Consider the following 72,089-nt stretch of genomic DNA (forward strand, 5'->3'; position numbering starts at 1 on the left):
ACCTTGGTTCTCAAACTGAGGGAAATACTTACTGCTCCTGTGCTGCATCACCCTTTCCTCTTCAAGGGAAAAACCAACGCAAGCCCAGTCTCCGTCAACGTGTCAATTTCTGGCGTTGTTGTATGTTGCCGTAGCAATATACTATGATCCTACTTGCATTTTCCGTTGTCATGCACACACATTGAACAACAAAGCTAATATAACTACATATTGTGGAGAAATTTACATACCAATGAATCAAATAACTTCTTAGCGGTTTTTGCAACGAATGTGTAGCATTGAAGCACAGAGGTCCCTATCTCTCATATAGATCTATCTAGTATTTTTGCAACGAATGTAATCCAAAAACCCTAGTACAAAAACCCCCATCCTCACCATACAGAAAACCCCGGCCCATCCGTCAAACCAACTACTCTAACAATTTGTACTACCGTATGAATCACAATCTAACAAATGCAACTAACTCTACAAGCTCATATCCTAAATATTGCAACTAACAAGCAAGTGCAAATACCTCCTGCTCCTCGCCAGGCTGCGCATCGGGGGTCACCTTCTGCTCCGGAAGCTCCTTCTCCACATACATAGCGGTTGCGAGTTTCCCCGCACCACCGTGGACACCACCAACGTCCTTCACGTCATCCGTGGGGAGGACCGCGCCCTGCAACTCCACTCCGGCCGCTGCACTGGCTTCGCCACGATCTTCCGCCATCATGGGGGAGAGGAAGATGATGCGGCAGGGAGGGTATGCGGTAGGGGAGAGCGAGACGGTGCGGTGGAGGCAGTGGAGGAGAGCAAGACGACGACAGTGGGGAGAGGAAGGAGATGGGGCAAGGAGGGGATTTGGGGAAAATGGTAGAGCGAGACGCGCCGGGAGGTGGTTCCCCCTCTTTATAAGATGGGACGTTTCGGGCATGTCCCATGGACACGTGCTACCCCACGATCGCGGTCATGTTGCATGCTCCCTACGCGGCCCCACTCACGGCCCCACTCGTTAGAGTTAACGGTCAAAGCACTGACCCGAGGGCATCCACCGTTTGTGACCATGTATGAGGGTTTCAGACACAAGGGAGTGGGGAAAAGTGAGCAAAAATTAAGAGAGTGGGGATGAATGAGTACAACTAAGGAACCAGGGGCACAGAAATAAAAATCCCTTGTTCTATTTCTATGAGTAATATCATTTATGGTCATGCACCCAATGTGAGGGGTTTATTCTTATTGAATCTTGATAGTGATGACACACATGTTCATAACATTCATGCCAAAAGATGTAGAGTTGATAATGATAGTACCACTTTCTTGTGGCACTACCGCTTAGGTCATATTGGTATAAAACTCATGAAGAAAATCCATGTTGATGGACTTTTGGAGTCACTTGATTTTGAATCACTTGACACATGTGAACCATGCCTCATGGGCAAGATGGCTAAGACTCCTTTCTCCGAAACAATGGAGCACGCAAGTGACTTATTGGAGATCATACATAATGATGTGTGCGGGCCAATGAGCATAGAGGCGCGCGGTGGTTATCATTATTTCCTACCTTCACATATGACTTAAGTAGATATGGATATATTTACTTAATGAAACACAAGTATAAAACGTTTGAAAAGTTCAAGCCATTTCAGAGTGAACTTGAGAATCATCGTAACAAGAAGATTAAATTCCTACGATCTGATCGAGGAGGAGAATATGTGAGCTATGAGTTTGGCACTAACTTAAGACAATGTGGAATTGTTTCACAGTTGACACCGCTTGGAACACCACAACGTAATGGTGTGTCCGAACGTCGCAATCATATTTTATTGGATATGGTGCGTTCTATGATGTCTCTCACCGATTTTCCAGTATCATTTTGGGGTTATGCATTAGAGACAGTTGCATTCACTTTTAATAGGGCACCATCAAAATCCTATGAGACGACACCTTATGAACTGTGGTTTGGCAAGAAACCAAAGTTGTCGTTTCTTAAAGTTTGGGGATGCGATGCTTATGTCAAAAAGCTTTAGCCTGAAAAGATGGAGCCCAAAGCGGAGAAATGCATCTTCATAGGATACCCAAAAGAGACAGTTGGGTATACCTTCTATCTCAGATCCGAAGGCAAAGTGTTTGTCGCTAAAAATAGAACTTTTCTTGAGAAAGAGTTTCTCTCGAAAGAATTGAGTGGGAGGAAGATAGAACTTGATGAGGTTATAGAACCTTTACTTCAACCAAAGAGTAGCGCACTGTAGAAAGATGTTTCTGTGGAACCTACATCAATTGAAGAGGAAGCTGATGATGATGATCATGTAGCTTCAGATCAAGTTTCTATCGAACCTCGTAGGTCGACAAGGGCACGTACTGCTCCTGAGTGGTACAACAACTCTGTCTTGTCAGTCATGTTGTTAGACAACGATGAACCTACGAGCTACGGAGAAGCGACGGTGGGCCCGGATTCCAACAAATGGTCAGAGGCCATGAAACCCGAGATAGGATCCATGTATGAAAACAAAGTGTGGACTTTGGAAGTATTACCTGAAGGGTGAAAGGCCATTCAGAATGAATGGATCTTTAAGAAGAAGATGGACGTGGACGGTAATATCACCGTCTATAAAGCTCGACTTGTGGCAAAGGGTTTTTCACAAGTTCAAGGAGTTGACTACGATGAGACTTTCTCACCCGTAGTGATGCTTAAGTCTGTGAGAATCATGTTAGCACTAATTGCATTTTTCGATTATGAAATTTGGCACATGGATGTGAAAACGGTGTTCCTTAACGATTTCCTTAAGGAAGAGTTGTATATGATGCAACCAGAAGGTTTTATCAATCCAGAGAATGCTCGCAAAGTATGCAAACTCCGGCGATCCATTTATGGACTGGTGCAAGCATCTCGGAGTTGGAATCAGCGCGATGAGGTGATAAAGGAGTTTGGGTTTATACAAGTTTATGGAGAAGCTTGTATTTACAAGAAAGTGAGTGAGAGCTCTATAGCATTTCTAACATTATATGTGGATAACATATTGCTGATTGGAAATGATATAGAACTTTTGGGAAGTGTAAAGGATTATTTGAATAAGAGTTTTTCAATGAAGGACCTAGGAGAAGCTGCTTACATATTAGGCATCAAGATCTATAGAGATAGATCAAGATGCTTAATAGGACTTTCCCAGAGCACATACCTTGATAAAGTTTTGAAGAAGTTCAAAATGGAACAGTCCAAGAAAGGGTTCTTGCCTGTGCTTTAAGGTGTGAAGTTGAGTAAGACTTAATGCCAAGTGACTGCAGAAGATAGAGAAAAGATGAGTGTTGTCCCCTATGCTTCAGCCATATGCTCTATCATGTATGCAATGCTGTGCACAAGACATGATGTCACCCTTGCCATAAGTATGGCGGGAAGGTTTCAAAGTGATCCAGGAATGGAACACTCGACAGCGGTCAAGAATATTCTGAAGTACCTAAAAGGACTAAAGAAATGTTTCTCGTATATGGAGGTGATAAAGAGCTTGTCGTAAAGGGTTACGTTGATGCAAGCTTTGACATTGATCCGGATGACTCTAAGTCACAGACCGGATACGTATTTATTCTCAATGGGGGTGCGGTAAGCTGGTGCAGTTCCAAGGAGAGGGTGGTAGCCGATTCTATATGCGAACCGGAGTACATAGTTGCCTCGGAGGCGGCCAAAGTTAGTGTCTGGATGAAGGAGTTCATGACAGATCTTGGACTTGTGCTTAGTGCACTAAATCCAATGACTTTGTTATGTGACAACACTGGTGCCATTGCAATAGCCAAGGAACCAAGGTTTCACAAGAGGACCAAACACATAAAGTGACGCTTCCATTCCATCCGCGATTACATAGAAGAGTAGGACATAAGTATTTGCAAAGTGCACACGGATCTGAATGTTTCAGACACGTTGACTAAGCCTCTTCCACGAGCAAAACATGATCAACACCAGAACTGTATGGGTGTTAGATTCATTACATTGTAAATCACATAGTGATGTGATCTAGATTATTGACTCTAGTGCAAGTGGGAGACTGTTGGAAATATGCCCTAGAGGCAATAATAAAATAGTTATTATTATATTTCCTTGTTCAAGATAATCGTTTATTATCCATGCTAGAATTGTATTGAATGGAAACTCAGATACATGTGTGGATACATAGACAACACACTGTCCCTAGTAATCCTCTATTGGACTAGCTCGTTGATCAAAGATGGTCAAGGTTTCCTGGCCATAGACAAGAGTTGTCACTTAATAACGGGATCACATCATTAGGAGAATGATGTGATGGACAAGACCCAAATTATGAAGGTAGCATGTGATTGTGTCATTTTATTGCTACTGTTTTTCTAAATCTCAAGTATATGTTCCTATGAACATGAGATCATGTAACTCACTGACACTGGAAGAATACCTTGTGTGTATCAAACGTCGCAACGTAACTGGGTGACTATAAAGGTACTCTACAGGTATCTCCGAAGGTGTGTGTTGAGTTGGCATGGATCAAGATTGGGATTTCTCACTCCATGTGACACAGAGGTATCTCGGGGCCCACTCGATAATACAACATCACAACAAGCCTTGCAAGCAATGTGACTAAAGAGTTAGTCACGGGATTTTGTATTAAGGAACAAGTAAAGAGATTTTCCGGTAACAAGATTGAACTAGGTATAGAGATACCGACGATCGAACCTTGGGCAAGTAACATACCGAAGGACAAAGGGAATAATATACGGGATTAACTGAATCCTTGACATAGAGGTGCAACCGAATAAAGATCTTCGTAGAATATGTAGGAGCCAATATGGACATCCAGGTCCCGCTATTGGTTATTGACCAGAGAGTGTCTCGGTCATGTCTACATAGTTCTCGAACCCGCAGGGTCTACACACTTAAGGTTCAGTGACGTTTCGGTATACTTGAATTATGTATGTTGGTGACCGAATGTTGTTCGGAGTCCCGGATGAGATCCCGGATGTCACGAGGAGTTCCAAAATGGTCCGGAGACGAAGATCGATATATAGGAAAGGTATATTCGGGTTCCGGAAAGATTTCAGGCATTACTGGTAAAGTACCGGGGGTGACGAATGGGTTCTGGGGTTTCACCGGGAGGGGCCACCCACCCGAAGGGGAACCTTATAAGCCTAGAGGTGGCGCACCAACCACTGGTGGGTTGGGCGGCCGGCCTCATGGGCCTATTCGGCCGAATAGAGAGGTGGGGAGGAAACCCACTCGGAGGAGGACTCCTCCCCCTTGTGCGCCGCCGGCCAAACCTAAGGAATTTTCCCTAGGGTGCCATCCCTCCCTCCCACCTATATAGTGGAGAGGAGAGAGGCTAGCCGCACCACAAGCCACGGCGTAGCCCCTCTCCCTCCACTGGTTTGTCACGCCCCGTAGATTGATTTGGTAGCACACAATGTAGCCCTGCTGGATCAGCTTCTCCAACACCGTCGCCACACCATCGTGCTATGGGAGAATTCATCTACTTCTTCGCCCCTCTTGCTGGATCAAGAAGGCGGAGATCGTCATCGAGCTACACATGTGCTGAACACGAAGGTGTCGTCCGTTCGACACTAGATCGTGATTGGATTGCAGGACGACTTGCGATTTGGATCGCGAAAACGTTCGACTACATCAACCGCGTTTCTTAACGCTTCCCGCTTAGCGATCTACAAGGGTATGTGGATCCGATCTCTCCTCTCGAAGATGGTCATCACCATGGATAGATCTTATGTGTGCGTAGGAATTTTTTGTTTCCCATGCAACGTTTCCCCAACATCTATTCCTATATGAATAGATCTTTTCTACATCATGTCATCATTCTTAAGGCATTACTCTGTTTCTCCACGAACTCAATACACTAGATGCATGCTCGATAGCGGTCGATGTGTGGAGTAATAGAAGTAGATGCAGGCAGAAGTCGATCTACTTATCTTGAACGTGATGCATATATACATGATCATTACCTTGAATGTCGTCATAATTATTTGCTTTTTTATCAATTGCCCAACAGTAATTTGTCTACCCACCGCTTGCTATTTTCTCGAGAGAAGCCACTAGTGAAACCTACGCCGCGGGTCTACTTCACATCATCTATTTGCAATCTCTACTTTGCTATTTGCTTTTCTACTTTATTTGCTCTTTTTGTTTTTAAATCTATATTATAAAAAAACAAAAATACCTTGATGCGTTATATTTGCTATCACTCTTATTTGCATCTATCAATATATCCTTACTTTACCCACAAGGGATTGACAACCCCTCTACGCGTTGGGTTGCGAGGATTTGTTATTTGTGTGCATGTGCTGCTTACATAGTCTTGTGGATCTTCCTACTAGATTGATACCTTGGTTTCTTAACTGAGGGAAATATTTGTCGTCGCTATGCTACATCACCCTTTAAGCTTGGAGGGAAACCAACGCAATCAGCGAGGAGTCAGTTGGCGAGGACCAAGGCAGAACAACACCTGCATCGCAGAATTGTAAAACAGAATATTAAAAGCGTGGCATTTGTTGAAATTGACTATAAAACAAGATTAAATATCCAAATCATAATACAAGAATCATACATGTTACAGTAAAGTAATAATTCAATACAAAAACTGTTCTGAATACAACAATGATCAAAATCACACATGAATTAAATGTAATGAATGAAAAAATGGCAGAAATTACTGCCCATGTCTCCGCCAAAGGTGCTCAATGAGATCCTCCTGAAGCTGATAGTGGGTTTTGCATCCTCAGTCTGCCGGTATGTCTGAAGAAATGCTTGTATGGGGTCAAGATCTCTAGCTGACTTCACACGGCTGCCGACATTGTAGTAGAAGAATTCCAAGTTCATGCCCCTCTCATATTCGAGGATCATGTTGTGAAGAATCACACAAAAATTCATGATATTTTTGAGGGTTCGTTTGTCCCCAAAACGAGCCGGACCACGAACAATGGTAAACCTAGATTGCAAAACGCCAAAGTCTCTTTCAGTATCTTTTCGGGCAACCTCTTGTACCTTTGCAAATTGAACATGCTTCCTAGTGATAGGATTTTTGATTCTCTTGACTAATATACAACAAGAAGGATAAATACCATCTCCAAGATAGTATCCCTTGGTGTACTCATGCCCATTGACCATGTAGTTGCAAACAGAAGCATCACCACTAGCAAGTCTAGAAAAAAAATTGAGACCGTTGCAACACATTGATATCACTGAGAGTACTCGCATACTAAAAAGCAATGCCAAATCCATAAATCGTCGAATGCTATGACTTCTAGCATAATTATTGCATCATGAGACTTGCCACAATACTTACCGTGTCATGCATTCGGGCAGTTTTTCCAAGTCCAATGCATGCAATCAAAGCTTCCTAGCATACCAGACCAACCTCTCCTCTCACTTGCTGCCATCAACCTTTTTGTGTCTTCCTCGTTGGGTGCACGAAGATAGACAGGGCCAAAGACATGGACGATCACTGTGGCAAACCTATGCACTGATTCAATTATAGCATCTTCACCAATGCGAAGATATTCGTCGGCATAGTCAGCCGGAATGTCATATGCAATCACTCGCATAACTGCCGAGTTTTTTTTATATGCGCTAAAACTATTCAAGCCAGCGACGTTTCTCCTTTCAGTAAAAATACAAGAATTTGCCTCGAAAGCTTGCACTAATTTTATGAAGAGGGATCAACGCATTCGATACCTTCTTCGGAAGAGGTGCGACAAATATGTTGGATTGTCCGCAGAGTAGTGTTGCATGAGCATCTCGTTCTCAAGTTGGCGGTTGCGAGGGATGCACAAGCGGACGGCGGTAGATCCTCGCCGTCTCTTCCGGTTCATATCCTTGTACTCCTTCACAACAAGCACAACCACCACCATTTGCTGCTGATGTCACTCGAGCAGCGACTCTATGTTCGAGTCGTCGGATGAGGACGAATCCTTGAGCAAAAACTTCTCGCAAGGGCTCAAATCCATCTAAAAAAATGACGCACCCGAGCTCGCATGAAAGGATTATTTTTTTGCAAACTCCACCGCTAATTCTAACTAGACAAGGGCACGGAAGGACTCGCTGGTGGCGGGCCGGGGTGGCCACAAACTTGCAAATCCAAGGCGGAGGCGGGCCGGAGCTGACGGCGGCTCGACGGGGATCGATTCGGTCCGGCGGGCACCCGGGGACGACCCGGCTCGACGGATTCGATGGGGCGGCGAGGCGGCAAGGTGGAGCGGGCTCGGGAGCGGTCCGACTGTGTGAATCGTTGGTGGCGGGTATGGTCAGAATCGCTGGCCGCGGGCGGGCAACGACGATGTGGGACGGGGGAAGGAACCAACGCGGACTGAAATGTCCCTTGTGCTAACCGCTTTCGCGTGGTACAAGGCACCGACGGGGCGGAGACGAAAACTGTGTATTCGCGGGTTGAAGGGGCACTTTTACTGTGCCCCATATTTTTTTTAAGGATCTGCTGTGTTTACAGTGTCCGTTCGTAATACTTTTTCGGTTCGCCAATTACGCAGATGTGCTAGAGTTGCTCTAACCGAAGTAAGAGAGACACAAGAACTGTCTACGACCAAACACAATAGAGTACCCGTAGTTTTTAGCATCCCATTTTTACTGCAGCCGTAGCACACCCCGGCGCTGCCCATGCTACTTCTCGTACTACTGTTTACCGCGGCTGGCTGGCTGGTTGGCACCCTCGTTTTTACGGACCTGCCCCGTAAAAAAGGGCCCGAATTCCAAGACACCACCCCGAAAAGCCTCCTGCCAGCAGTCTCCCTCGCCCTCTCCCGGGCAACAAGCAAAAGATTTCTGCCCAGTTGCTATACTGTGATCTCCCCTCCCATTGATGATTGATCCCTCCTGCTCTGCTTTTCTCCATTGACTGACCACCACAAGCGAGAAGCGACCCCTCCTTCCTCCAGACGGCCAACACCACAGACCAGGCCAACCCCCTCCCATTCCTCCTCCCTCTCCTCCCAAATGCCGCCTGCTTGCTCCGGTGCTCGCGCGTGACCGGCCAGGACGCGCGAGACCCAGGGGGGGAGACAATGGGGGAGGCGGATTTGGAGGACGTGGTGCTCTCCTGGTCGCTCCAGGAGATCAACGACGACGACCTCTACGCGCCCAAGGTATGCGCCATCCATACATCCATCCCTCCCTCCCTCCCTTGCTCCGCCTCCGGACGATGATGATTTGTGCGGGCCTGACCCTTTTATTAGTTTTTTTTCCGGTCCAATCTGTGCAGAGTACGTACGGACTCCGGACCGGCTGCTCGTGCTTAAATCTGGTGACTTTTTTTGTTAAGCGCTGCTGTTCGCTGCCTTTTATGTGTAATCGTAGCTGGGTCAGCTGTTGGTGGCCTACTGGCCTGTCTCTGTGTGATCCGTGCGCTAGGGTTTAGAGGGGGTTTCTGTCCACGTGTCATGGAACTGCAATTAATTAGCATTAGCATGTGCAGGGTGCCATTTTTCTGGACTGTCATCTGGTGGCAACGCACGTAATTGTTGGATCTCAGGAAATTACAGGCTGCCGTTGCCTGCTGCTGCTGCTTTTTCTGAATGGTTCGGGCTAACTACATCATTCTCAAAAATGTCATGCATGATTCTTATGTTACATTGTTACTGACGGAGGTGCCCATTGCTGTTAAAAACGATGACACACCAATTTCATTATGTGACCGTATCACCATTCCTGAAGTCTATCCAAAAAAACTTTATTATTATTAGATAATATAATACACAGTGTAGGTTTCAAACCGCCCATTGGAACATGATAGGTGCGTAAGTCATGTACTGTATGTGATGAGGGAGATGCGGGCAGCAATGTTGTACAATTTGGTGGCAGAAATTACAAACTGTTTTGCTATGAAAAACGATTTTTGTTCTTGAGTACGGTGACCTCCTTGTGATATATGTGGCCTGCATTGGTCCTTGCCTGTTCTTGCAGTAGATGAAATTGACCATATAGCTCTTCTGCTTACATGCCATTTGTTTTGTGCTCACGGAAATGTTGGAGAGTCATCTTTTGCTAGCTATAATCACATTTCATTTAAAAATGACCTCTTTTGTTTTTAGGTTGAGACTATTCCCTGCAAGTTCAAGTCACTTGATCACTATCTCGCGACGTACCGTGTGCCTCTGATTGAAGAAACAAGGTCAGATCTGTGCTCATGCCTTGAACTCGTCAGTCAAGCACCGTCGTCGAAAATACTTTCCATGGAGGTAGCAGGAAAATCGGGATCATACTTCATGGATGTGGACTTTTGGGACAATGATGCTGGTTTCTCTACTGGGGCTTATTCTGCCAGGAGTGGTGACATCTTCATTTTGTCTAGCATAAAACCTGAAGCTGCAGAGGACTTAAACAGCCATGGTGTCACATATTGCTTGGCAATGGTTACTGAGGTTTCTATGGATGATGAATATCAGAAGGGCTTCAGAGTCAAAGTTGAAAAGAACATTAATTTGGAAGAAGACTTGATCAAACTCAAACATGCAATATTTCTCAATAATATCACCACAAACATACGTGTATGGAAAGCACTTACCTTCGATGCACACATGAATGAGAATTTCACAGTAATCAAGTCGCTCTTAGCCCCCACAAATCTGGTAATATGACATGAATACTCGTGTTTCAGTTTTACTTGCTGTTTTCATTACCATTATAAATTAGCATGGGACCTAACCTTTTGAGCTCCTCTTTGTTTGCTCTGTTGCAGGGTGAGGATATTTGTGGTGTGTGTGTTAAGCAGGATGGGGGCTGTTTGGCTTCTTTCACAGAGCAATTATTGTCGGTTAAGCTTAATCAATCGCAAGTGGATGCTATTGAATCTGTCATCTCAGCTGTACAATGTGGGCATGTGAACCTCATGAAGCTTATATGGGGTCCACCAGGCACTGGAAAAACCAAGACGGTTAGCGCTTTACTGTGGGTCTTGGCGTGTTTGAAATGCAGAACTCTTACTTGTGCTCCCACAAATGTTGCTGTTGTTGGCGTTAGCACCCATTTCCGTCAAAACTTGAAGGATTTCAATCAGCACACTGACAACATTGTTCTACCTTTTTCTCTTGGAGATATCTTGTTGTTTGGAAGCAGGTCTAACATGGACATCACCAAGGATCTTCAGGAGATTTTCTTGGATTTTCGTGTCGACGAACTTGTGGAGTGCTTTTCATCGTTGTCTGGATGGAACAGCAGAATAGCTTCAATGATATCCTTTTTTGAAGACTCTGCTTCACGGTATGATATGCTTCTTCAGGATGATGGCAAAACTGATCCAGTGTGCTTTCTCGACTTCATAAAGAAGCAATTTGATGCTACAGCAATAGCTCTGAAAAGATGCATAATGAATTTGTGGGTTCACCTTCCTGGAAGGTGCTTTTCTCGTGATAGTGCCATAAATATATCTACATTGCTTCATATGCTGGAAAATTTTGGCGCCCTTCTGTGTGATGTAGACCTTACTGACGAGGGCTTAAAAAGGGGCCTTGGTTGTCTGTCAACTGAAAACTCTGTTTGCGCACAGCCTATATCTTCTATTGAGAAGGAACTGGATGGAGCAAGGTCTACATGCCTCAAATTGCTTAAAGATCTGCTACACTCACTTAATTTACCCACTGGAGTAGACAAAAGCTGGGTCCAGAACTACTGCATATGCAATGCAACACTTCTTTTCTGTACTACCTCTAGCTCTTATCGGTTGCATCACATGGAGATTGCACCCCTCGATGTATTGATTGTTGATGAGGCTGCTCAAGTGCGGGAGTGTGAATTGGTGATCCCGCTACGTCTGCATTGGTTAAAACATGTTGTTTTGGTAGGAGATGACTGTCAGCTGAGTGCAATGGTCAAAAGCAAAGTAAGGTTTTGCCTAACCCTCTTTATACCGTCTGAGTTCATTTCTTAGTCATTGGTGCATTTATTAACAAGATAAACTTCTGGTGCTGAAATACTATTTTTTTTCTTCCAAAAAATGTAACGGCCATATCTTTCTTTTATGCTCCATTGTTTTTTTTTTAATCTTAAATCTTTTCATTATTTATCTCTAGGTATGTAAAGAAGCTGGTTTTGCGACAAGTTTATTTGAGAGATTGGTTATGCTCAAATTTGATAAACATTTGCTGAATATACAGTATCGCATGAATCCTTGTATCAGCTTATTTCCAAATGCTCAGTTTTATGAGAGGAAGATTTTAGATGGTTTCAATGTCCTGTCTCCTAGTTATAATAAGGATTACACATGCCTCCCTTTTGGAAGCTACACGTTTATAAATCTCACCGATGGAAGGGAAGACAAAGAGGGCGTGGGAAACAGTTGCAGAAACATGGTTGAAGTTGCTGTTGTTTTGCACCTGACCCACACCATCTTCAAATGTATGTCTAAGCTGAACTCTATCCTTTCTTTAACCTTAATATCCTTTCTAGTTATTTTTGTATGACACTACTTGGATAATATAACATGATATCTTTAGAAGCTCACGTTGTGTGCCGTTCTTGTATTGCATACTGCATAACCTCCAATTGTAGAAAGCTATTCACTACAACAGTGTACATTCGAGAGTCCAGTTTTCTATGTGTACATCATGATATGGTTAATTGCATCAATCAGGTTCTATGAAATTTCAATTCTGCTGCCCCTGTTTGGTGGACAATGTTACATTTTTATTTAGAAACAAGAGAACATTAGGTAGAGAAAGATAAACATTATACTCTATTAGAGTTATTGGCCACTGCCTGGACCTACTTTAGTAACTTTTATTATCTTCGGACTTTGAAACTGAAAAAACAATGACGTGTCAATGATTTGGTGATACAGTGGTAGGAACAGCTAGGGTTCTACCGGGTCTAGGGCGGAGGTTGTAGGGGATGAAGTGGGGTTGGCGAGGGCTGGAGCGCGGCGGCCGTCGGCGGGGCACCGTTGCGTGCGAGAGGGAGGCGGCGGCGCGGCTAGGGTTCTGGCTCCTCTGGGAGCCGGGCAATAGAGTTATGACTATATTGCTTAATTCCAAAGAGTTGTTTACATCGGTTTATATAATCTCACGGCTGACTAAGATAACCTGGAAACTAAGATAACTTGGGCTAAGCCTGTAACTAATCCTGCCCATTGGGCCTCCTCCTTTGGTACGTAGTACCGGTCATAACATCTCTCCCCGCCTGCGCAAACGGCTCGTCCTCGAGCTGGAAGTCTGGATAGTGCTGACTGAATTCGTCACGCTGCTCCCAAGTCTCGTCCTCCTCTGGAAGGCCTTCCCACTGGATCAACAGGTACCACACTCCGCGACGTAGTTGGGCCCGCAACACCTTTGCTGGCCCGGGAAGGAGGCGCCCGTAGGAGGTCGGGGGTAGCGCCGGCGTGTCCGACGGTGGCTCCCCACGAAAAGGCTTCAGGAGCCCCACATGGAAGACGTCGTGGATGCGAGCACCGGCCGGAAGCTGAAGGCGGTAGGCCACCTTTCCGATGCACTCCAGCACGGAAAATGGCCCGGCGTAGCGCGGGCCCAACTTGCGCTTCGCGCGTGGGTCAAGGGACTGCGTAGAACGGTGAAGGAGATGCAGCCACACCCAGTCGCTCACCGCGAACTCTGCCTCGCGGTGGTGGCCATCATAGTAGTGCTTGGCCAACTGCTGGGCCTGAACGAGGCGTTGGCGCACCTCGGCAAGCATCTTGTTGCGGCTGCGAAGAAGATCACCCGCCTCCTCCGTCCTAGCCGTCTCTGGGTCAACCGGTAGGATGGGAGGGGGCGGTCGGCCATAGAGTACCTCGAACGGCGTGACGCGCAGGGCGGAGTGATAAGAGGTGTTGTAGCAGTACTCCACCCACGCAAGTCAGTCCACCCAAGCACGAGGACGATCACCTGTAACACAACGCAAATACATGGCAATCACCTTGTTGACCACCTCGGATTGGCCGTCCATCTGAGCATGGAACGCCGTGCTCAAGCGGAGCTTCACACCCGCCATCCTGAAGAGATCGCGAGACATGCCCCGTGAACACCGGGTCCCGGTCGCTGACGATCGAAGAGGGAAACCCGTGTAGGCGAACGATGCCGTCGAAGAAGGCCCGGGCCATGGAGCTGGCGGTGTAAGGATGGCCAAGCGCGATGAAGTGGGCGTACTTGGAGAAGCGATCGACCATTGTGAGGATGACAGACTTGCCGTCCACCTTGGGGAGGCCCTCGATGAAGTCCATGGAGATATCGGCCCAGACCTGAGAGGGCACCTCCAAGGGATGTAGCAGCCCGGCCGGCCGCCGTGTCTCCGTCTTGTTACGCTGGCACGTCACACAAGACCGCACCCAGTCCCGAACCAGGGCCCGATCGCCGGGGATGTAGAAGTCGGCGCGGAGATGGTGGAGGGTCTTCTGCACACCCTCGTGGCCCGTCGAGTGGGCCAGCAGCAGCACCTGATGACGGAGGTCGCCGTGATCCGGCACGAAGAGGCGTCGCCCATGCAGGAGCAGGCCTTCCGCCAAACGCCACAGCTCCTCCAGGTCGCCGGCATCAAGGCGCTGCCGAAGGAACTGCGCGTCGGGCGCGTCCGTGGTGGCCCGGCGGATGTCATCGAAGAGTGCGAACGAGGGCCCCGAGCGGATGCAGAGGGCCGCCCCGTCGGAGTCGCCCGCGTCAGCGTCGTGGTCGTCGCGGCGGGACAGGGCGTCGGCCACGGTGTTAAAGTGGCCCGGACGATACTCGACGGTGAAATCAAAGCCAAAGAGCTTGCTGATCCACTGGTGCTGCGGCACTGTAGGCAGCCTCTGGTCCAATAAGAACTTGAGGTTGTAGTGATCCGTGCGAATCCGGAACGACCATCCCCAAAGATATGGCCGCCAGTGGCGCACGACCTGCACCAAACCAATGAGCTCCCTCTCATAGGCCGCGAGCTTGTGATGGCATGCAGCGAAAGGCCTGCTGAAGAACGCGAGGGGCCCGTCGCCCTGATGAAGGATGGCGCCGAACCCCACGTCGGAGGCGTCGCAGTTGACCATGAACGGCCGGTCGAAGTCGGGCATCTGAAGGACGGGACCCGTCGTGAGGGCCTCGAACGCCTCCGTGGCCTCCGCATCCCAGGCGAAGGCGTCGCGTAGGAGCGCGTGAGCGGGGACGCGATGAGGCCGAATTCCCGGATAAATTTCCGGTAGTAGCCTGCGAGGCTCAGGAAGCCGCGGAGAGTGCGGCGTCGGCCAGGCCTAAACGGCCGCCACCTTGTCGGCGTCCATAACAACACCCTTGGCCAAGATGACGGGGCCGAGGTAGGTGACTGAAGGCGTCCCGAACGAGCACTTCGAGCGCTTAAGATGAAGATGGTGCGCTCGAAGCTCGTTGAAGACGATGGCGACGTGCTGAAGATGTTCCGCCCATGTCGTGCTGTAGATAAGAATGTCATCAAAGAAAACGAGCACAAACCGACGCAAGTAGGGCCGGAGGACGTCGTTCATCAAGGCCTGAAAAGTCGCCGGGGCGTTGGAGAGGCCAAAAGGCATCACCAAGAACTCGAAGTGGCCGTGATGATTCCGAAACGCCATCTTCGGGACATCGTCCGAGTGCATCCGCACCTAGTGGTAGCCCGAACGGAGGTCGAGCTTGGTGAAGAAGCACGCCCCATGTAGTTTGTTCAGGAGCTCGTCGACGACCGGAATGGGAAATTTGTCTTTGAGCGTCTGGGTGTTAAGGGCACGGTAGTCGATGCGGAAGCGCCACGAGTCGTCCGACTTGCGGACGAGGAGGACCGGTGCCGAAAACGGTGAAGTGGAGATCCGGATGATGCCCAGGGCTAGCATGAGCGCGCACTGCCGCTCCAGCTCGTCCGTCTGCAGCTGGGGGTAGCGGTAGGGACGCACCGCCACCGGCGCCAGGCCTGGCAGGAGATGGATGCGGTGGTCATACACCCGGGCCGGCGGCAGACCCTGAGGCTCGTCGAAGAGGTCGCTGTGCTGCTGCAGGAGATGATCCAACAGAGGGTGCGCGGACTCGACAGCAGTCGCGGCCAGTTGCGGCTGTGGCGTCACTGGTGGGGCGCCACCCACACCCTCCCACCGGCCGCGGCGACCCAGGCGCCAGAAGGTCATCGTCATGGCGTCGAAGTTCCAGAGAATGGGACCCAGGGTCCGCAAGAAGTCGACGCCGAGGATGAAGTCGAAGCAGCCCAAGTCGATGCCAGCTCATGTGATGGTGAAGTGTTGTCGCCGATGGTGATGGGAACGTCCCGTGCAAGCCCATGACATCGGAGACGGTCGCCATTAGCCACGGTGACCCGAAGCTGCTCCCCGCCCGTCGGCTGAAGTGCCAAGTGGCGCATGGTCGACTCGGGCAGGAAGTTATCTGTGGAGCCTGTATCCAGAAGGGCCAGGAGGCGCTCGCCGTGGATCATCACCGGTAGGAGCATAGTCTTCTCCGCTCGTATACCCGCGGGGGCATGGAGGGAGACCACGAGAGCTGTCGCCGGTGCCGGTGCGACCTCCGCAGCCGATGGTGCGGCCAAGTCGCCGAGGTCGTCGGCGGGCGTGTCCTCCTCGACGTAGTCGTCCGCCTCCAAGTAGAAGAGGCGCGGGCAGACGTGGCCCGACACGTAGGGCTCGTCGCAGTTAAAGCACAACCCCTGGCGACGGCGCTCGAGCTGCTCTACCGGGGAGAGCCGGCGGAAGGGCCGCGTCGAGGGCGAAGTGGTAGTCGCAGGAGGGACCGGGGGCGGACGGCCCGGCACAACCGTAGGCTGGGGAACCCGGGCCGGCTGTCGGCCACTCCGAGTCGGCGCCGCCTGCTGCAAGGCCTGCGCGCGAGGCTGGAAGGCGCGGGCGTAGTACATGGCCGTCTGGAGGTCCTGGGGCCCCCGAAGCTCCACGTCCATGCGGATGTGATCCGACAGACCATCGACGAAGAGCTCGGCCCGCTGCTGAGCCGTCACGCCGGGCGCGTGGCACGCCAGGGCCTAGAACCGGTTGGCGAAGTCCTGTACCGTGGATGTGAAGGGCAGTCGGCCGAGCTCCGCCAGCCGGCTCCCTTGTATCGGAGGTCCGAAGCGAAGGAGGCAGAGCTCGCGGAAGCGTTCCCATGAGGGCATGCCGCCCTCGTCCTGCTCGAAGGCGTAATACCATGTCTGTGCGGCGCCTCGGAGGTGATATGAGGCGAGCCAGGTGCGGTCCGAAGCGAGCATGCGTTGCCCCCGGAAGAACTGCTCACACTGATTAAGCCAATTGAGGCGGTCCTCTGTACCGTTGTAGGTGGCGAAGTCAATCTTGGCGAAGCGCGGCGGTGTCTGAGTAAGACCGCCGTGTCCGTACGGCTCGGCGGTGCGGAGCAGCAAGGGTGACGGCGCCGAGCCGGTGGCCACCGGGGGTCCCCCGTGGAAAGGCGGCCCGTCACGGCTGGCGTAGGGGCCCGCGGAGCTTGAGGGCCCCCCGTACTGCATAGCGGTCGCCGGCTGCTCCGACGCCGTCGTGTAGACCGGTGGCGGAACGGACCCGGCCAACCAGGCCGGAAGTGGAGACGGTGAGGACGGGAATCGGACTTGCTGGACCGGAACGCTTGCTGGTGTTGTGGAAGGCGGCCCGGAGCTGAACTGCGGCGGCCCCGACAGTTTGGAAGGGAGCGGCCGACGCCACAAGCGCCTGGGTCGGCCAGGGCGACCAAGGCGGAGTGGTGGCGGGTGGGGGCGGCAGCTGAAGTGCCCCGGCGATGGGGGCTGCTTCCATGGAAGCAGCTGCAACCCGGTGGCGGGGGCCGGCAGCGCCGCCGGTGGCGGACCGTAGGGACCGGCCATATACAGGCGGATCCCCTGGACCGCGGTTGCGAGGTCGCGCAGGGCCCCCGTGACCTCCTCCGGGGTGTAGACCACAGGGGCCGGGGCGGCAGTGGTGGACATGGCCTGCAGCGGGGCGGTGGTGACGATCGGGAAGGTGGTGGCGGTCGGCGAGGACGACATGATCGGCCTGGAGTCTCTAGATACCAAATTGGTAGGAACAGCTAGGGTTCTACCAGGTCTAGGGCGGAGGTTGTAGGGTTCTACCAGGTCTAGAGCGCGGCGGCCGGCGGCGGGGCACCGTTGCGCGCAAGAGGGAGGCAGCGACGGTGGAAGGCGGCGGCGCGGCTAGGGTTCCGGCTCCTCTGGGAGCCGGGCAATAGAGTTATGACTATATTGCTTAATTCCAAAGAGTTGTTTATATCGGTTACTAAGATAACTTGGAAACTAAGATAACTAAGATAACTTGGACTAAACCTGTAACTAATCCTGCCCATTGGGCCTCCTCCTTTGGTACGTAGTACCGGTCATAACATACAGAATCGGCTTAAATTTTCTGAAGAAAATTCTTTCAGTAGCTTTGTCGAAAAATATCCCTAAAGATCAGTAAGCATTCCGCTTCAGTTTTCTCTGCAGCTTGGAAAAGGACAGACCAAGGTCTCAGCATCGGCGTGGTCTCACCATATAATGCTCAAGTTGATGCAATTAAAAGTCGACTTGGCAAAAAATATGATACATGTGATGGATTTCATGTGCGGGTGATGTCCATTGATGGTTTCCAAGGGGAAGAGGATGATATAGTAATACTATCAACTGTTAGATCCAACGGGAGAGGAATTGTTGGATTTCTTGCTGATAACCGAAGAACAAATGTTGCTCTTACTAGAGCAAGGTGTGCATCATTTTTTTTAGGTCCCTTGTTTTATTGCTGTTCAAAGTATGTCAGACTGATGATATAAATTATCTGATGGATGCTTTATTCATACAGGCACTGTCTTTGGATTGTTGGGAATGCTCATACACTTTATAAAAGTGGCACCGAATGGACAGACCTTATTGCTGATGCGGAGAGACGTAAATGTATTTTCAGTGTCACTAATGACGCAACCATCTGTAAGTTGGTTTTGCAAGTAAAGCAAGAGCTTGATGAACTTGAGGATCTTCTTAATGCTGATTCAGCGGTTTTCAGCAATACCAGATGGAAGGTAAATACCATGGTTTCAGCCAGCTTGACTTTGAACTATTTTCATGTTTTCTAATAGGTTGCTGCACTTAAATTACCCAGAATGCAAACACATGTATGTACATTTGTCTTATGAGGCTCTTGCTTGTTGTCAGGTAGTTAGGGTTTACGGAATATACACTTTCTTTATAGTATGATTTTGTTTGTGTTCATGAATACATCTGTCTTATTCTTTGGAATCATGTATGTGGTTCACTTGTCTCTGCTAGGCTGTTTCTCTGTAATTGGATCGTGAGAGGTTTGTAAATAAGATTTTCAGGACATGTGCTACTTTGTGAACCTCCTAGTTTTCTTGAAGTACACACTGTTCATTTTCTTGTATACACTCTTTCTCATTTCTATTTTTTGCATTCATATATTCAACAGGTCATTCTTAGCGACGAGTTTAGAAAGTCTTTCACCAAACTAAAATCACCACAGCTCAGGAAGGAAGTACTCCAAAAGCTTATCAAACTTGGAGATGGTTGGAGGACAACAGTTAAGAATCTTGATATGCCTGGTGTTTCTCATCTTGTAAAAGTATACAATGTCTGGGACCTGTATCTTGTTTGGAGTACTGACGTGGAGAAAACCGAAAGGACGTATTCCCAGATAATAAGAATTTGGGACCTACTGTCACAGCAAAATGTTGCAAGAACTGTTCAACGTCTCGAGAATCTGTTCTCCATGTACACGGATGATTACCTGGATCATTGCAGGAGAGTTCAGACACAGGGGTATGAGTTCTTTTTATTGTTAATGGGCTATAATCTGGTTCCGTAGATATTTTATACCTCTGATACTTACATAGATGAATTGTCTGTGCATAGTTCATGCCTACAAATGAACTGCCTGAAGGCATTCTTCTAATTTTTGCCCTCCTTTTTGTTGTGGATAACAGGAAACTGGAGGTTCCTATTGTTTGGGATATTGTGCATGATATTATCCGCTATAGCAAGGATTGCAAAGTTGATTCTCATGAAGAGCGTGATCTCGTGGATACATCATATGCCATGGAGAATTCAAAAGTTAGTGAAAGCTTCCTGCTGATGAAATTCTACTCTCTATCATCTGGAATGGCAAAGCATTTGCTGACAGCTACTGATGGGTCTGAAATCAACGTCCCCTTTGAACTGACTGATGAGGAGCAGGTGATAATCCAATTCCCGCTCACTAGTTTTGTACTCGGGAGGTCAGGCACTGGAAAAACCACTGTATTGACAATGAAACTGATTCAAAAAGAGCAACAGTCATTGATTGCATCCCAAGGTCTAAATTTGGATGGAGCTGATTTATCTGGAGTAGATGACAATAATATTATGCCACCAAAGAATGGAGGAGAAAGTTCTGTGAAACAAGTATTTATCACTGTGAGCCCAAAGCTATGTTCAGCCATAAAAGATCACATCTGCAGACTAAAAAGGTAAGTCTGTTGAATTGGACCCCTATTTGAAAGTATTACTTATGTCTATACCATTTTGGAAATAATTTTCATATAACTATTTAAAGTGGACAGAAATGTGTGCACGAGTTGGCTCAGTTTTTTTTTCCACTGTACTTCTTTCTACTGCATTTTTAACCTCATATTCTTTAGGCCCTTTGTCATACCCTTATGAAGGGTCGATCTTTTATCCACATGAGGTGCATTTTCTCTTTAAGATGTGAGTTTTGGAATTATAAGAAGAAAGTACACATATGGGGACTACGCGCTAGTGGCTTTTTATGAAAGGGTTAGACAAATCACGAGGACCACTTTGCAGGCCAGGCCTTGAATGCAGCTGGGCTGGACGTGCACTCAGCCACTCACATGACTAGCTAACTGAGCCACGCTTGGTTCTATTTTGTGAAATTATACATTGCAAGCTGGTTCAATGACTTCTTAGAAGATACTCGCTTTGCTTCTTTTTATGATTTCTAGCAACAATAATCCTTGTATAATTCAAATTTATTTCAACCCTTTATAGATTTGGCACCGGTGATGTCTGTGACCAGCCTAGCATTCTTCACATGCATGACATCATGGATGACCTGGAAGAGTTTACAGAAATTCCTGACAGTTTTTGTGATCTACCTCACGGGCACTATCCTCTTACTATAACATATCGTAAGTTTTTGATGATGCTTGATGGAACATGTCAGACATCTTTTTTCGATGCGTTTTATGGTGAAATGAAGTCTAGCTTTGAGAGAGGCTATTCAAGATCTCGTGCAGTGCAAACTTTTATTGAATTGAAGGAAGTTACCTATGAAAAATTTGTTACTTTCTACTGGCCTCGTTTTAATGCAAACCTGACAAGGAAATTTGCTGCATCCACTGTCTACACTGAAATAATTTCTCATATAAAGGGTGCGTATCAAGCAAGCAGGCCTTATACTGGCAAACTGGGAAGACAAGATTATGTGATGCTCACAGACAAAAGATTTTCATCTTTGAACAATGAGAAGAGAGATAGAATTTATGATATATTCCTTGAATATGAGAGTATGAAATGCACTGCCAGGGAGTTTGATTTGTCAGATTTCATCAATAGTCTTCACAGCAGTCTTGTATCTGAGGGCTACAATGGAGATATGGTGGATTTTGTTTACATAGATGAGGTCCAGGATCTCACCATGACACAAATAGCACTTCTTAAGTATGTCTGTATGAACATCAAGGAAGGCTTCCTTTTTGCTGGTGACACTGCACAGACTATAGCAAGGGGTATCGATTTCAGGTTTGAAGATATCCGTTCACTTTTTTATACTGCATTCCTGGCAGAAACTGAAGCGTCTATTGAAGGACTTAAACATGGGAAAAGAGTCCATCTCTCAGATATGTTCCAACTATCTCAGAATTTCCGCACACACTCTGGCATCCTCCGTATGGCACAAAGTATCATGAGCCTTCTGTACTTCTTTTTCCCGTCAAGTGTTGACAAGCTTAATCCAGAGACTGGACTTGTTCATGGAGAGGCTCCTGTGCTGCTAGAGTCTGATAATGATGAGAATGCAATTATGACTATTTTTGGAGAAAGCAAAAGTAAACATGGTAACCTGCATGGGTTTGGTGCTGAGCAAGTCATATTAGTTCGTGATGATGCTACCAAAAAAAAAATTATTGATATTGTTGGTAAACAAGCTCTTGTTTTGACTATTGTTGAATGTAAGGGCCTTGAGTTTCAGGTATGGGCCTATAAATTCAGTTTCATCTTTATTCATTTTGCAAAGTATTTTAACTGAAAACATGTCGTATCAAAATGTCAAATGTACTTACTTAAAAGATATTTTGTAGGATGTGCTGTTGTACAACTTCTTTGGCTCGTCGCCTTTAAGAACCAAATGGAGAGTTCTCTATGGCTACATGGAGGATAAAGATATCATAGCACACTCTGAGGAGATCTCTCATCCGGGTTTCGACAGAAGCAAGCATTATCTTCTCTGTTCAGAACTGAAGCAACTATATGTTGCAATCACACGCACTAGGCAAAGACTGTGGATATGTGAAAATACAGATGATTACTGTCGACCAATGTTTGACTACTGGAAAAAGTTGTGTCTTGTAGAAGTTAGATTACTTGATTCTCCCCTCATTCAGGCAATGCAGACAGGGAGCAGCAGTGATGATTGGAGGCTACGGGGAATCAAGGTTGGTGATCTTTACTTGTTTGGTCTGGAAATCCAATTTTAATTTATCATGCTATGCATTATTTTTCCTACTCAGTGGTTTTTTTTGTGTGTTTTTAATCCTGTGAAATTCATGGGTTTTTCTCTCACAATTTTTCTATGCACACAAATTCTTTGTTAGGTCTTAGGTGGGTCATGGCGCATACCTACTTACATTTTTTTCTGTGCTTCTCTTTTCCTTCTATAGTTGTTCAACGAGGGGCAATTTGAGATGGCTACTATGTGTTTCGAGAAGGCCGGTGATGTGTACAGAGAGAAATGGGCAAGAGCTTCTGGACTTCTAGCTACCGCTGACCATGTCATTTCAACAAATTTGGAGTTGGGCAAGGCTTCATTGCAAACAGCATCAGAGATTTACGAGTCCATAGGCATGCATGAGAAAGCTGCTACTTGCTATATCAAATTAGCTGACTACAAAAAAGCAGGTATGCTAACTCTCCATGATTCTCAAGCTATATCCGTACTTTGAGATTTCATCATTCCATAACATTTTACAAATGACTAGTTGCTGTTAAAGAGTTGCCATATAAGTAAATGTCATCAAATTTCAAATCATTTTTTTGAAATGATATCCCTATATAAATTGCACACATGCTAATTTTAAGCTTCTTATGGATAGTTTTACCTTACACTCCATGAAGCTCTGTCTGACTAAACATTGTGTTCCTTGCATTGCCATAGGTATGGTCTATATGCAAAAATGTGGTACTTCTAGACTTGAGGAAGCTGGTGACTGTTTTGCTAAGGCTGAATGCTGGTCGGAGGCAGCTGAAATGTTCTTGAAAGCTAAGTGTTACACCAAGTGTTTCTCCATGTGCTCGAAAGGAAAACAATTATACAATCTGGGCTTGCAGTTTCTGCAACAGTTAGAGGAGGAACATTCACTTGAGAATTCAAACTCCTTGGAGGTTTCTGCAATTAGAACGAAATATCTGGATAATTGTGCTCAACATTATTTTGAGCGTGGTGACATAAAGAATATGATGCCCTTCGTTAAAGCTTTCAGCTCTATGGATCACGTACGGACATTCCTAAATTCTAGAGATCTTGTTGATGAACTGTTGAGTTTGGAGATGGAAATGGGTAATTTCCTAGAAGCTGCAGGAATAGCAAAGCATAAGGGAGATGTATTACTTGAGGTAGACATACTCGAGAAGGCAGATTTGTTTGAGGCTGCAACACGGCTTCTCCTCCTCCGTATCACTGTGGATTCCTTGTGGTCTTCAAATAGTAGAGGGTGGCCTCTCAAAAGATATCCAGAGAAGGCACAGTTGCTTGCAAAAGCCAAAGAGATGGCAAAAAATGTCTCTGAGTGCTTCTACTGCTTTGTTTGCGTCGAAGCTGATGCACTGTCAGGTGTGAATAAGTCCCTTTCCAGTTTGAGTTGCACTTTTCTTGAGGGCAGAAAATGTGCAAACTTGTTAGTTGAACTTGTTGCTTCCCGTTCGATCCTTGATGTTCATCTTCAGTCTCGAACCTCTGGATACAAGATAGAATTAGGGCCAGGATCGGAAGATGAAAATAGTTGTAATGATATGCTAGCCTCTAACCAGATGTCACCCCAAACTCTGTTTTATGCCTGGAATCACTGGAAGTCAATCATAATCAAGGTACTATCTCATCTTCGCCACACCAATGGTCCAGAATTAAATGATTATGCAATTGTGTGTGAAGATCTTTGCGCCAAGTACTTTGGATTGAGAAAAGATGGTGAAGTTGACAGATATGTGGTGCTGAACATTAATGCAAGTTGGCTTTCCAATGCTGGCAGGAATTCATTGCAGCAAGACAGCAATAGATATTTATTGGGTGCCCCTGAGTGTCACTCATATGCTCAGTGTTTCTGGATGAATGAACTGTCTTCTGTTGGTTTCAGTGTACTTAAGAAGTTGGAGTCGATTGTTCAAATTTCTCCAAAGCCGGTATCTTCATATACCCTTGTGAGAACTATCCTTATCATACACGAGATAGGAAAGCTTCTGGAAGAACCACTGTTCAGTATGCCAAAAGGTTCCATGAAGTTAAGAAGCTTTTTTGTTCTCTGTGAACGTCGCTTCTTTGAGTTAGTTTTTCTTGTGTGGAGAGATGGGGCAAAGGGGAGCCTCTTGCATCTACTTGACTCACCAGCTGCATATGGATTGATTGCTGATTCTCTTAGTGCAAATCTTCGCCCAGCAAATAAAAAATTGACTCATGGGCATCTTGGGAGAACGACCATGCTTCTGCTTCATGCAGCACAATTGGATGAAGCGCTACTTTCAAGACTACTACAGTACATAGGCAATAATTCTGAGTGGGCAGATTTTTTTCGATATTTCAAAAGATTTCTTGACAGTGGTTGTGATAGATCCTCCTTGATCTTGAACTTTAAGCTTGCTCTTGAGTTTACCTTCAGTGTAAAGTGGAAGGATGAACTAGACTACATATCCCCATTATGCTATGTGAGCCTTATGGAGTGCCTTGGTTTCTTGGCTTCATCATACTTGGTACAGAATGAATTTATATGCTGCACGAAATCTCTGTTGGTCAATATGCTGGAGTGCCGTACCAGCAAGGCTTACATTGAAAGCTGCCTGGTATCTAAGTCGAGCCCAGATTCTGATCTAGATCGTTGGACAAACTCATCAGGACATTTCATATATGAGACAATTATGACTATCTTGACGGCCAAGCATATGCTCCAGGAATGGGTGCAGAAGACCTCATGTCCTTCTAGTACTTCATACAAAGCAGTCCTGCTGAGAATAGTTGTTACACTTTATCCTCTGATCATTACTCTTTCTCTGGGGAATTGCTATGAGGTCACACGTACCCTTGTGAAGAATGAAGTCTTTAAGGATTTACCTTTGAGGTCTCTAAGAAGATTGAAGATGCTTTGAAAATGAGGCCTCGCACACGGAGCGACTTCACAAGAGTGCTTGCTGATGCACTTGCCGCAATCGGAGATCATATGGTATTTATTGGTTCACCCAAAGGCCCAGCAATCTGTCGGAACTTGAATGCTTATATGATTAGCAAGGAGGATTTGCATGATGTTCCGAAGATAATGGCACTTCTGTATATTGAAGAACCAAGTTCTGTAAAGCAAGAGACTCCATTGCCAGAAAAATCTGATGGTAGCAAGTTTGGAAACCCTGTGCCTGTAGAGGTATTAAAGATAGAGAGTTCGATACAGACAGATTCATCAGATGATATGTTTGAGACTCTCTGGAAGAAATTTGAGACTTTTCGACTCGATGTGGAAGGCCATGTGAGTTTCATATGTTATAAATATTTGCTTGTTTTGTTATTCTCCAATTTGTCCCATTGTTGGCAGCTGCCAAGTAATTCTAAAAGCTAATTTCTGCAGAAAGACTCGAGGGTTGTTATTCAATTTTTCAGAGATGCCCTTCCATGGCTGGAGCAATCAGGCCTTCTAGCAGTGATTGATAAACAGGTTGACGAACACAATCTGGAAGCGATCAAGCACATCTGCAGTGAGTTTGAGAAGCTTCCTGACAGGTAAGGAAGTGTTAATTTAGGGCCAGCTCTCTCTAGATTTCATATTGTACAATATGAAAATATCTTTCTTAATGAATCTAATGGAGTAAATTTGGCTTTGTAGACGTTCATATATTTTTATATAGACTTGGTCAAACTTAATGAAGTTTGACATAGGACAATCCTAGAACTTCAATTATTTTGGAACGGATGTAGTACCTTCTAGTATAGCGTAAGACATGTCTTGTGATTTGTGAAAATTGACCTTACCACTCGCGCGTGAAAATTGACAGGACGGCGAGAAACGCCGTGGATGATCTATTCTCAAAGTGGCAAGGTTCGGAGAAGGCACTGGAGGTGGTCTTCCGCCTTGTGTATGGTACAAGGCATTGCATGGATGATTGTTTAGCGAATCACAAAAGCAAGGATGGCTGTCGCGAGAAGGGGAAATTCCCCGGCTTGACCATCTTGAAGGTGCCCACAGCGAGTATACGGAACGCATGCCCAGATGATGAACGAGCTGACATGGGAGAAGCTGCCGCCACTTCAGCAAAGGCGGGACAGAAGCAGAAGGGCAAGAAGAAATCCAAGAGGATGAAGAAGCCCGACAAGGGCCGTGGCAAGAAGTGAGCTGCTGTATTTAGTTTCCCACCTGCAAGAAAATATTTGCGTGCATTGGAAAAGCTTGTACGGACAAACATCGGCAGAGACAGCAGAAATGTGTTGCTTCTCGTCTGACCAAGGAATGTAACTTTTGAACCAGCACATGCTAACACCCATGATCTACCGGTAGAAATGATGTGGTGGTACTAGTAGCAACTCGCAAACAGGCAGAGTCACGAAGCCATGAATCACACACGCTTCAGAAACCCACATGGTCGTGTAGATCAGACAGCTACACTCGTTCAGGGTCTCACAGTTTTAAGTTCAAATCACCTTCAATCCTACTAGTAGCAACTCGCAAACAGGCAGAGTCACGAAGCCATGAATCACACACGCATCAGAAACCCACATGGTCGTGTAGATCAGACAGCTACACTCGTTCAGGGTCTCACAGTTTTAAGTTCAAATCACCTTCAGTCCTAAAGCCCCTAGAACCATGATAGCTGACTCGAATGACCCCGCCGATGGGGATATGTACCTAGGGTAGGGTCATAGGCTTGACCTATGTGTCCTACCTGTCGAACATGATAGAACCAGGTTCAGCTTACATGACTTGTACCTCAAGGAATCTAGTAGAGATAAGATAGACTCTAGTTTAAACTTTTAAAACTGCTCTATCCCTGTCGGTTGTAATTAGATTGGATTCTATCTCTATCTATATTCCTTGATCTCCAAGATGTACTTTAAACATGTATGCACTATCTAAGGATTCGGTGCCCCTCTATATAAACATGCAACACGTCCCTCTAACGAGGTAATACCTTTCCGCAAGTCGCACATGGTATCAGAGACCTTCCTCCTCCAAAAACATCTAGCTCCAAAACACCATTAGTGCTATAGCCATGTCTTCCTCAGGATCCTCCCAACCAAACCTCAATGGCCAGATCACGGAGAAACTCACCCGCACAAACTATGTCCTATGGCGCGCACAGATCGTGCCACAACTACGAGGCGCCGGTGTCTTCGGATACGTCGACGGATCCTCGCCGGAGTCGGCCGCAACTCTCGTCTCCACAGACAAAGCTGGGAAGGCCACCTCCACGCCAAATCCTCTCCACCCAATCTGGGCCAGGGAGGACCAGCAGGTTCTCGGGTACCTGCTCAACAACCTCTCTAAAGAGGTGCTTGTTCAGGTGACCGCGAACACCACCGCAGGCGCGCTCTGGACGGCGCTGACGAGCATGTTCTCGTCGCAGTCCCTTAGCCGTGTGAATAACATTCGCACGGCCCTCATCAACGCACAAAAGGGGACACAATCCGTCGCCACCTTCTTCGCCTATATGCGAGGACTTGCTGTTGAGCTTGCCGCCGCCGGCAAGCCAATCCCAGACGATGAACTCGTCTCGTACATCCTCCACGGACTGGACATGGATTACCAGTCCCTGGTATCTTCTCTCGACGCCCGTGTCACGCCGGTCACCTTGGACGAGTTCTTCTCCATGATGAGCAACTTCGACCAGCGCGTGGCCCTCTTCCACAACTCGGGCGGATTCAAATCCTTCGCGAACGTCGCGTCCCGCGGCCGTGGCGGCTCCTCCTCGCGTCCTCGCGGAACACCTCGCGACAAGGGAAGAAACTCCACCGACAACTCCAACTCCCGCGGCCGTTCCCCCTCCATCAACAATCGGGGACAGCGCGGTGGTTTCAATCGCTCTCGCACGGATGCCCCTCGTTGTCAGATCTGTGGCGAACTGGGGCACACGGCCAAGGAGTGCTGGTACCGCTATGATGAGGACGATGCCTCATCTCAAGACGACGACAAAGTTGTTGCTGATGCCGATGGTTCCTATGGAGTCGACAGAAATTGGTAAGTCGACAGTGGAGCCACAAACCACATCACCAATGAACTTGAAAAGGTGACCATGAAGGAAAAATATCGTGGCAAGGATCAAATCCACACTGCGAGTGGCGAAGGTGTGAGGATCAATCATATAGGTCACTCAGTTTTTAATACCCCTCGTCGTAAAATTCATCTTAGGAAAATTTTGCATGTTCCTAGTGCCAATAAAAGTCTTCTCTCCGTTCACCGAATTGCTCTTGACAATCATGTCTTCCTTGAATTTCATCATTTCTTCTTTTTGATCAAGGATCAGGTCACGAAGAAAATTCTCTATCGAGGTAGATGTGTTCGAGGGCTCTATCCGTTGATTCGAGAGTATCCAAGATTCAATAAACAAGCCTTTGGCGCTGTCAAGTTCTCCACCACATGATGGGATGATAGATTAGGACATGCTTCTTTTTCTTTAATCAATACTTTGCTTAGTAAAAATAAACTCCCGCATGATGGTGAGCGCAATGTTGAAACTATTTGTGATTCTTGTCAACGAGCAAAAAGTCATCAATTACCTTATCCAATCTCTACGAGTGTTTCCATCAAACCTTTACAGTTAATCTTCTCTGATGTTTGGGGCCCTGCCCCTAGTTCAGTTGGTCGACACACTTACTATGTAAGTTTTATTGATGACTATAGCAAATTTACATGGATCTACCTTCTCAAACGTAGGTCCGATGTTTTCCAAGTTTCTAAAAACTTCCAAGCACTTGTTGAGAGAAAATTCAACAACAAGATCATTGCTGTCCAATCCGGTTGGGGAAGGGAATATGAGAAGTTAAATTCTTTCTTCCAAACTTTGGGAATCTCCCATCATGTATCTTGTCCTCATGCTCACCAACAAAATGGTTCAGCTGAGCGCAAACATCGCCATATCATTGAAGTTGGTCTGTCACTACTTGCTCATGCCTCAATGCCACTAAAATTCTGGGATGAAGCCTTTCTTACTGCAGTCCATCTCATAAACATGCTTCCTAGTCGTGTGATCAACAACGAAACTCCAGTAGAACGTCTTCTCCACACCAAACCTGATTACACCACACTTCACGTTTTTGGGTGCGCCTGCTGGCCCAATCTGCTGATGGGGAACATCGCATGGGAAACAAAAAAATTCCTACGCGCACGAAAACCTATCATGGTGATGTTCATCTACGAGGGGGATTTCAGATCTATGTACCCTTGTAGATCGCACAACAGAAGCGTTAATAAACGCGGTTGATGTAGTGGAACGTCCTCACGTCCCTCGATCCGCCTCGCGAACCCCACGAACCGTCCCGCGATCCGTCCCACGATTCGCTCCGATCTAGTGTCGAACGGACGGCACATCCGCGTTCAGCACACGTACAACTCGACGATGATCTCGTCCTACTTGATCCAGCAAGAGAGACAGAAAGGTAGATGAGTTCTCCGGCAGCGTGACGTCGCTCCGGAGGTTGGTGGTGATCTAATCTCAGTAGGGCTCCGCCCGAGCTCCACAGAAACGCGATCTAGAGGAAAAACCGTGGAGGTATGTGGTCGGGCTGCCGTGGCAAAGTTGTCTCAAATCAGCCCTAATACCTCCGTATATATAGGTGGGAGGGGAGGGCCTTGCCTTGAGGCTCAAGGAGCCCCAAGGGGGTCGGCCGAAGGGGGGGAGGAGGATTCCTCCTCCAATCCTAGTCCAACTAGGATTGGAAGGTGGAGTCCTTCCCTTCCTTCCCACTTCCCCTTTTTTTCTCTTTGATTTTCTTCTTATCCTACGCACGGGCCTTATTGGGCTTGCCCACCAGCCCACTAAGGGCTGGTGCGGCACCCCTAAGGCCTATGGGCTTCCCCGGGGTGGGCTGCCCCCTCCCCCCCCCCCCCGGTGAACATATGGAACCCATTCGTCACTCCCGTTACATTCCTATAACGCCGAAAACTTTTCGGTAATCAAATGAGGTCATCCTATATATCAATCTTCGTCTCCGGACCATTCGGGAAACCCTCGTGACGTCCGTGATCTCATCCGGGACTCCGAACAACATTCGGTAACCAACCATATAACTCAAATACACATAAAACAACGTCGAACCTTAAGTGTGCAGACCCTGCGGGTTCGAGAACTATGTAGGCATGACCCGAGGGACTCCTCGGTCAATATCCAATAGCGGGACCTGGATGCCCATATTGGATCCTACATATTCTACGAAAATCTTATCGTTTGAACCTCAGTGCCAAGGATTCATATAATCCCGTATGTCATTCCCTTTGTCCTTCGGTATGTTACTTGCCCGAGATTCGATCGTCAGTATCCGCATACCTATTTCAATCTCGTTTACCAGCAAGTCTCTTTACTCGTTCCGTAATACAAGATCCCGTAACTTACACTAAGTCACATTGCTTGCAAGGCTTGTGTGTGATGTTGTATTACCGAGTGGGCCCCGAGATACCTCTCCGTCACACGGAGTGACAAATCCCAGTCTCGATCCATACTAACTCAACGAACACCTTCGGAGATACCTGTAGAGCATCTTTATAGTCACCCAGTTACGTTGTGACGTTTGATACACTCAAAACATTCCTCCGGTGTCAGTGAGTTATATGATCTCATGGTCATAGGAACAAATACTTGACACGCAGAAAACAGTAGCAACAAAATGACACGATCAACATGCTACGTCTATTAGTTTGGGTCTAGTCCATCACATGATTCTCCCAATGATGTGATCCAGTTATCAAGCAACAACACCTTGTACATAGTTAGAAGACCCTGACTATCCTTGATCAACTGGCTAGCCAACTAGAGGCTTGCTAGGGACAGTGTTTTGTCTATGTATCCACACATGTATCTAAGTCTTCATTCAATACAATTATAGCATGGATAATAAACGATTATCTTGATACAGGAATTATAATAATAACTTATTTATCATTGCCTCTAGGGCATAATTCCAACAGTCTCCCACTTGCACTAGAGTCAATAATCTAGCCCTCACATTACCATGCGAATTACATTGTAATAAATCTAACACCCATACAGGTCTGGTGTTGATCATGCTTTGCCCGTGGAAGAGGTTTAGTCAGCGGGTCTGCCACATTCAGATTCGTGTGCACTTTGCATATATTTACGTCCTCCCCTTCGACGTAGTCGCGGATGAGGTTGAAACGTCGTTTGATGTGTCTGGTCTTCTTGTGAAACCGTGGTTCCTTTGCTAAGGCAATGGCACCCGTGTTGTCACAAAACAGGGTTATTGGATTCAGTGCGCTCGGCACCACTCCAAGATCCGTCATGAACTGCTTCATCCAAACACCCTCCTTAGCCGCCTCCAAGGCAGCCATGTACTCCGCTTCACATGTAGAATCAGCTTCGACGCTTTTCTTGGAACTGCACCAGCTTACCGCACCCCCATTAAAAATAAATACGTATTCGGTCTGTGACTTAGAGTTGTCCGGATATGTGTCAAAGCTTGCATCGACGTAACATTTTACGGCGAGCTCTTCGTCACCTCCATACACGAGAAACATCTCCTTAGTCCTTTTCAGGTACTTCAGGATATTCTTGACCGCCGTCCTGTGATCCACTCCTGGATTACTCTCGAACCTGCCTGCCATACTTATGGCCAGGCTAACATCCGGTCTAGTGCACAACATTGCATACATGATAGAACCTATGGCTGAAGCATAGGGGACGATGCTCATATGCTCTCTATCTTTATCAGTTGTTGGGCACTGAGTCTTACTCAATCTCGTACCTTGTAAAACTGGCAAGAACCCCTTCTTGGACTGTTCCATTTTGAACCTCTTCAAAACTTTGTCAAGGTATGTACTTTGTGAAAGTCCTATCAGGCGTTTCGATCTATCCCTATAGATCTTAATGCCTAGAATGTAAGCAACTTCTCCTAGGTCCTTCATAGAGAAACTTTTATTCAAGTAATCCTTTATGCTCTCCAAAAACTCCACGTTGTTTCCAATCAGCAATATGTCATCCACATATAATATTAGAAACGCCACAGAGCTCCCACTCACTTTCTTGTAAATACAAGATTCTCCAACCACTTGTATAAACCCAAATGCTTTGATCACCTCATCAAAGCGTTTATTCCAACTCTGAGATGCTTGCACCAGTCCATAAATGGATCGCTGGAGCTTGCATACTTTGTTAGCATTTTTAGGATCGACAAAACCTTCGGGTTGCATCATATACAGCTCTTCCTGAAGGAAACCGTTAAGGAACGCCGTTTTGACATCCATCTGCCAGATTTCATAATCGAAAAATGCAGCTATTGCTAGCATGATTCTGACGGACTTAAGCATCGCTACAGGTGAGAATGTCTCATCGTAGTCAACTCCTTGAACTTGTGAAAAACCCTTTGCCACAAGTCGAGCTTTATAAATGATCACACTACCGTCAGCGTCTGTCTTCTTCTTAAAGATCCATTTGTTCTGAATAGCCTTGCGTCCTTCAAGTAGTACTTCCAAAGTCCACACTTTGTTTTCATACATAGATCCTATCTCGGACTTCATGGCCTCCAGCCATTTGTTGGAATTCGGGCCCACCATTGCTTCTTCATAATTCGCAGGCTCATTGTTGTCCAACAACATTATTGATAAGACGGGATTACCGTACCACTCTAGGGTAGTACGCGGTCTCGTCGACCTGCGAGGTTCGACGGGAACTTGATCCGGAGTTTCATGATCATCATCATTAACTTCCTCCTCAACCGGCGTCGCAACGACAGGGGTTTCCCCTTGCCCTGCGCCACCATCCAGAGGGATGGGAGGTTCGACAACCTCATCAAGTTCTATCTTCCTCCCACTCGATTCTCTCAAGAGAAACTCCTTCTCGAGAAAAGCTCTGTTCTTAGCAACAAACACTTTGCCCTCGGATTTGAGATAGAAGGTATACCCAACTGTCTATTTTGGGTAACCTATGAAGATGCACTTTTCCGCTTTGGGTTCCAGCTTTTCAGGCTGAAGCTTTTTGACATAAGCATCACATCCCCAAACTTTAAGAAACGACAACTTTGGTTTTTTGCCATACCACGGTTCGTATGGTGTCGTCTCAACGGATTTTGATGATGCCCTATTTAAAGGGAATGCAGTTGTTTCTAATGCATAACCCCAAAACGATAACGGCAAATCGATAAGAGACATCATAGATCGCACCGTCTCTAATAAAGTACGATTACGACGTTCGGACACACCATTACGCTGTGGTGTTCCAGGCGGTGTGAACTGTGAAACAATTCCACATTGTCTGAAGTGAGCACCAAACTCGAAACTCTGATATTCACCCCCACGATCAGATCGTAGGAACTTGATCTTCTTGTTACGATGATTTTCAACTTCACTCTGAAATTGCTTGAACTTTTCAAATGTCTCAGACTTGTGCTTCATCAAGTAGACATAACCATATCTACTCAAATCGTCAGTGAAGGTGAGAAAATAACGATATCCGCCGCGTGCCTCCACACTCATCGGACCACACACATCGGTATTTATGATTTCCAACAAGTCACTTGCACGCTCCATTGTTCCGAAGAACGGAGTTTTAGTCATCTTGTCCATGAGGCATGGTTCGCACGTGTCAAGTGAATCGAAGTCAAGTGACTCCAAAAGTCCATCGGTATGGAGTTTCTTCATGCGCTTTACACCAATATGACCTAAGCGGCAGTGCCATAAAAACATGGCGATATCATTGTTAACTCTAACTCTTTTGGTCTCAATGTTATGTATATGTGTATTATCACTATCAAGATTCAATATGAACAATCCTCTCACATTGGGTGCATGACCATAAAAGATATTACTCATAGAAATAGAACAACCATTATTCTCCGACTTAAACGAGTAACCTCTCGCAACAAACAAGATCCAGATATAATGTTCATGCTTAACGCATGCACTAAATAACAATTATTTAAGTTCATAACTAATCCTGATGGTAACTGAAGTGAAACTGTGCCGACGGCGATTGCATCAACCTTGGAACCATTTCCCACGCGCATCGTCACTTCATCCTTCGCCAGCCTTCGCTTATTCCACGGTTCCTGTTTCGAGTTGCAAATATGAGCAACAGAACCGGTATCGAATACCCAGGCACTACTACGAGAGCTGGTTAAGTACACATCAATAACATGTATATCAAATATACCTGATTTTTCTTTGGCCGCCTTCTTATCAGCCAGATACTTGGGGCAGTTGCGCTTCGAGTGACCCATACCCTTGCAATAATAGCACTCTGTTTCAGGCTTAGGTCCAGCTTTGGGTTTCTTCGCCGGATTGGCAACAGGCTTGCCGCTCTTCTTTGAATTACCCTTCTTTCCTTTGCCGTTTCTCTTGAAACTAGTGGTCTTATTCATCATCAACACTTGATGCTCTTTATGGAGTTCTGACTCTGCGATTTTCAGCATCGCGAACAACTCGCCGGGTGACTTGTTCATCCCTTGCATGTTGTAGTTCGACACAAAGCCCTTATAGCTTGGCGGCAGTGATTGAAGAATTCTGTCAGTGATAGCCTCTTGCGGGAGTTCAATCCCCAGCTCAGCTAGACGGTTTGAGTACCCAGACATTTTGAGCACATGTTCACTGACAGACGAATTCTCCTCCATCTTGCAAGCATAGAATTTATCGGAGGTCTCATACCTCTCGATCCGGGCGTTCTTCTGAAAGATAAACTTCAACTCCTGGAACATCTCATATGCTCCATGACGCTCAAAGCGACGTTGAAGTCCCGGCTCTAAGCCATACAAGACTGCACATTGAACTACTGAGTAGTCCTCCTTACGTGTTAACCAAGCGTTCTTAACATCTTGGTCAGCCGTAGCGGGTGGTTCATCTCCTAGTGCAGCATTAAGGACATAATCCTTCTTCCCAGCTTGCAGGAGCAACTTAAGATTACGAGCCCAATCTACAAAGTTGCTACCATCATCTTTCAACTTAGCTTTCTCTGGGAACGTATTAAAATTCAGGGTGACTGTCGCGTGAGCCATGATCTACAACACAAATATATTCAAAGTGGACTTAGACTATGTTCAAGATAATTAGAGTTTAACTTAATCAAATTACTTGCTAAACTCCCACTCAAAAAGTACATCTCTCTAGTCATTTGAGTGGTTCATGATCCAATTCCACTAGCTCAAGTCCGATCATCGCGTGAGTTGAGGATAGTTTCAGTGGTAAGCATCCCTATGCTAATCATATCAACTATATGATTCATGATCGACCTTTTGGTCTCATGTGTTCCAAGGCCATGTCTGCACATGTTAGGCTCGTCAAGCTTAACCCGAGTGTTCCGCGTGTGCAACTGTTTTGCACCCGTTGTATGTGAACGTTGAGTCTATCACACCCGATCATCACGTGGTGTCTCGAAACGACGAATTGTAGCAACGGTGCACAGTCGGGGAGAACACAATTTCGTCTTGAAATTTTAATGAGATCACCTCATAATGCTACCGTCGTTCTAAGCAAAATAAGGTGCATAAAAGGATTAACGTCACATGCAATTCATAAGTGACATGATATGGCCATCATCACGTGCTTCTTGATCTCCATCACCAAAGCACCGACACGATCTTCTTTGTCACCGGCGCCACACCATGATCTCCATCAACGTGTCGCCATCGGGGTTGTCGTGCTACTCATGCTATTACTACTAAAGCTACATCCTAGCAATATAGTAAACGCATCTGCAAGCACAAACATTAGTTTAAAGACAACCCTATGGCTCCTGCCGGTTGCCGTACCATCAACGTGCAAGTCGATATTAACTATTACAACATGATCATCTCATACATCCAATATATCACATCACATCGTTGGCCATATCACATCACAAGCATACCCTGCAAAAACAAGTTAGACGTCCTCTAATTGTTGTTGCATGTTTTACGTGGTGACCATGGGTATCTAGTAGGATCGCATCTTACTTATGCAAAAAACCACAACGGTGATGTGCCAATTGCTATTTAACCTCTCTCCAAGGACCTCCTCGGTCAAATCCGATTCAACTAAAGTTGGAGAAACCGACACTCGCCAGTCATCTTTGAGCAACGGAGTTGCTCATAGCGATGAAACCAGTCTCTCGTAAGCGTACGAGTAATGTCGGTCCGAGCCGCTTCGATCCAACAATACCGCGGAATCAAGAAAAGACTAAGGAGGGCAGCAAATCACACATCATCGCCCACAAAAACTTTTGTGTTCTACTCTAGATGACATCTACGCATGAACCTAGCTCATGATGCCACTGATGGGGAACGTCGCATGGGAAACAAAAAATTTCCTACTCGCACGAAGACCTATCATGGTGATGTCCATCTACGAGGGGGATTTCAGATCTACGTACCCTTGTAGATCGCACAGCAGAAGCGTTAATAAACGCGATTGATGTAGTGGAACGTCCTCACGTCCCTCAATCCTCCCCGCGAACCGTCCCACGAACCGTCCCGCGATCCGTCCCACGATCCGCTCCGATCTAGTGCCGAACGGACGGCACCTCCTCATTCAGCACACGTACAACTCGACGATGATCTCGGCCTTCTTGATCCAGCAAGAGAGACGGAAAGGTAGATGAGTTCTCCGGCAGCGTGACGGCGCTCCGGAGGTTGGTGGTGATCTAATCTCAGCAGGGCTCCGCCCGAGCTCCGTAGAAACGCGATCTAGAGGAAAAATCGTAGAGGTATGTGGTCGGGCTGCCGTGGCAAAGTTGTCTCAAATCAGCCCTAATACCTCCGTATATATAGGTGGGAGGGGAGGGGACTTGCCTTGAGGCTCAAGGATCCCCAAGGGGTCGGTCGAAGGGGGGGAGGAGGATTCCTCCTCCAATCCTAGTCCAACTAGGATTGGAAGGTGGAGTCCTTCCCTTCCTTCCCACTTCCCCTTTTTTTTCTCTTTGATTTTCTTCTTATCCTGCGCACGGATCTTCTTGGGCTTGCCCACCAGCCCACTAAGGGCTGGTGCGGCACCCCTAAGGCCTATGGCCTTCCCCGGGGTGGGCTGCCCCCCCCCCCCCGGTTAACATCCGGAACCCATTCGTCACTCCCGTTACATTCCCGGTAACGCCGAAAACTTTTCGGTAATCAAATGAGGTCATCCTATATATCAATCTTCGTCTCCGGACCATTCGGGAAACCCTCGTAACGTCCGTGATCTCATCCGGGACTCCGAACAACATTCGGTAACCAACCATATAACTCAAATACACATAAAACAACGTCGAACCTTAAGTGTGCAAACGCTGCGGGTTCGAGAACTATGTAGGCATGACCCGAGGGACTCCTCGGTCAATATCCAATAGCGGGACCTAGATGCCCATATTGGATCCTACATATTCTACGAAAATCTTATCGTTTGAACCTCAGTGCCAAGGATTCATATAATCCCGTATGTCATTCCCTTTGTTCTTCGGTATGTTACTTGCCCGAGATTCGATCGTCAGTATCCGCATACCTATTTCAATCTCGTTTACCGGCAAGTCTCTTTACTCGTTCCGTAATACAAGATCCCGTAACTTACACTAAGTCACATTGCTTGCAAGGCTTGTGTGTGATGTTGTATTACCGAGTGGGCCCCGAGATACCTCTCCGTCACACGGAGTGACAAATCCCAGTCTCGATCCATACTAACTCAACGAACACCTTCGGAGATACCTGTAGAGCATCTTTATAGTCACCCAGTTACGTTGCGACGTTTGATACACACAAAGCATTCCTCCGGTGTCAGTGAGTTATATGATCTCATGGTCATAGGAACAAATACTTGACACGCAGAAAACAGTAGCAACAAAATGACACGATCAACATGCTACGTCTATTAGTTTGGGTCTAGTCCATCACATGATTCTCCCAATGATGTGATCCAGTTATCAAGCAACAACACCTTGTACATAGTCAGAAGACCCTGACTATCCTTGATCAACTGGCTAGCCAACTAGAGGCTTGCTAGGGACAGTGTTTTGTCTATGTATCCACACATGTATCTAAGTCTTCATTCAATACAATCATAGCATGGATAATAAACGATTATCTTGATACATGAATTATAATAATAACTTATTTATCATTGCCTCTAGGGCATAATTCCAACATATGCGTCCCTATAACAATAGAAAACTCATTATCCGCTCAAAACAATGTGTCTTTCTAGGGTATAGTGCTCAACACAAGGGAGTAAAGTGCCTTGACATATCCACTGGTCGTGCCTACATCTCCAGGGATGTTGTGTTCGATGAAACTAAGTTTTCCTTCTCTGATCTTCACCCAAACGCTGGTGCTCTCCTTCAAAAGGAAATTCTCCTTTTTCCATCTATTTTCTCTAGCTATGATCAAGGGGGCATTAATAACTGTGATGATCATATATTGGCTGACCCTCTTATCACCACACATGAGTTGTCTAATGATATTGCAGCAACCGGCAACGAAAACGACGAACAGATCCATGAAGAAATCAGCTCAAACGAGCTATATCGCATGTGTCGCAATCCAGGGAGCATCTCTCCCTCGGGATCCAACGTGCAGCAGTGCGACGAATCTGCCTCGGGTCTCGCTCCAGGAGACAACGGAGGCCCCGCGCCAGGCGACAACGGCGCGCCCTCGGCAGCAGCGCCAGAACCGCGCCAGCCGCCAACCGGTCGCCTCTCGGGCCAACTGCGACACTACACGCGTCGCCTCTCCAGCCACGTGGTGCGTGTGGAAACAGACGCACGGGCGGGCGGACCCACGCCATCATCATCCAATGATGAGCCACCCAACTGCCCCAGATCTTCTGCGGACGCTGCTTCACCAACACCTCAGCGCTTCGCCATAGAGGATCCCAGCAGCGATCAGCCGCTTGCTCCGACAGGATCTGCCTCGGGATCGGCTGTGACAGGAATCGGCGGATCTTCTGTGCATGAGCAGGACTTCCGTTCCACTCCTCGACATACAAGGTTGCAAAAAGGGGTAATCCAGCCGATTAATTATAAACAGATGACAAAACATGGTCTAGTTTGCTCTACAGGTGAATCAAAGGAGCGTGCTACACTTGAAGAAGCATTGGCTGATGACAAATGGAAAAAGGCAATGTGTGAAGAATATCAGGCCCTGCAAAGAAATAAAACATGGCACCTGGTTTCTCCACGACAAGGTAAAAATCTCATTGACTGTAAATGGGTTTTCAGAATTAAAAGGAAATCTGATGGAACCATTGATCGCTATAAAGCAAGACTTGTGGCAAAAGGCTTCAAACAACGGTATGGAATAGACTATGAGGACACTTTAAGTCCAGTTGTTAAAGCTGCCACAATTCGTTTGGTCCTGTCCATAGCTGTTTCCAGAGGATGGAGCCCTCGACAGCTAGATGTACAGAATGCGTTTCTCCATGGTGTTCTAGAAGAGGAAGTGTATATGAAGCAACCTCCTGGGTTTGAAAATAAAAACTCACCTCATCTGGTATGCAAGCTTGATAAGGCACTATATGGGCTAAAGCAAGCTCCAAGAGTATGGTATTCCAGACTTAGTAAAAAGATGCAAACACGTGGGTTTGTTCCATCAAAATCAGACACCTCTTTGTTCATCTATACAAAGTTTAATACCTCCATATTTGTTCTCATCTATGTTGATGATATTATTGTCACAAGCTCTTCTGATGAAGCAATTTCAGGATTATTAAAAGATCTAAGTGCTGAATTTGCTCTTAAGGATCTAGGTGAACTTCATTATTTCCTAGGAATTGAAGTGAAGAAACACAATGGTGGACTTCATCTTTCTCAGGAAAAATATGCTACAGATTTGGTAAGAAAAGCAGGACTGCAAGGTTGTAAACCTACACCCACTCCATTGTCTAGTATAGAGAAATTGTCACTTATGGAAGGACAACTTCTCAGTTCAGATGACAGCACCAAATATAGAAGCCTAGTAGGTGCTCTGCAATATTTAACCCTTACAGGGCCAGATATTTCCTTTGTTGTTAACAAAGTCTGTCAATTTCTGCATGCTCCTACCACAGTTCACTTAACTGCTGCAAAGCGTATAATCAGATATGTGAAACATACTTTGGGCACTGGATTGAATTTCAGCAAGTCACCTTCTACTCTTGTCAGTGCCTTCTCATACTCAGATTGGGCATGATGTCTAGATGACAGACGCTCAACAGGTGGTTTTGCAATGTTCTTTGGACCTAACCTTATATCTTGGTGTGCAAGAAAGCAAGCCACTGTCTCTAGATCAAGCACTGAAGCAGAATATAAGGCATTGGCAAATGCAACAGCTGAAGTCATATGGGTGCAGTCTATGTTAAAGGAGTTGGATATAAAGACCTCTAAAGCTCCCTGTCTATGGTGTGACAATCTTGGTGCAACTTACCTATCTGCCAATCCAGTGTTTCATGCCAAGACAAAACATATTGAAATAGATTTTCATTTTGTTAGAGAAAGAGTGGCAAACAAAATGCTGGATATTCGGTTTATTCATTCAAGTGATCAAGTGGTTGGTGGTTTTATAAAAGCCTTGCCTACCAGAAACTTTGAAGCCTTCAAGCATAATCTCAACTTAATGCAGTTGTGATTAAGGGAGGGTGTCGAACATGATAGAACCAGGTTCAGCTTACATGACTTGTACCTCAAGGAATCTAGTAGAGATAAGATAGACTCTAGTTTAAACTTTTAAAGCTGCTCTATCCCTGTTGGTTGTAACTAGATTGGATTCTATCTCTATCTCTATTCCTTGATCTCCGAGATGTACTTTAAACATGTATGCACTATCTAGGGATTTGGTGCCCCTCTATATAAACATGCAACACGTCCCTCTAACGAGGTAAGATGTTTCCGCAAGTCGCACACTACCCAAGTGCACCTCATTATTAGGACAAAGGCCAGACAGAAGACTCCGACTGGATGAAGATGGTATTTAAAAGTCACTCGGTACGAAGCCACTCGGATTAAATTTACATCCACTCGACAACCCAAAGGCACTTGGAAGGATTCCAGTCAGTATTGAAGATCAGAAGTCACCCACGACTGTTAACGGACACACGTTCAACCAATGGTCTTTAGTAGCATTTATTACCCACTTACGTTATCAGTAACGTATATCTTTAACTCATATTGATCGAGCCCAAGGTATTGATGAGAGGTGACGCATTCTATATAAGCCACCCCTCCCCTTTGACACAAGGGTTCGCACCCCCTGTATTACACAAAAACCACTCCGAAGAGCTCTTGAGCACCTGAGACGTAGGGTTATTACCTTCAAGAGAGGGGCTTGAACTCATACATCTTGCGTACAATCTTGCCGTAGCTAGGACTCTGCCCTCTCCATTCGTAACCTACACCTCTACTGTCAGGTTTATTCCCGCGACACCCGCCGCGGGGGAGGGGGGGAGGGGTAGCTTGGTTTGGTTTGAGATGAAAGACTTTTTTTTATCCCTTCGTATAAATGGGGTGACACACTCTGGACACAAATCAATGGAGCCGGGAGGGGACGAGATAGAGTAGAAAAATTGTTGCTATGCAGTACAGTAGGAAATTTAAGAACCTTTTTGCCATGAAGAAACATGCATTCCTTTCTACAGATGAACATTTGGTAATGCACGATAATTCAACCTCTTAATTTCACAAAGCATGACACCGGCTGCAAGGCCCCAAAACATGTAACCGTGTTGTAGATGGAATTACCCCTTGAATGTATGTCCTTATAGCCACGATCGATTCACACGCCTCCTTGATATACGCCTTGTCCAGGGTAGAGCATTTCCTAGATATGTTGCCAAAGCACCGATGATTCACCCTAATAGTATCTAATATAAGACACTTAATTGACATTGAACTCTCTAGAATATGGCGTGTTAGCTCAACCAAGCTCTTTTGGGGGCAGAAACCAGTGATCTGAGAACTCTTGAGCTTGTCATGCTGGTGTTCTGGCATTTGCCTCAGGGTTGAAGGATCTCCAACAAACAAGTCATACTTGCATGATGAAAATTGACTTACAAGCAAGGCAAAAGTCTCCAAGGAAGGACAAGCATCGAGGAAAGAAACCAAAGATAAAAAATCATATTCCATATTGAGGCTCCACCATCTACGCATAGTAATACTCAAGGTCTTGAGGTGGAGAAATTTGCTAGGTATCATCGGTGCATTGACTATCTGCATAAGAATGTCTCAGATTAACTGCAATCCAAGATATGACTACTGTTACATGAATCTTTATCACCTGAATATAAGAACATCATACCTCACTAGGAGAAATTACTATGAGAGTCTCAAGATTTGGCACACTGGATGGAAGCTTGTCGATAGCATGACCGATGGCAGACCTATAACCCAACTTAAGGCACTTCACTTGCAATGATTCTCCAAGTGAGAGTTGTACTACTTCATCACCTGTATACTCAAAGAAGGAGATATTTGGAGCTTTGTTCTCTATAACTTGAAGTCCCGGGCATTCAAACACCTCGAGATGGCATAGCCGCTGCAGCAAGCAAGGCACCTCGAGGCGAATCATATCATGACAATGTAGGAGTGTCAATTTTTCCAGACCAAATGAATTGGAAAGAAGGCACCCCAACTCACCCCCTGTGATACGCACTTCATACAAAACTAATACTGTCAGGCATCTCAAATTAAGGTTGACTGTTGGATGCAAGATACAGTTAGCAAGGTCGAGATGCCGTATCATGTTTCCACTTCTGTCAGATAAAAGTGAACAAGGGAACTCATACTTGGCCTTCCCAGATGAAAGTGTAAGGGTAAGTTTTTCCATCACTGGTGTAATAGCAATTTGAAGCCAATTATTGAGACGATTATAATATTTGGTATTGTAAGGATCATAGAATTCAAGCTCGAATGTCTTCACACCAACGTCTCTATGCTTTTCCAGAATACAGTCAATATTGTTGTTGTACTCTCTTATATTTCTTCTATAATTCGGGTCAGTTGTTCCCTTCAATAAAGTTTCTTTTGAGCACATTGTTTCATCGGTGAATGTGAGATTCGGATGGCATCTCCAGGAGTTCAGAAAGGAACGAGAAACACAGGCTGCCCTAGCGGCGTCTCGCATTGGCACTAGTGAATGTATATGATGCCAGATTTCCTGTACGCAGAAGTGGAGAAATTCAACATTTGGCTCGCAGAGTCAAAATTACAAAGGAACTACTATTCAGGGATAATAATGCATAAGAATTGCTCTTTATATGTTGATTTTCAACTGGACATGGGTGGAGAGGAGGAGAAGCTAAGGACCAAAAAACCTTCAAAGGGTTCTACTGATCAATAATCATACAGCAAAGAAGACTGGATCTAAACTGCAACAGTCACGGCAAATGAAACGGAAGACACCGCTTATATAAGGGATAAGGGAAACATGATAACAGGGGATCTAAATCCTGCGAAACAATTTTCTGCTGGGGAGTCGGTTGCCGCTGTAACAGAACAAAGCAGAGCTACTAATGCACTGGGACCTTAAGGAGAGTGTGGCTGCGGAAACTATGTTAATAACTTTTTTACCTTTAGCTATTCTGCTGGTATTTTCACTTGCAAATTGCAATAGGAGTCTCGAGTCATCAGAACATACCTCTGGAAGGTCCGGCGCCATAATATATCTTGCCTTTTTGCCACCATGAGAATCATCATCCTTTTCTTTTTGCGGGCGAGAATTATCATTCTGCTGGCAAGGTGATCTGTTTCTTTTAGCTAATGATGAAGCAGCCGATCCATCTGCAGCACATAAGTGTCATGAGTGTGTTAATATGAAAATCAAATTTCATATCGAGCATTCGAGTATAGGTATTTTAAGTAAAACAAATCGTATTGAGCACATAAAAGTGTTTTTTTTTTTTGCAGGGATAAAATCAAGGTTGTGGATCGGAGCTTCGATGGCAGGACCGAAAATCGTAGAATCTTCACTATCAGCATCGTAAAAACGTAGATACTATGAATCGTAGAATCAGATGAGTTTGTTCGGATTGTAAAGTTGTAGAATCGTACAACAGGAATCACGATTCTTACAACCTTAGATAAAAGTGTTGTTTTGTACGAACAAAAGTAAGCAAATCAGTAGCGGCTGAGCATCTGAATATACAGATAGCAGAAGATAAGATTGGGCTGATCGGGGCTTACTGTCTGATTGGCCGCGGCCATGATTCCGCTTGAGCTCCCGCTTCAGCGCCAGCAGCCCCATGCTCCGGTAATCCTGCCCTCTCTCTGTTTCTCTGCTCTCCTCTGTCTCTCCCTCTCTGCTACTACTTGAGTCCACGTGGGACGCTCGGCTCGGGCTGGACATCGCGCCCTATTCTCCTCAAACACCGACGGCGCTGAGGGACGGAATCAAGTCGCCGCCGCGGCCGCCGCCAGCCAGTACCAACTGCTAGTCGGGGCCGCTTGATGCCAAGGGATAACTCCTATTCCCAGAGGAGGAGGAAATCCACCAATCTGTGAGGAGTACTCCTATTCCCCGCTTGATGCCAAGGGAAAACTTCCTGATGTTTCCTGTTAAATTATCTCTTGCAAACGATGTAACCTTACTCGTCGAGCAATAACATCGCCACGATGCCACAGGCACGGCCCAATAGCTTCAATTTTTAAAATTTGGGAAAGTATTCTTTATTTAATAGTGTTTGTCAAGAACTATGAGAAATCTTTACCTAATCTATATATATATATACCTAATAATAAAGAGGCTATCGCTTCCGTCGAAAAACCCACCGAGGTAATTTTATAAAAAAGCCCTTACAGTTTATGACATTAAACTCGTAGTATATATTATTTTTTTTTTAAATACTCATATCTTTTAAACCGTAACTCCAAATTTAACATATTATATATGGAATTTGATTAGAAAAAATGTAGAATTTAAATATGATATTATTTTATCTGTTAAATGTTTAATAAAAATACTATCTAGGGTGCAATCTTAATAAATAAGTCATTATTCGTCTTTCTTTCATACCGGTACTCATCCGGGTTGGGGATGAACACGTCAACAAAATCAGGATTAGAGATGAAACTGAAGGTCACTTGACTGATTCTTTATACGTATTAAATCTACATGCAAGCCGTGTTAAAATAGAAGACCTGTGAAATTTTGAACTGTATTTTTGTAGGATAAGACCATCTTTATTTGTGTCGTAACTACAAATTCTCATATTATAGAACATTTTTTATAAATTAAGAGCGTGTGGTATTTCTTTCTCCCGTTGCAACGCATGGGCCCTTTTGCTAGTAAAATTAAATGGTACCCCATCCATCTTAAAATAAATTACTCACTTTTTTAGATTTAGTATAAATTTGAGCCATTTATTTTGAAATGGAGGAAGTACAAAAATAACATATTGTCATGTTTAAAAGTTGTTCATGTCTACATCAAAAGAGTTTATGATTTTGGAAAGAAAAGGTTCATGTATTTGAAGAAGGTTGTGCATGTATGATTAGATTAGATATATATTCGTATATTTTAATTCATGTATTTTCTCTAGGAAAAATAATGAAAAACACAGTAAAAAAATAAAAGGTAAACTTTAACGAAAATATAAATTTTTAAAATTGAACATTAAAAAATAACAGAAAAAATAACAAAAGGAAAAAAGAGATTGAAAGGTATATCATGTATTTTCTTTAGGAAAAATTATGAAAACCACAGTAAAAAAATAAAAGGCAAACTTTAACGAAAATATAAATATTAAAAAAAACAGAAAATAACAAAAGGAAAAAAGAGATAGAAAGAAGAAAAAAAAAACAGAAAAAAACATGACATTATCGGTGACTACGAGTAGCTGGTCATATGAGTACACCCTGTGGGGCACTTTGACCCTTTCCTCCTTAATGATTTTTCAAGGATCCTAGGATCCGTGAGAACGAGTATTAAAAGTTTTGAGTTTGTTTAGTTGGGATAAGCGGGATCACATGTAATTATTATTTATTTCACAACAAGGGCTAAGTCATAGTTTAAAATCAATGAAAAAACCATGATGGTACTATGATGTGTATGGTAAGTGAACAAACCGAGAGATCTCACAAGTGCCGGATAAAATGTTTAGTTTGGAGGTGCGAGAGCTAACAGAGAAGTGTGTTGTTTATTTTGAAATGAAGGGAGTACAAAAATAACATATTGTCATGTTTAAAAGTTGTTCATGTCTACATCAAAAGAGTTTATGATTTTGGAAAGAAAAGGTTCATATATTTGAAAAAGGTTGTGCATGTATGATTATATTAGATATATGTTCATATATTTTGAAAAGCATATCATGTATTTTCTCTTGGAAAAATAATAAAAAACACAGTAAAAAATAAAGGCAATAATGAACGAAAATATAAAATTAAAAAACTAAACATAAAAAATAATAAAATTGACAAAAAAAAAACAAGCATCGTGGCTCTCCCGACCCTGTTCTGTGGCTTATAAATTTCTTTTTACCCTAAAACCTTCAGAAGAGGTCCCGAAACACTTTTGACGTCATATTCTCCTCAAACACCGACGACGCTGAGGGACGAAATCAAGTCTCCGCCGCCGGCGAATGCCAACTGCTAGTCGGTGGCGCTTGATGCGAAGGGAGAACTCCTATTCCCAGAGGAGGAGGAAACCCACCAATCTCTCAGGAGTACTCCTATTCCCCGCTTGACACCAAGGGGAAACTTCCAAATTTTTCTTGTTAATTTATCTCTTGCAAATGATGTAACCTTACTTGGCGAGCAATAAAATTGCCACGACGCCACACGCACGGCCCAATAGCATCAATTTTTAAATTTTGGGAAAATATTATTTATTTAATGTTTGTCAAGAACTATGAGAAATAAATTTAAATAATGCTCCATTCCCCCCAAAATAAATGACTCAACTTTGTACTAGATTTAGTATAAATTTGAGTCGTTTATTTTGAAACGAAGGGAGTACAAAAATAACATATTGTCATGTTTAAAAGTTGTTCATGTGTACATCAAAAGAGTTTATGATTTTGGAAAGAAAAGGTTCATGTATTTGAAAAAGGTTGTGCATGTATGATTAGATTAGATATATGTTCATATATTTTGAAAAGCATATCATGTATTTTCTCTTGGAAAAATAATGAAAACACAGTAAAAAATAAAAGGCAATAATGAACGAAAATATAAAATTTAAAAAGTAAACATAAAAGATAATAAGATTGACAAAAAATAACAAAGGGGGAAAAGAGAGAGAAAGAAGAAAAGAAAAATAAACAAAAAAAAATGACATTATCGGTGACTACGAGTAGCCGGTCATATGAGTACACCTTGTGGGGGCATTTGACCCTTTCCTCCTTGATGATTTTCCAAGGATCCTAGATCCATGAGAACGAGCATTAGAAGCTTTGAGTTTGTTTAGTTGGGATAAGCGGGATCGCATGTAATAATTATTTATTTCACAACAAAGGCTAAGTCACAGTTTAAAATTAATGAAAAAACCATGGTGGTACTAGTGATATGTATGGCAAGTGCATACGAAAACAAACTGAGAGATCTCACAAGCATCGGATAAAATGTTTAGTTTGGAGGTGCGAGAGCTAACAGAGAAGTGTATTAACTTGATAAAGTAGATAGCACTGCAAGAGAAAGATGTGAGAGCTCCGCTGCTATTAAAATTTGGGCTTGAATTCGAGGACACTAACCCAAGTGCTCGATGGTAGTAAAAGAAAAATCTTCATAGATACCATGTGAAAGAGCATGGTGCCTTTGTGTGGTCTATGAATTAATGGTTTTCTTGAGTTATATTTGAAGGGTTTATCCATAAACATTGCTTGAAGACCATTTACTGGTTTTAAGGTTATTAGAAGGACATGATGCCTTGACCAATATGTTATTCAAGGAGTTATTCAAAGATTAGTCATAGAGAAGACAAGATACAAGATTGATCAATACTAACTACAAAGAGTGATTCAAGTTGATCAATACACAAGCATAGAAGATCTACCGAGAAGGATCAAGTGATCCTATGGTATGGTAAGCATTGTCCATTACATTGTATACAAACACATGATCTCTGTGAGAATTCTTTGTGGGGTTAGGTATGTTTTCATGGGCATGCATCAAAAATAAGATCTCATATAACTTATGAAGGATGATATCAAGTGGTGATCGTCATCAACGTTGAAGTGTGCAAGCTCAAGTGGAGCATCACGAATAGATCACATAATTGAAGCTTGCCATTCATTGTGGTGACAATGGGCATGTGAAGACGTGCCGAAGAGAGGCTCACCGATAGTGAAGTATGGGGGATCAATTTACAAGTCTTCATCGAGCGTGCGCAATCAAGAAAAGCGGTCCAACTTGAGGAGGTCAAGATCACCATCATCTAGATCAAGTGGACTATACGCAAGGCAAAGTTTGACCTTGATAGGTGATACGTCTAATTTTTTATTGTTTCATACTATTATGTTATCATTTTAAAACATCTTTTATGAACTTATCTACCAATTTATATTATTTTTTAGCACTAACCTATTTACCTAGTGTCCAGTGCGAGTTGTTGTTTCCTCCATGTTTCTCCACTTTTCAGGTTCCAGTATCAAACGAAGCCCAATTGACCTGAAACTTTTTAAGATTCTTTCCTGGATCAAAACAAGACCGTGGAGTATCGGAAGAACGCATGAGGCCCCCACAAGCCATCAGGGCGTGGCTTGGGGGGCGGACTGATGGCTTGTGGCCGCCTCGTGGCTCTCCCGACCGACCCAGTTCTCCGCCTTATAAATTCCTATTCACCATAAAACCTTCAAAGGAGGTCCCGAAACACATTTTACGCTCCCGCAATTCTCCGTTCCGACAGGAGGCCATCTAGAGCTCTGTTCTGGCACTCTGCCGCAGGGGGGATCGATCACGAAGGGTTTCTTCATCAACCTTGCTGTCCTCATGATGATGTGTGAGTAGTTCACCATAGACCTACGGGTCCATGCAAGTACCTAGATCGCATATGTCTCTCTTTGATATTCAATACAATGATCATCGCATTTTCGCTTTGATCCAATGATGTAACTCTTTTGTATGGTGCATTTGTTGGGATCTGATGAATTGTGGGTTTATGTTCAGATTATTCATGATAAATATTTGAGTCTCCTCTTACATATATAATATGATTCTTATATGCATAATTATGATAGCTTCGTAATTTTCTCCGATCTATTGAAATAGTTTGGCCAACAAGATTGATATTTCTTCAGTGAGAGAGGTGTGTTGTAGTAGGTTCAACGGTGACAGATGGGGACAAGTTGTGTCTTTGTGTTACTGCTACTAAGGGTGAAACAGTGGGTTTATTCATATTGATTGAGTTTACTTTGCCTACATCATGTCATCTTATTCCAAGCATTACTTTATTTGTCATGAACTTAATACATAGAGAGGCAAGCATAGAAGCGCTCTTGAAGTGAAGTAATAGTAACAGGTGCAGGCAAGAGTCGACCTATTTGTTTGTGGATGTGATGCTTATATTTACATGATCATCGCCGTGAAAATCGCATAACTATCCTCTCTGCTATCAATTGGTCAACATTAATTTGTTCACCCACCGTGTGCTATTTTCATGATGGATGCCATTAAGGAAAGCTATGGCCCCTGAATCTATTCACAACATATTGCTAAAACCACCAATACCTTGCTGCCGTTTATTTGCTTTTATTTTATTTTGCATTTTATAATTATCTATACACCTCATTCGCTTGCAAATAACGACACCAGGGGGATTGACAACCCTCTTGCCCGCGTTGGGTGCAAGTTGTTTGTTCTTTTGTGTGCAGCCGCTGAAGATGGTTGTGGTTGATATTCCTATTGATTCGATAAACCTTGATTTAATAACTGAGAGAAATATTTACCCACTCTGTGTTGCGATAAACCGTTCCTCTTTACAAAAAACCCAACGCAGATCACGAGTATCAATAGGTTTTATGTTTCACCAGTCTCTTGGTGTTAGTTGGGAGACCGGGTTATAGGTTTTATTATCGTACTATCAAGAGGAGCTCTCGAGTGACTAGCTTGATAGTATCATTCATAGAGAGGTCAAACCATTGCATCCTTGGCATCATCTTTTTTGGTTCTTGTTTGGCTTTTCCCTATGTGAGTTTTGGAGCTTGTTGTTAACTTCATGACAAGCTTGAGTTCATCAAAAACAAATTTTGTATGCATCATCTATTGAGTTTTTGATTGTGGAGTTTTTTATAGTTCTTCGCTGATGGAGGTTTCACACCTCTATATCATTGGCATATCTCTCTTGCCACTTCTCAAGATTTCCCAACGTGATTTGATAGCTTTTGTCGTTAGCTTTCTATCAAGCTTGAGTTTGTCAAAATCAAAATTCATTTGCAGAAGTTATGACAGTTTTCATCTTATTTGCATCCATCTATTTTGCTTGGGAAATTTTATTGCATCCAAGCGGTAGTACCGCTCGGTACCACAGTAGTACCGCTTGCGGTACTTCCGCTCTGGACTACCGCAACCACTACTACTTGGGAAAAGTCATTTGTGCATGTTTCTGCTGCTTGTTTTCTCTAAGTGGTAGTAGAGCGGTAGTACTGCTACTGCTCCCCCGAACGGTAGTACCGCTTGAATATCAAGGGTTGTGCATGTATCAGTTGCCTGTTTTATCTAAGTGGTAGTACTTCTCTCATGAACGGTAGTACCGCTCAAGCGGTAGTATTGCTCTCGTGAGCGATAGTACCGCTTTACTGTTGACTGTGCATAACGGTTGGATTCGGGGTGACCTATTTAAGGGGGTCTTCTTCCCCAATAGTTTCTATCTTTTGAGCTCATGTTTGTCCCCCATTGTTGACCTTCTTAGAGCTTGCTATAGAGCTTGCCATCTCTCAATCCCTCCAATGATTGTTGCTCCTTCTTGAGGGAAAAGAGATAGGAGATCTAGCTAGATCCACATTTCCATCAATCACTTTCTCCTCTATATGAGGGGAACCCCTTGGATCTAGGAGTTCTTTGTGTGTTTCCTTCTTCTTCCTCTCATATTCTTCCATAGCTTTTGTTGTTATGGTGGGATTTGAGAATGATGGACTTGATCACTTCGTGTGTTCTTTCCATTGCATTAGTTGCATCGTTTTGAGTTCTTCAAGGTGATACGTGGAAGTGAAAAGTTGACAAGCTTATTACTCTTGGGTGCTTGGACACCCTAGAGCTTGTGCCTTTGGGTGCTTGGGCGCCCTAGACGATTGATGGTGTCGCGGAGCTCAATCATTATGGTGGAAATCTCCGAGACAAACGTCAGGGTCTCCAATTAAGTTGTGGAGATTGCCCCGGGCAATTTGTATGGGTTCCGGTGACCGCCCCCAAGGGTTGCCAATTGTACGGGTCGGTGACCGCCCCCAAGGGTAACTATTTTTACGGGTTTGGTGACCGCCCGGTCCCTTAGTAAAATTACGACATCTTGCATTGTGCGAGGGTGTGATGAGATTACAGTGGCCCTAATGGCATTTTGGAAAGCATTGTGCCTCCACACCGCTCCAAACGAAGATTAGCATCTGCATGGGTGTGAACTTCGGGATAAATCGTCGTTTCTGTGTGTCTCGGTTATCTCTTACCGGGTCCCTTTACTTGTGCATTTTACTTTATGACGGGCATATTGTTTCATGTTATATATTTTGCCATTACTTAGTTTTTTTTATCTTACTTAGCATAATTTGTTGGTGTACATAGGTGAGCCTAGTTGATTTAGCTTTTATGCTTGACAAATTAAACGCTAATTTATTTTGTACTTATTCAAGCCTAAACTAGACTAGTGTCAAAAACGCTCTTATATTATGGGACGAAGGGAGAAGAGCTTGGGATAGACAACAACCTGAAAAGTTGTAAGTCTGATGGTAGCAGGCATCTTGAAGAATCAAGTTCTGTAAAGCAAGAGATTCAATTGCCAGAAAAATCTGATGGTAGCAGGCGTCTTGAAGAGCCAAGTTTTGCAAAGCAAGAGACTCTTGCTAGAAAAATCTGATGGTAGCAAGCGTCTTGAAGAATCAAGTTCTGTCAAGCAAGAGACTCCATTGCCAGAAAAATCTGATGGTACCAAGTTAAACATTCCTGTTACTGTAGAATTAGTAAAGATAGGGATCAGTTCGAGATAGAGAAATTCAAGTGATGTCCTTGTGCCTGTAGAGGTATTAAAGGTAGATGCTTCGAGAAAGACAAATTCAACTGGTATCTTTGACACTCTCTGGAATAAGTTTGAGACTTTTCTACTCGATGAGCAACGCCAGGTGAGTTTCAATTCATATGTCATAATAGTGCCTGTTTTGTTTATCTTCCAGTTTGGCCCATTGTTGGCAGCTGCCAAGTAAGTCTAAAAGCTAATTTCTGCAGAAAGATGCAAGGGTTGTCATTCAATTTCTTAGGGACGCCCTTCCATGGCTGGAGCAATCAGGCGCTCTAGCATGGATTGATAGAGAGTTTGGTGAACACAATCTGGAAGGGATGAAGCACATCTGCAGTGAGTTCGAAAAACTTTCCGACAGGTGAGCAAGTGTTAATTCAGGGCCACCTCTATCTAAATTCCTTAGCGCGCCGTGTTGTAATTGATATATAGGCATGTATGAGTAACATAAGAAGCTATGTTTTCTTCATGATATGTACCGCCTTCTAGTCTAGCGCAAGACATGTCTTGTGAAAATGTTGTTAGGTTGATCTCTTTCGCGTGGGCCCAACGGCTCACCGGGCCCTTGATCTATGCGCCCTGATCGGAGGCGCTCAACCCGTTATGGTTGATGGGCTCCTGTGACCTGCGCTATAAATAAAGTGGTGGGGGCGGGGATGCATGGTACGAGGTTCACCGCGCCGCCAGACTCCCCACCTACACACCCTTCCGATCTAGGGTTAGCGCAGTGCTCACGGGAAGCACCACCCACGACCACACCTTTCTCTCGCATCTCCGACGACTACACCGGCACCGATGGCCGGAGCAGGGAGTTCCTCGGGCTCGGGATTAGGTGAGTAAAAGGTTTCACCGGATCTATCTATGCCTAGACGATCTACGGCTTCAACATTGGTATCATGAGCCGCTAGGCAAGGATTCGTTCGGTTAAAGAAAAGCAAATCCCTTTCCCCTCCCCACATGAACCCTAGATGGGCAAGTACCGAAGACGGCCTAGAGCCTCGTCGGAAAAGAAGCGCCGCTGCAAGGCCGCGCCTGTTCCTCTCGATCCCCACACGCATCGGCAAGCCGAGGTGTGGGGAAGAAGAACCTACCTCCTCGGAGGCAAAGTACGGATCTAGATCCAAAAGAAAAACCAAGAAAAGTATACGGATCCGATCCGCAAAAGGCAAGAAAAAAATAAAAAAAAAGGGGGAGAGGAACATGCAAAGAAAAAGAAAGATTCGCCCTGCGGATCCAATGACAACGAGGCACCATGGCCAACCCACTTGACGGCAACGCGCTCCCGCAAGGGAACGCGCCACCGGCGAAAGGGGAGGCCACGACGCCATGATTCTGTCTCTCTCTTGAGAAAGAACGGCAGCGTAGTTGGCACTCCAACACCCCCCTTGACGGCGGCGCACTCTCCCTCGGGAGAGGGCGCGCACCGGAAAGAGGAGCGGAGGAGGCCGCCGCTGCGCGAAGGAAGAAGGGTCCCTCGGCGGGGCATGGCTGCCACCACAAAAGGAGCGGCAGAAGGCGCGCGCGGCGCGGGACCTTCGGTCGCCGCTGCTGGCAGCCATCCCCAGGGCCCTCCGACGAGGGCGGCGATATCCAAGGCTCCGGCGGGGCAGGGAGCCACCGCGGGTGCTGCTCGCACAAAGGAAGAAGAAGAGAGGCCGACGGCCTCCTCCTCGGCGGGGCAGACAGCGCGCGGCGCGGGGCCCTCGGCCGCCACGGCCGGCGGCCACCCACACGAGAGGAGCCGTCGGGCAGAGGGAGGAGAGCGGCGCTGTGTGGGGAGGAAATGAAAGTTAGGGTTTTCCCCAGCCGGCTCGCCCCTTATATTCCACCGAATCGCGCGGGCAACCGTCGGATCCCATCCGCCGACCCCGGATGAAACCCTAGGTGCGGCTCGGGCTGGCGGGAGTTTGAGGCCGAGGCCAGCCCACCACGGGCCGAGCTCTTGGGCCGAAGGGATGCGCGCTAGCCTTAGGAACTGCGGGCCGCCACCCAACAGAGAGCGCCGGCCGAGGCCGAGGCCACAGGTCGGCTTGCCGACCATTTATCGTTTTTTAAAGAATTCTCAGTTTCTGTCTTAATAGGCAGATTTAAAAAGGTTTTTTCTAGGAATTTTTTCCTACGAAAACATGTTTAGAAAAATAGAAATTAAAATGTTCAAAGTTTCTGTAATTTTATACAGAATTGTTATATTATTTTTCTGTAAAGAAAAGTAAAAGGATTTTTAAGAATAAAATAGTTTTCTCAGAAAAGGAAAAGTTCATGAATTTTATAAAAGCATTAATAAAGTTCATGAATTTTATTTTAAATTTCAGAATTATTTTCTGTAAAGTTAAGAGGCACATGAAATTTTATTTCACGTTTTCCGCTGCTAAAAGCAATATGGAATATGATCATGTTGTTATTCTGACCGACGTTGTTTAATCACACGGTCATATTGCATATTGCAAAATGATGCATTTATTTCTATCATTTACCCAACGATAATGTAGATTAATATGCATAGGCAATTATATGATTATTTTAACCAACGTTATTTAGTGCATATGATTGTCGTACTGACTTCGCTTATTTGGTGATTTCAGGAGGTTTCCATCTGATGAGCTGCCTCAAGGAAATTCCGACACTCAGGGGGGACAACTACTCTGAGTGGAGGAAGAAGGTGGACATGGCTCTCTGCATTGCAGAGGTGGACTGGGTTCTGGAGGAACCACAGCCAGCTGCACCTGCAGACCCAGTCAGAGAGGCTGATGAGGATGATGAGAGCTGGGACAAAAAGCAAGCAAATTATGAAAAAGAGGTGATGTCCCACTCCATCAGCAACAGGCTATGGTTAAATGCCAACAAGAAATGTTTGGCGTTTATAAAGAACACCATTGGGACCACCATCGTGGGATCAATTGCTGACTGCCCTACGGCAAAAGAAATGTTGAACAAGATAAAGAGTCAGTTTACTGGCTCTTCTAAGACGTATGCCACCCAGTTGATCAAACAATTGGTGACAGAGAGCTACCATGGTGGTGGCCATGGCATAAGGGAGCACATCCTTAGGATGAGCCATACGGCGGCTAAGCTCAAACCTATGGATGCGGATCTGGAGATAAAACCAGCTCTCCTTGTCCACCTGGTTATGGCTTCGTTGCCTAAGGAGTTCGAGACCTTTGCAGTCAACTACAACATGCAGCCCGGGACTTGGGACATTGAAAAGGTCATCGCAATGTGCACACAAGAGGAGGAGAGGATTAAGGCCTCACATGGTGGCTCTCTTAACTATGTGAAGGAAAAGAAGAAGGGCTTTCCGCCTAACAAAGGTTCTCCCTCCAAGCCACAGGGCAATGGCAATGGCAATGGCAAAGCTCCTGTCCATTATCAGCATAGGCACATTCCAGTGGACAGGGAAACTTGCGTCCACTGTAAGGAGAAAGGGCACTACAAGAATAATTGCCCTGTTTTTCTAAAGACCTTCATGGCTAAGAGAGGTAAAGATATAGTTTCTTTTGTTAATGAATCCTTGTATACAAAGTTTACGAAATCTACTTGGTGGATTGACTCAGGAGCAACTGTTCATGTTGCAAATTCTTTACAAGGATTCAGTTCGACGATAACTATGCCAAGAAATTCAAGAAGAATTGAAGTTGCGAACGGTGTCCAAGCCGAAGTTGAAGTTGTGGGTGGCGTCTCTTTGGAGCTAGCCGGTGGTTTCAAACTTCTGCTTAGGGATGTGCTTTTCGTACCTTCATGTAATAGGAACTTAATAAGTGTTTCCTGTTTAGACAAAGACGATTATCAATGTTTCTTTGGACATGGCAAATGTGTCATTTGGTCTCATAATGATTATGTTGGGAATGCATTTCTACATGATGAGATTTATTTATTATCGCTATGTGAAAAAGCGCCCTATGTGTTGAATGTGAATGAACAAAGTACTTCGTCGAACAACGATCAAAAGAAAAGAAAAAGAACTCACGACTCCTTGAAACTATGGCACTGTCGATTGGGCCATATTTCCAGGGGGGGAATAGAAAGATTAATCAAAAATGAAATTCTTCCAAAGTTGGAGTTCTCTGACTTAGAACAATGCGTGGATTGCATTAAAGGAAAATATGTAAAACAGATAAAGAAAGGAGCAAACCGAAGCGCACGAACACTGGAAATTGTCCACACTGATATTTGTGGACCGTTTCCGATGAAAAGTGTGGATGGTTATGATTCATTCATAACGTTCACAGACGATTACTCCCGCTTCAGTTACATTTATCCAATCAAAGACCGACATGAAGCATTGGATGAATTCAAAATATTCGAAGCTGAAGTTGAAAATCAGCTTGATAAAAAGATTAAGATAGTGAGGTCTGACCATGGGGGGAGTACTACGGTCGGCACACTCCATATGGCCAAGTCCCTGGACCTTTTGCAAAATTCTTGCAAGAGACTAGCATTGTTGCCCAGTATTCCATGCCGGGCGAGCCTCAGCATGATCAGCATTGTGCAAAATGGAGTAGCTGAAAGGCGTAACCGTACTCTCATGGATATGGTACGCAGCATGATGAGCTACTCAGACCTTCCGTTGGGATTGTGAATGGAGGCGCTTAAAACCGCCATTCACATTCTCAACAGAGTTCCAAGCAAGTCGGTGCCCAAAACACCGCACGAGCTCTAGACAGGAAGAGTGCCATCCCTACAACACTTAAGAGTGTGGGGATGCCCTGCTGAGGCCAAAATGTTTAATCCAAATCTTGGAAAGTTAGACCCGAAGACAGTGAGTTGCCATTTCATTGGCTACCCTGATAGGTCAAAAGTTTTTCGTTTCTACTGTCCAGACAGATACACAAAGTTTGTGGAAACGAGACATGCTGTCTTCTTAGAGGACGAGATGATGAGGGGGAGCCGGGTAGCTCGGAAAATTGATCTTGAGGAGAAAAGGGTGCATGCACCCATTCCGATGATTCAAGAGCCATTTTTCTCACTACCCGCTGTAACTCCAACCATGACAACTGCGGGAGAAGACCCGGAACCTGTCCTTCAGGAGCCGACTGAACCCGTTGTTGATCATGAATTGGAAGTACAGCAAGAAATAGTAGAAAGTGTGCCCGACAATGAGGCACTTAGAAGGTCTAATAGAACAAGAAGACCTGTTATTTCTACTGATTATAAAGTATACAACACAGAAATGGCCCATATGGAAGGTGATCCCACCACATATGAGGAGGCCATTAAAAGCCCTCACTCATCAAAATGGATAGAGGCAATGGAAGATGAGATGAAATCGATGAGTTCCAATCATGTTTGGGACTTAGAGATTATTCCTAAAGGAGCAAAGACAGTAGGCTGCAAATGGGTCTACAAAACAAAGTATGACTCTAATGGGAATGTAGACAAGTATAAAGCCTGACTTGTGGCAAAAGGATTTACACAACGAGAAGGGATAGATTACAATGAGACCTTTTCTTCGGTCTCTTGTAAGGATTCCTTCAGAATCATAATGGCACTAGTTGCTCATTTTGATTTAGAGCCGCATCAAATGGATGTAAAGATGGCATTTCTAAACGGTGATTTAGAAGAAGATGTCTACATGAAACAACCCAAGGGTTTTATCATGGAAGGCAAGGAAGATCTAGGTTGTCGTCTAAAGGAATCCATTTATGGGCTAAGGCAAGCCTCTAGACAGTGGTACATCAAGTTCAATGATACCATTAAAAGATTTGGATTCCAAGAAAATGTTGAGGATAATTGCATTTATGCTAAGTTTAAACATGGGAAATATATTTTCCTAATCTTGTATGTGGATGATATCTTGCTTGCAAGCAATGATATTGGTCTACTACAAGAGACAAAGAAGTTTTTATCCTCACACTTCGACATGAAAGACCTTGGTGAAGCTTCATATGTTTTGGGCATTGAAATTCACCGAGACAGGAAAAATAGAGTCTTAGGACTCTCACAGAAAGCATATTTAGATAAAGTTCTCCAAAAGTATAATATGCATAAGAGGAAAGCCACACCTGCTCCCATAGTCAAGGGCGATAGTTTTGGGAAATATCAATGTCCTAAGAATCAGTACGAGCTCAATGAAATGAAAACAATATCGTATACTTCGGCTGTTGGAAGTTTACAGTATGCACAAGTGTGCACACGCCCTGACTTAGCTTTTATCACCGGAGTACTCGGTAGATATCAAGCAAATCCAGGCCAAGAGCACTGGAAGATGGCAAAGAAAGCTTTGCGTTCTGTGCAAGGCACAAAGGAAATCATGCTGACATATAGGCGATCTGATTCCCTAGAGATAAAAGGGTACTCAGACGTCGATTTTGCGGGAGATAGAGATGATAGAAAATCCTCGTCTGGGTACGTGTTCACTCTCGTAGGGGGAGCTATTTCATGGAAAAGCTCTAAACAGACCATAGTTGCATCGTCTACGATGCAAGCAGAGTTCATAGCATGTTTTGAAGCCACCGGGCAGGTGATATGGCTAAAGAAATTTATACCCGACTTGAAAGTGGTAGATTGTATCCACAAGCCACTAAAGATATACTGCGACAACCAGCCCGCAGTATTCTATGCTCACAACAACAAGTCCAGCAATGCTGCCAAGACAATAGATATAAAGTATTATGTTGTGAAAGATAAAATCCAGGATCAAACTATAAGTCTCGAGCATATAAGTACGAAGTATATGCTTGCGGATCCGCTAACGAAAGGCTTACCACCCAGTGTGTTCAAGGAACACTTAGCCGGCATGGGTTTGATGGAAAGCCTATGATTCCTGAATAATAAGAGGCCGAGAAGTAAATGAATTTGTTTCAAAACAAAAGGTGTGTTGTGACTGTATGATTCTATCGGCAATTAAGCTATGACGATGAGACATGCTCTACGCGCCTATATGTGATGGAACAAATAAAAGTATAAAGTCAAAGTGAAAGTTGAGATCAAGGGGGAGAATGTTAGGTTGATCTCTTCCGCGTGGGCCCACCGGCCCACCGGACCCTTGATCTATGCGCCCTGATCAGGGGCGCCCAACCCGCTATGGTTGGTGGGCCCCTGTGACCTGCGCTATAAATAAAGTGATGGGGACCGGGGCGCACGGTACGGGGTTCACCGGGCCGCCAGACTCCCCACCTACCCACCCTTCCGATCTAGGGTTAGCGCAGTGCTCGCGGGAAGCACCACCCACGACCACACCTTTCTCTCGCATCTCCGACGACTACACCGGCACCGATGGCCGGAGCAGGGAGTTACTCGGACTCGGGATTAGGTGAGTAAAAGGTTTCACCGGATCTCTCTATGCCTAGTCGATCTACGGCTTCAACAAATGTACCTTACCACTTGGGCGCGTGAAAATTCACAGGACGGACAAAAAAGCTGCGAATGATCTATACGCAAAGTGGGAAGGTGCTGGGAAGACAGTGGAGCATGTGATCCGCCTTGTGAGCGGCACAGGAATATGCATGAATAATTGCAGCGAATGCAGGAAGGGGAGGTGCAAGGAGAAGGGGAAAGACCCCCAGCCTCTGCATCTTTAAGGTGCACACAGCCAGTTTAATCAGAACTCGCCCAAATGATGGACGAGCTGACACGGGAGGCAGCTCATCCCCTTCAACAAAGGAGGGGCAGAAGCACAAGGGCAAGAAGAAATCCAAGGGGACGAAGAAGCCCGACAAGGGCCGTGGCAAGAAGTGAGCTGCTGTAGTGTTGTACTCCCTCCGTTCCGAAATATAAGTCTTTTAAAAGATTTCATTAGGGAAACTACGTACGGATGTATATAGACATATTTTAGACTATAGATTCACTTATTTTGCTTCGTATGTAGCCCTTTAATTAAACTCCTTCAAAGACTTATATTTAGGAACGGAGGGAGTAGTTCAGTTTCCCTCCTGCAAGAAATAATTACTCCATCGGAGAAGACATCATAAATGTGTTGCTTCGCGTCTGACCATGGATGCAACTTTTGAACCGGCACAAGACAGATGTATGTACCCATGCTGCCATGCATCACTGTGAAGTTCCCGCTGAATTTATTCATGTTGAATGAACGTGCCTACAGAAGTGTTGGGCCCTTTTTTTGGCCTGTGGAATAGCCTCCTCTGCGTTATGGCACCACTTTTGAATATCCACACCTATTGCATCGCGCAGGCTGTTCCTCCCCACTGGTGAAAATGAGCTAGCACCCATGATCTACCGATAGAAATGATGTAGTGATAGTAGTAGTAACTCGCAAACATGCATAGTCATGCAACCATGAATCACACACACTTCAGAAACCCACATGATCGCGTATATACGGAAACTTATTTACCTACGCTTGCAGTAATTCCACTTCTCGGAACACCGGTATGGATAAAGAATATTCTGAAATGCATAGAACTGAAGAACTTCCTAGTTGCTTTACTTTCTGAAATGCGTAACCGAAGAACTTTCTGGATCTCAGCATCACGAACAGTTACAGCTTCCTCATGCCGCCCTGTTTGCTTGAATCAGAATAGTTGAGAACAAAATAGTCAAACTTGAAAGGGGTCTCAAGGATCCGCTACAAGCAACCGTCAGCAATATCACAGAACACACCAAACACACTTGTACACCGACACAGATAGAATATAAAGGTGATACCACAGAACACACAGAACACCGACACAGATAGAATATAAAGGTGATACGACAGAAACACAGAACATGTTGCTATTACAATAGGGCAACAAATAACAAAGCTCTGGCTCCATACGATAGTCAGCAGTGTATTTATTTCGACAACAAGCAAAATAAAAGCCACTTACCTAAGCTTGCAGTAGTTCTAGTTCTCAAAACACCATTATGGATAGAGAATATATGCATAAAAGTCCACGAGAACAACATAGGGCGACTCGAGCAGCGCTCGTACTAACTTCCTACATGGCACTCTTCAAGCAGTGTTCTCTACTGGTAGTTCCTCCCTGGCCCGTCCCTGCCCTCATAGGGAGGAGGGGCGGCGTTGTTGTAGTTACCGCCACCTTGGTAGCCTGGGTTACCTGGCTGGCCCTGGTAGTCTGGTGCACCACCACCATAGCTAGGGCCACTGCCTTGGTAGGGAGGAGGCTGGTTGCCACCTGCAAAAGGGGGCGGCGGGTTGACACCTGGCCCTCCACCCTGGTGGTATCCAGGGTTGTTGCTAAGATAGGCTGGGCCTGGTCCATTCTGCATGTTGCCACCAGGATTACCTTGGTAGCCTTGGTTACCAGCTTGGTACCCAGGGGTTGGGGCACCTTGGTATCCAGGGGGCGGCGGTGCATTCTGATAGTTTGGTCCACCTCCTGGAACATAGCCCGCCTGTGGGTTTGGGGCATGGGACTGGTAATTTGGTGGGGCACCCGAAGGCGGTGGCGGGCCCTGTGGAGGACGCCTTGGAGGAGCAGCATCATGGGGTGGCATTTGGCTCTGCCCTGGTGGAGCAGGCCCGCTCTGGTAGGCCTGTGTGTTCTCCCTTCTCCTTTCAAAGTTCCTCGACCTGTCAAAGTTGCGAGGCCTGTCGTTGCGCCGGGATCTCTCATTGGCACGGGCATTGTTTCTCACCCACTCCTCATGGTATTTGGGGTCGTAAGGAACAGCTTGTCCATCTATAAATGGTTCTCCTGAAATACATAAGAAGGCATCAGATACACTCTCTTTACATATGACACAGATGAAAACTGAAAAAAGTGCACAAGCTAAAATAATCCAGGGAAGAAACGGCAGGTTAAAAGATGCCCACCTCAATAAATCATCAAATACATAAGAAGGCATCAAATAGCCAGGACAGAATGACAAATGCTTGATACAATAAATCATCTTGCACAAAGCATTTGACAGGCTACATAGTTATATACAGATTTGCATTTTCATCTTATGAGTTAGGATAACGCCCTCATCTTATAGGATATAGCTCTAGGATGATGTACTCCCTCCTCTGTCCCAAAATAAGTGACTCAAAAATAACTCAGTTTTGTATTAATTTTAGTACAAAGTAGAGTCACTTTTGAGTCGATTATTTTGGGACGGAGGGAGTATATTTTAAACAAAAACTGGCAACTGCACAAGCGCCGTCATATACTCCCTTCGTTCCTAAATATAAGTCTTTTTATTAGAAATTTCAATGCAAACTGCATGCGGAGCAAAATGAGTGAATCTACAATCTAAAATATGTCTATATACATCCGTATGTAATTATTAGAATCTCTAAAAAGACTTATATTTAGGAGAGGGAGTAGCTCTCATATCAATTTTGAGTGCACTGTGTTAGATTCACGTTTCCATAGCATTTCCAAAAAGTTAGTGGCCAACATAAGCTCCCACTTCAATTAAAAATTAACTAGGTTGTCACCAGTCACCATTTCTTTCAGTTACTATATATTAAAAGTTAGTGTACAATTTTTATTAGATATTGTACATACTGGTGACATCCTTTACTATATATTGTACGAGTACGAACGAAGATACAGAGAGAAGTCAAGATTACACTCAAATACTAGAAAACTCTACATGATAACACCAATGAGATGTTCATCACTAAACAGTTTAACTGCTTAACAAAATAAAAAGGGGTACAAAAGCAGTCAGCAGAACAAATAAGATACCAATGATGATCATTGATTAACAAATATTAAGCTATTAACCCTTTCAGTAAAAATGCAATTCCTAAAAGCATGTGCTACAGGAAATTACAACATCAAGGAAACATATTATATAGGGATTCTCAAAATTCCTAGATCTGGAAAATGCAATTAAAATAGTCATATAACACAACATCATAGTTAGCAGCAGAGTGGAGTATCTATTACCTAGTAAGGGGGAACAGCAACAAGCATTTCAAATTATTGCAGTGAATATTCAGTCAGATAATAATCATTACCTCCATAGTCCTTATTTCTGACATCAAGGTATGAATCAGGAAGAACCCAACGGACCTTAGGCAACTCTGAAAATAATAATTTAGGGGCATTTAACACAAGATCATTTTATGTCACCTACATAAAAGGATCACATACAAGACCTTTCATGTAAAGATCAATACCTTTGAGTTTGTAGGAGAGTTCCTCAGATACTAGGGCACCAAAAGCAAAATAATGCCTAGTTGACACAGAGTAGATCTTCATCCTGGCTTCATCTTCACTGGAAGATAGGAAAGATTCAAGAGACAGATATGTTATGAATAGCACATAGATGACTAAAAACAGATTCATGCCAAGACAGGAGACAACCAAGACATCAAGGAGAATTCTTTACTATTCTCCTCAAACCAATGAGTTGTTATGGGTTGGAGAGGCAAAGAAAAATACTAAGATATGGTGAAACTGCAACAGATGGCCACCAACGAAGTTAGTGAACTTATAGTTGCCTAGATAACAATAACAGATACTAAGCATGATCCCCAAGTAAGAATCACAAACGATAAATGTAAAAGCAGCATGTAAATGATAAAATAGCATGAAATCAAGAGAAGAAAAACAGACACATTATCACACTTTTCCAACTCCGACTCATAACCCATAAATGAAACTGATAAAAACACCTTGTTATGTAAATCTACAAAATAAACAAACTTCAACGACCCGTCGTCAACTGAGTTTCTGCACCCGCTAACTTCCAAACACCTTTTTTATATATCAAGACCTCACCCACATAGACCATACAAATGAATAGCCTCATTCTATCATAAGCATGCTCACATAGTCAATATTGCACATAAAAGACCAAGTACAACTAGCCCAATCTCTAATACTGCGATCAGAGCATCAAACAATCGTATCTATTCAATCGACATAGCAATTTCAAACATCCATATGGTCATTATTACTGCATAGTAAAAACAATAAGAAGCCCCGATTAGAAACTTGTAATTTCAATTCTCTGTCACATAAACTGGAGGCTGGTATCACATCAAACGATAGCACAACTTCCACTACACCACCTTAACAACCCTGGCCATTCCGCACCCTGAATCCCCTCCACAGCAAACCAGATCTAAACATACGCGCCATAAAACTACGCTGATGTGATGACCGCATCAGAGCGGGAGAGGGATCTGGTACGGTGAGCCGTACCTTCCGACGACCTGTGCGAGGGTCTTGATGTACCCGTCGATGATCTCGTCGCGGGTGACGTCGGGGTTGGCGCCGTCGCCTGGGGGCGGCTCCATGACGACGAGCCAGTGCTCGAAGTCGCAGCCGTCGAGGAGGATCGTCTCCTTGGGCGGGCGGTTGCTCCAGTTCGGGGACGAGTCCCGCAGCGACGAGTTGGCGGGCTGCGTCGCGAATCGCCTCGCCGCCGCCCAGGGCGCCGCGGCGTGGGACGGGACCAGCGCCGCCGGGAGGAGGCTCCCCGCGGCGGCGAGCGGGCGGAGGAAGCGAGAGGCGGCGGCGTGGAGGGGCGAGGCCCTGGAGAGGAGGAGCGCGCGCGACGCCGACGCCATGGTTGGAAAACCCTAGCGGGGAGGGGATTGGGGAAATGGGGCGGAGAGGGACGACGGGGGTTTAAGGCTTCAGCGAGAGTGCGCGATTTATAGAGGGGCCCGTGTTTTGGTGCGGCCAGAAATATCTCCATTCACTGGGCTTGGGCTGTGAAGGGTGTGAAGTGATCTGCTGTATTAAGGATATGGGCCGCTATGTGAACGGGTTACTTGATGGGCCGCAAGAGAAGCCCGAGGAGATTCGATTTCGGCCTAGGATTTAAGCCTTTCACGTGTTTCTGGACCGATCAACAGATAACACAGCTCTGGCACCATAGTCAGCAGTCAGCACTGTATTTTTTTTCGATATATAAAGTGAGAAAACAATGAGCACATACGAAAAGATAGTCTTTATTTTATTTAATTTGACAAAGTGGGAGTACAATGAGCACTTAGCTAAGCTTGTAGTAATTCTCAAAAATAAAAATAAAAACTAAGCTTAGTAATTCTACTCCCTCTGTACCGTAATATAGGTCGCTGGAGTAGCTAAACTTTATTACGGTACAGAGGGAGTAGTTCTCAAGACACCACTAGAGGTAGAGAATATATGCATAAAAGTCCATGAAAACAACAACTAGCAACTCGAGCAGAGCTCGTACGAACTTCCTACATGGTGCACTAGCTTCTAGCAGCATTCTCTACTGGTAATGCCTCCCTGGCCCAGCCATGCCCTCATAGGCCGGTGGTGCCGTGTTGTTGTAGTTTCCGCTACCCTCCTGGTAGCTTCGGTTTGGGTATCCTTGTGCACCACCACCATAGCTAGGACCAACGCCTTGGTACGTAGGGTTGTTGGCACCAGGGGAAGGTGGCGGCACATTGCCAACTGGCCCACCACCCCGGTATCCAGGGTTGTTGCTTGGATGGGCAGGGCTTGGACCGCCGTGGTTACCTTGGTTATCAACTTGGTAGCTGGGAGTTGGGGCACCTTGGTATCCATGGGGTGGTGCGTTCTGATAATTCCGTCCACCTACTGGAACATAGCCCGATTCTGGGTTTGCGGCATGGGGCTGGTAATTTGGTGGTGGCGGACCCTGTGCAGGGCGCATTGCAGGACCGTCGCGGAGCAGCATTTGGTTCTCCTATAATCAGGGTCCTCCATAGTCCTTATTTTTTACATCCAAGTATGAATCAGGAAGAACCCAGCGGACCTTAGGCAACTCTGAGAATAATAATTTAGAGGCATGGGATTAAACGAAGACCATGTGAAGTCACTTTCATTAAAAAATATGTCATAACAAAATTTCATGTAATGATCAATACCTTTGAGTTTATAGGAGAGTTCCTCAGAAACTAGAGCTCCAAAAGCAAAATAATGCCGAGTTGACACAGAGTAAATCTTCATCCTGGCTTCTTCTTCACTGGAAGATAAGATAGATTCGAGATACATCATACATGTGCGTTATAATTAACACATAAATAACTAAAATGTACTGCATGTCAAGACTGGAGACAATCAAAACATGGAGAAGTCTGTTCTATGGTCCCCAAACCGATGTGTTGCTATCGTTGAGAAACTTATTAAATAAAAACTAGTAATTAAAAATGTTCGCAGCTTTTCAAAAATATTGATAGCATTTGAAACAAATGTTCGCAACATATTAATATGTTTATAGAACATAAAAAGATACATAATTCAAAAACATCTTCCGTACCGTTCAAGAAATTTTACGAAGATATTGAAAAAAATATTCATGTGTTGGAAAAATATGAACATGACCATTCAAAAACGTGTATACAATGTAAAGTGTTGTTCCCGTAGTATAAGAGAATGCTTCATACCATTCCAACAAAATGTACATGACATTTCAAAGATATATCCAAGTGATTCAAAAAATATTTATGACATTTTTAGAAAAAAAAAATACAATGTAAATAAATATCTGTGTAACTAAAATAAATGTTTGTACCATTCAAAAAATGTATTTTATATTTGATAAAAAACATGGATTTCAAACATACGTTCATGCTATTTAAATAATATATTTATCACAAGGTTATAGAGGGAAAATCATTCAGAAAAGTGTTCACCGTGTATTTGAAATTATATTTAAAAACATGTAATTGAAATAAATGTTAATCATGCATTTAAAAAATGTTTATATATACAGCCAAATTGTACAATGTGAATGAAAAAAATAGACATCAAGACATATATTTAGAAAAATGTTAATCATGTATTTTAAAAAATGTTAAATCTGTGTAATAAAATGTTACTAACGTATACAAAAAATGTACAACATATGAAAACTGTAGGCATGTGTTCGATAAGATTGGCAAACAAACATAGAAATTTGCGCCAAACGGTGAAAAATCGCTAAGAAAACCAAGATAAGTCACGCCACAGCCACAGTACTAGGCCAGCCCAGCAACACAGTGTTAGAGGCGAGCCGGAGCTACGTCTCACAACGGGCGGGAAATAGCCCAGACAAATCGTTGCCGGTTTTGAGAAGAAAAAAAACTAATCCTTGCTTTTCAATAAACATGCTAATACAAATATGATAAATAAAGACACGGATGTCGCGGACGCTTCCACCTGCAACCCGACGTGTCAATGTCGCCCCCGCCAATATGCGCTCGTCAATCTATGTCAATGGATTTTAACCCAATCATCTTCCTCCTTCGCATCTTGAGAGTCACCCGAAGCTTCATAGCCTCTTTCCCCTCTTCATCCGACGGCATCGCCAACATGCACAGGTGGGAGATGTTGCGGGGTCTTCATTGTAGATGTTAGGGCTAGGTCAAGAAATAGTATATAGTTGTCCCAATGAGGAATTTGAGCATGTCTTACTGCATTGGCATGTCGTGTCGAGGATCTACTTCGGTACTTGTGAGCGGCACCGGTTGGCGGCGGATTGTTCTTTCCTCTTGACCATGGTGGTCGATGAACTACGAGGGAATTTTTTTCCACTCTACCTCTGAGTATACTCGACGGAGTGGTAAATTTGACTCCCCTCTTTGTCTGGGGAGGGTGAATGACTTTGTTTCTCATTCAAGTCTGGTGTCATTTGGGGCTTGCAAGGTGCATTTGATGTTCGTCGATCAATCTTCTTCCAACATGCCAACCTCGGAAATCGAAACATGAGATTAAATAAGCTTTTCTCTACGAGACCTCTCCAACCCCATAGTGAGTCCTCGTTCCTTCTCCCTATGATGGCATGAATTCTACTGAAGTTGGTCACAAAAGCAGCTATCGCAAGGTCACTGGCCGTAATAGGATTACATTGCATCTTATCTCCTATCTTCAGGGTCTTGTTTACAGAAATGGAGGGCATAGTTGTAATTTATTTTTCTTTTAATGTCTTCTTTGTAGCGTTATGTCATTTTTTGGTACAAATATGCAGCAGCTCTGAAGATCTTCTTCTCCCTTCCCAGTGTTATTTTTTTCCAATGCTTTATATTCCTTTTCTACATATCTTTTGTATCTATTTCACTACACTTATATCATGTATTAAAAAGGTAAGTTAGAAAACATTCATGTATTGCAAGAAAAACATGTTCACCATAAAATGAGCATGTGGTTTATTCTACAAAAATAGTCATGCGTGACTAGAGAAAATGCTCGCGTCTGTGAAAACATTTTTTTAAATAACATGTAGAATACATCCACATGTACATGTCGATCTTTTGTCAGATTTTTCAATTTCTCAGAAAAATGTTTTTCTTTTCTAAAAAATGTTATACATGGAGCCGAAGCCGCGAAACAGATTTCGTACTAAAATATCGCCACATTGTCTGATACGAAACCGACTAGATTCAAGTTTACTACCCCCTCTGTCTAAAATTACTTCTTGCCAAAATGAAAATGAATAAATGTATCTAAAACTAAAATAGTCTAGATACATGCATTTCTATGACAAGTAATTCCGGACGGAGAGAGTACTTCACATGTGAGGAAGTCTCTAAGGAGTTGGTAGGTTCGCCTTATCTCCTCCTTTTATTTTCCCACCGTACGCCCCAACCTCGCTTGGTTTTCCTTAGATTTGTTTATAATCTTAACAGATGCTCCACAAAACAAAACCAACGTATATAGAGTCCCTTGAAATAATATGAACACCATTAATTTATAAAAAGTATATAGCGTTGGATAAAAAGATCATGTTAATTATAAAAAGTATCATTCTTTTTCGATTTTGGGTATATCATGCCTAGTGCAGTTAAATACATCAAGCAATTATCACCTTTATTTAGGAAAAGTGTCATTTTATGTGGGCTCCTCCGCCAACATTGGTTCCATCGAGCCAGGTGGGCGACACAGGGGGCGGAGGGTGAGTCGGCTATTAAGGGGAGAGGGGAGTGGGACGTGGTGGACTTTCGGGCGGAAATAGTGGCAGAAATAGCCAAATGTGAGGGCTTCGCCTTGGTTTGGGTGGGTCTGTGTTGTTGGACGCGTACATGGGGGATGTCGGAAGCCCACATACCGCCCCTCGGTTTGGTTCAAGTTCGTGGGACTCGGACGACTGGAGTGATGTAGACAATCTAGGGGTGATCGTCGTTAGACGGAAAAAATGTTAGAACTGTTCGGTCAACGTCAAAACTTCGCTAAGAGCATCTAGAATTAATCGGACTTGGCAAATCCTCCCCCTCCCCCATACGTACATCCGCGGACGGGGCTGGGCACGTCCACGAACGCATCTGGTCCACCCCTCATATCTCGTGTCTGGCAGCTACGTGTTTCAAATCCGGACTCTCGAATCCATGCATGTCCATCATATACACCAATGCCGCACGTAAATAACAAACATTGGTACCAAAAATACATAGTTCTTAGATAAAAGTTATTTTAAGCAAACAACTCAAACACTAGCTCATTGGTTCCCATTATGGATCCACGTATTCCTCACAAGACCACTAAATAGTTGTGCATGCACCTGATGATCTCGAAGATGCTAATACATCTGTAGAAAGTTCATAATTAAACTGATTTGCATCTTGTTTATTTGATATTTGAACTTGTTCTCCATGCACTTCAAAATTATTGATTTGGGCAACACCATCATCCTCATCCTCGACAACCATATTGTACAAAATAATACGATATGTCACCAAGTGCCATAATATTCTTGATTCCCACATCATTCCAGCTTCACGAACAATTCCCCAATGAATTTGAAGCATTTCAAATTCCCTTTTCACATCCTTTCTAGCTGCTCCCTACATTGTTGCAAAGGAGCTTTGTTTCTTATCGTGTGGTTCGGAGATGGTCTTCATAAATGCCGCCCACCGAGGATAGGGACAAGATAATATCGCATGTTGTAGTCACAATCGTTGATAATATAGTTGCATGGCGGCAATTCCCCATTACAGAGCCTCCCGAAAACGTGAGGTTGAAGAACTCATCTTGAATCATGTTGTCAAGCTTCATCGGTTCGTACTCCCCGTTCGATGAAACATCAGAATTCATCAGTTTTCCTACAAATAAATGACAAAAAATCGGGCGGACAATGTGTCGAACACATATAGCGCAAGTGGCAGCCCAAGAGTTGCGAGACATACAACGTTGGCTTCCCGGCCGGCGACGATGTCTGCCGTGCGAGCACAACATATTTTAGTGATGTGCCAGTCCTGGCGGCACTGAGTCTCAGAACAGCTTCGGAGCAAGGGTGAAGCGGAGCTATGAGACATCCGGTGCCAAGGAGGAAGACGAGAGGAGAGGGCAAACAGATCCGGTAGGTCGGGGCGTGGATTTGATGTAATTTATGGTGTGGTAAGCCTCTCGGGTCCGCCGTGGCGGACGCATTCGGGTATTCTCATATCCGCATCGTATTTGGATTGTATATGAGGGGTCAGCAGGGACGTTTAATGCTGTTTGAAATGCCCTTATAGATGTTTTTTTTACCCATCAGTGATCGAGCAGTCCGTTTGGATGTTTAAGGGGGCATGGGGTGTTGGGCTATTGATTCTGTAAGAGCATCTCTAGTGGATGGTGTAAATTTAGACGTGTATATCTCCATATACACGTCCATATACACCTTGCTAAATTATACACCTTATAGTTTTTCAGCGGAACGTGTAAATTAGGATGTGTATATTCCAACGGCTATATTTTCAAACAGCTATATTTCCAACGACCATATTTCTGATCTATATAAACCACCCCTACCACCTCTCTTCCAGCACACTTCTACCTGTGATTTCTCTTCTCACCTAGATTTCTCTATCGTCTCTCACACAACACAATGAACACATCCACTTGGGACATGAGTTCTTTGTCATCTTCATCTGGCGACGGTGAACTCATACTTGCAGCATTCGTCGAGCGTGAGGAGGAAGAGAGGAAGAACGCTCGACGCCATGGCGGTTCCAAGCATGGACGTCAGTCAATCGATCGAGGAAGAGATGTCGGATTTCTTCTTCTGTGGAACGACTACTTCAAAGAAGTTCCCCGCTTTCCCGAACATTTGTTTCGACGAAGGTTCGTAATTAGTACACTTCTCTGCTTTGGTCTTTTTTTCATTTCCCTGTCTTATTTACTTTTTATGCATAGATTTAGGATGTCGCGTACTTTGTTCAACCGCATAGCTGATGGTATATACACTTAAGCATGACTATGATGGTTATTTTACGCAAAAAAGAAGTGCTTCTGTAGCTCTTGGGTTACATCCTCTACAAAAGATGACCGCGGCAATGCGGATCCTCACATATGGAATAGCAGCTGATGGTGTTGATGAGTACATCCGGTCCGCTGAGGCTACTAATTTAGAGTCTTGCAAGAAATTTGTGAAGTTTTTGGAAAAAAGTACCTGAGATCTCCAAATGAAGAAGACATTGCTAGGTTACTTGCAATAGGGGAGGAAAGAGGATTTCTCGGTATGTTACGGAGCATAGATTGCATGCACTGGGGGTGAAAAAATTGCCCCAAAAAATGGCATGGCATGTTTAGAGGCCATGTGAACGAGCCCACTATGATCTTGGAAGTAGTTGCTTCACAAGATCTTTGAATTTGGCATGCTTATTTTGGTTTACCAGGGTCTCTGAATGATATAAATGTTCTTCAACGTTCTCCTGTTTTTACAAAGCTAGCCGAATGCCAAACTCCTCCAATGAATTATAGCATCACC

General features: G+C 44.8%; 3 protein-coding genes and 2 long non-coding RNA genes across 5 annotated transcripts; 2 read left to right on the top strand and 3 right to left on the bottom strand.

Moving 5' to 3' along the window:
- The first annotated feature begins 8,723 nt into the window (after positions 1-8,723).
- Positions 8,724-26,884, top strand: LOC123399808. The gene is given in 15 exon segments (XM_045094186.1): positions 8,724-9,096; positions 10,042-10,578; positions 10,689-11,828; positions 12,019-12,343; positions 18,341-18,596; positions 18,693-18,909; positions 19,314-19,663; positions 19,828-20,349; positions 20,891-22,091; positions 22,201-22,554; positions 22,780-23,017; positions 23,274-25,436; positions 25,439-25,842; positions 25,942-26,093; positions 26,366-26,884. Coding segments are annotated over 15 exon segments (8,277 nt in total). The 5' UTR covers positions 8,724-9,015; the 3' UTR covers positions 26,703-26,884.
- Positions 26,749-27,487, bottom strand: LOC123399809. The gene is made up of 2 exons (XR_006610434.1): positions 27,147-27,487; positions 26,749-27,008 (listed from the first exon to the last, which is right to left on the bottom strand). It is a non-coding gene; the product is annotated as an uncharacterized LOC123399809 (long non-coding RNA).
- LOC123399810 lies at positions 27,215-41,332 on the top strand. The gene is made up of 2 exons (XR_006610435.1): positions 27,215-27,272; positions 41,099-41,332. It is a non-coding gene; the product is annotated as an uncharacterized LOC123399810 (long non-coding RNA).
- A 747-nt stretch (positions 41,333-42,079) lies between these two features.
- On the bottom strand, positions 42,080-44,945 carry LOC123396128. The gene is made up of 4 exons (XM_045091177.1): positions 44,615-44,945; positions 44,070-44,212; positions 42,732-43,589; positions 42,080-42,643 (listed from the first exon to the last, which is right to left on the bottom strand). The coding sequence occupies exons 1-4, from the start codon at positions 44,775-44,777 to the stop codon at positions 42,113-42,115; spliced, it is 1,695 nt and encodes a 564-aa protein (XP_044947112.1). The 5' UTR covers positions 44,778-44,945; the 3' UTR covers positions 42,080-42,112.
- Positions 44,946-61,238: 16,293 nt separating this feature from the next.
- LOC123399811 (multiple organellar RNA editing factor 8, chloroplastic/mitochondrial-like) lies at positions 61,239-65,053 on the bottom strand. The gene is made up of 4 exons (XM_045094187.1): positions 64,628-65,053; positions 63,598-63,695; positions 63,436-63,501; positions 61,239-62,179 (listed from the first exon to the last, which is right to left on the bottom strand). Exons 1-4 carry the CDS (start codon positions 64,993-64,995, stop codon positions 61,488-61,490), a joined length of 1,224 nt encoding a protein of 407 aa, XP_044950122.1. The 5' UTR covers positions 64,996-65,053; the 3' UTR covers positions 61,239-61,487.
- Between the last annotated feature and the right edge of the window lie 7,036 nt (positions 65,054-72,089).

This window comes from Hordeum vulgare, chromosome 5H (assembly GCF_904849725.1).
Source record: "Hordeum vulgare subsp. vulgare chromosome 5H, MorexV3_pseudomolecules_assembly, whole genome shotgun sequence".
Taxonomy (NCBI): Eukaryota; Viridiplantae; Streptophyta; class Magnoliopsida; order Poales; family Poaceae; genus Hordeum; species Hordeum vulgare.

Excerpts from the sequence above, each read along its gene's own strand:
- LOC123396128 (XM_045091177.1), bottom strand. The coding sequence starts at position 44,777 with ATGTCCAGCCCGAGCCGAGCGTCCCACGTGGACTCAAGTAGTAGCAGA. Across the intron at positions 43,590-44,069 it reads TGGCGCCGGACCTTCCAGAG|GAAATCTGGCATCATATACA; the intron begins GTATGTTCTGAT and ends TTCTGCGTACAG. Across the intron at positions 42,644-42,731 it reads TAGTAATTTCTCCTAGTGAG|ATAGTCAATGCACCGATGAT; the intron begins GTATGATGTTCT and ends ATTCTTATGCAG.
- LOC123399811 (XM_045094187.1), bottom strand. The coding sequence starts at position 64,995 with ATGGCGTCGGCGTCGCGCGCGCTCCTCCTCTCCAGGGCCTCGCCCCTC. Across the intron at positions 63,696-64,627 it reads CTCGCACAGGTCGTCGGAAG|TGAAGATGAAGCCAGGATGA; the intron begins GTACGGCTCACC and ends CCTATCTTCCAG. Across the intron at positions 62,180-63,435 it reads CAGAAATAAGGACTATGGAG|GAGAACCATTTATAGATGGA; the intron begins GTAATGATTATT and ends TATGTATTTCAG.